This window comes from Mesoplodon bidens (assembly GCF_964165515.1).
Source record: "Mesoplodon bidens genome assembly, chromosome: 3".
Classification (NCBI taxonomy): Eukaryota; Metazoa; Chordata; class Mammalia; order Artiodactyla; family Ziphiidae; genus Mesoplodon; species Mesoplodon bidens.
The window spans coordinates 178,300,572-178,352,793 of record NC_138178.1 but is presented as its reverse complement, the minus strand read 5'-3'; the positions used below and the strand labels follow the sequence as shown (position 1 = coordinate 178,352,793).

The 52,222-nt window shown below is 60.9% G+C and overlaps 1 protein-coding gene and 1 long non-coding RNA gene across 2 annotated transcripts; one reads left to right on the top strand and one right to left on the bottom strand.

Moving 5' to 3' along the window:
* Positions 1-1,256: 1,256 nt before the first annotated feature.
* On the bottom strand, positions 1,257-27,438 carry CEP170B (centrosomal protein 170B). Its single transcript, XM_081230385.1, has 19 exons — positions 27,322-27,438; positions 24,152-24,283; positions 17,046-17,135; positions 15,481-15,573; positions 14,596-14,646; positions 13,449-13,587; positions 12,681-12,785; positions 12,048-12,530; positions 11,110-11,834; positions 10,857-11,027; positions 10,316-10,406; positions 8,447-10,162; positions 6,972-7,215; positions 4,638-4,797; positions 4,248-4,391; positions 4,045-4,133; positions 3,486-3,579; positions 3,268-3,319; positions 1,257-3,112 (listed from the first exon to the last, which is right to left on the bottom strand). The coding sequence occupies exons 2-19, from the start codon at positions 24,254-24,256 to the stop codon at positions 2,877-2,879; spliced, it is 4,788 nt and encodes a 1,595-aa protein (XP_081086511.1). The 5' UTR covers positions 24,257-24,283; positions 27,322-27,438; the 3' UTR covers positions 1,257-2,876.
* Positions 27,439-27,974: 536 nt separating this feature from the next.
* Positions 27,975-30,658, top strand: LOC308615196. The gene is made up of 3 exons (XR_014015489.1): positions 27,975-27,985; positions 29,316-29,399; positions 30,448-30,658. It is a non-coding gene; the product is annotated as an uncharacterized lncRNA (long non-coding RNA).
* The last annotated feature ends 21,564 nt before the right edge of the window (positions 30,659-52,222 follow it).

Below are 52,222 nucleotides of genomic sequence, written 5' to 3'. Positions count from 1 at the left end.
ATGGCAACGAACACCCAACGCAGCCAAAAATAATAAATAAATAAAATAAATACATTTTAAAAAGTTTGAAGGCAGGTGGATTTTTGCCTTTCTATCCTGACACAGAGAGTGTAGCCCCTACAGATGTCCCAGATTTGTGTAGCACTCCCAGCTTGGGTGGACCTGTGGCCTGGGCCAGAGGTCATCAAACTACAGCCTTGAGCCAAATCCAGCTGAGTATGTTCCTTGGCGTTCATCTCATCGCAGCAAACCTGCACTAAAAACAAATGCAGTGGAGGTCCTTTGGAAAATGATCAAGGAGGGAAACATGGAAATCCAGGAGGCAAAGTAGAATACCAAAGGTACATGCAGGGAAAGGGCAAATGGACTTTAAAACTGACAGCTGAGGGCTTCCCCGGCGGCGCAGTGGTTGAGAGTCTGCCTGCCGATGCAGGGGACACGGGTTTGTGCCCCGGTCTGGGAGGATCCCACGTGCTGCGGAGCGGCTGGGCCCGTGAGCCATGGCCACTTGAGCCTGCGCGTCCGGAGCCTGTGCTCCACAACGGGAGAGGCCACAACAGTGAGAGGCATGCGTACCACAAAAAACAAACAAACAAAAAACTGACAGCTGACTCTGGGGTTTACGATGTGTGCAAGGACAGAGCTCTGTGGGGACAGAGCAGGCGAGGGGACCTGCTTGGGTACAAGTGACTCCTGCGCGGCGGGCCAAGTGACCTGCGAGCAGGCTCTGGGGTGGGACGCTTGCTCCTGCTGCCTTGTCCCTCTTGCTTCTGGGTCCTCCCTGTAGCAGGAGGGGGACAGTATCGCCCCTGGGCTGGAGGGACTAGGTGGTGTGACGTCACCCCAGGGCGGGTGAGGCCTCAGACCCCTCTGAAGCCATAAAAAGGGAGAAGGAATTGGGAGCATCTGGGCCCCAGCACACAGTGCCCGCGCCCCTTCTGTGCTACGTCTACACAGGGTGGCCTGTTTTATAGGGTGCTCTTGGATGCTGCATCACTGAACGGCTTGAAAAAAATAACTTTTCTGTCTTTGAGGAGCAAACCTCCGGAAAGTTCCCTGCTTTGCTTTCTTGCCTAGGTCTCCCCCTGGTGACAGCATGTCTGCATCGCACCGTGCCGGTCTTGGGGGTCAAATGGGAATTTCCAGCCCAGGAAGGGAGACCCCTGGGCTGAGCACCCAGGGGTGGCAGGGAGCCCCCTCCCCACACCAAACACCACCACTGGAGAAATAAGGCCAAGGCGACAAATGCCAGCATGTTGCCACATGACAGAAGAATGATTTATTAGAACAAATTCCATGACAAATCATATAAAATAACCATTTTCTGAAAGACATCCATAAGACCACCTGAGGACAAAATGCACAGAGGTGCCTCCAAGAAGCCAGACAAATAAGTTACCAATCCCAAGGCGAAGGCTGGGGGAGGAGCATGAACTTGTGAATAAAAAAACTGTGCGGCGATGACCGCGGGGGTGCGGGTGGGAGTGTGGTGGACGGACGGCCACTGCTCGCTTCTGGGGGACAGGCTGTAAGCAGCTGCGCGGGGCGTGCGGGGCGGGGCACCAGGACCAGCACCTCCTCCGTGTGCACACAGCAGGCTCGCGGACGGGGCCGGCCGCGGACCCCACTGCCACTCACACACGTACACATCGGGGAGGGGGCACAGGGCCCGGGCATGGGGCTCCACATCAGCTAAATGTAAACACGGACACACGCGTCACCCACCGCGGCCCCAGACCCGCGCCTGCTGGCCTCTGGTCCGGCCTCGGTGACCCCGGCCCCCGCAGTCGGTCCTGTCCCGCAATCGGTATCAGCGCAGGTGCCAGGCAGGGTGGGGGCACCCCAGCCCCACCTGCCGCAGCCAGTGGGCTCTTTGGCTTCGAGGCTGCGGAAACATCAGCCCCCAGGAGGGGGCTGGGCTCTGCTCGCCTGGCACGTTCCCAGCTGAAAGAATCCTGAGAAATAAAACTGTTCCTGGGGGGCTGTCCCTACCCCCCCCAACAGGACCTGGAGCACAGAGGCCCGGGAGGCACCCAATTAATGCCCAGAGTCCGCAGGACAGTGGGGGAGGGGAGCGGGGGGAGGGCACGTTGTCCAGGGAGCTTCTGAAGCCCGGTTTTTGGCCACTTTGGTTACTCGCTCTCCTCCGTCTGGCCCAGAACCACCGGAAGCCAGGTGCCGGGCCTCCCTCCCTGGATGTGCCCGCTTCGGGGCTGAGCCTGGGCTCGTGTGAGCGCAGGTGTGCCTGGAGAGCGCTCGTGCCTGTGTGCACAGCGCCCGGCCCACACGCTGAGTTTGGCAGTTGTGTTGGCACCAAAGGCTCAAAGCAGTGGGGTTCCTGCCACAAACGTTCCCACAGGCTGCGTCCCCGTCCCGGGCCACCGGGCTCTGGGGCGGCTGGGAGCTGCCATCGCCCCGCCCAGCCCACACTCTGCCGCCTCAAGTCCCGGGGCGTCCCGAGGCGCCTCCCCACTGCCCTGCTCTGTGTTTGGCACTGAAAGACCGCATTGCCCAGTCCTCTCCCCCAACCTGGTCCCGGCCAGCACAGAGGGACAGGGCAGGGACGCACGTGTCCCCCAGCCCACGAGGCAGAGTGGGACCCTCCAGGCCGGGGAGGCTGCTGCAACGGCACAAATGACTCCTTCCTTGAAAGCTAACGACAAAATAACAGCGATGGAGAGGAGGCTGGGCACACGCCCGGACACTGGCCGTTGGCATCGGCCACAGTGGGAGCTGGGCCAGGAGGCCAGAGGGGCTGGGAGGGCGCTGGGAGCTGAGGAGGGGGCCTGGGCACCCACGGGGTTATGGCACGTGTGGGGGTCTTTGTGGTGAACGGTCCAGGCCCAGGGTGTGGGGAGGCCGCCCGGCCCCACCACCTAGATCAGGAACCGCTCTGTGTCAGGGAGGAAGGAGGGGAGGAAGGAGGGGTCCGGGAGGCCGGGGGTCCCGCAGTTGGCCCGCTGCGGGAAGCTCCTTGCCGGTGGGGCCGAGGGGGGTGAGGACGGACTCTGGGAGGCCGGCCGGCCTCTCCCGAGCTGGGCCGAGCCTGCAGAACCCCGGTTTCCGGTCAGCAGGTCCAGGTTCCCACTGGGGTCCACGATGGCGTTGATGACTGGGGGGGGAGTGGGGAGGGTCAGGCCGGCTGGTTAGCTGTGGGTATTAGCCAGGCTCCACCAAGGCCCCCGCCAGCCCTCCCACCACCTGCGCCCCGCCACCCCGCACGGCCAGAGGCACCAGTGCAGCCCCCCGGGTCTGGGCCGCACCCACCTTCCAGCTGCTTCTGCACTCGCCTCAGTTCCTTCAGGATGGAGCTGATTTCCTGGAGGCGGACAGGAAAGAGGCCGATGGAGCCGAACCACCAAGCGCTCGCCTCTCCCTGGGGCTCCAGGGGCAGGAGTCGGGGTCCTGGGCTCGGGCAGCTCCCCCCAGTCTCCCTGCAGCCAAGTGGGCTGGTGGGGGGCCAGGGGGTCAGAGGGGCCCCTCACCCTGTTGGACGTCTTCAGGATGGGCACCTCGTTCTCCGCGTTGATCCTGGCCTCCAGGTCCTCCCAGGCTCGCCCTGTGCTCTGAAAGAGGATCCTGTGCCCCGAGGGGCAGGGGTGGGAACAGGCAGAGGACAGTGACCAAGAGACCCAGGCATGGCATCTTCCCAAGCCACTGCACCAGCCATGGGGAGGTCCATGCCAGCCCCTCCTGTGCACAAGGGGAAACTGAGGCCTGGAGCAGGACCTGGGCAGGCCGGTCCCAGTGTCCTGTCTCTGGGCCTAATGTGGGGAGGGCTGGGAGGAAGGAGGGGGCAGGGAGGGAGAGGGGGGTCATCCTGGGGGCTCTGGCCCTCCCAGGCCCAGGGTCTGGTTGCCAAACCGCGCGCGCATGTGTGTGTGTGCGTGTGTGCGTGCATGCACACGTGGCACAGTCCTGGCGCACAGGCACATGTCTGTACCCGTGTCAGGGCCTCAGGCTGGGTGTCCACTAAGCAGCGGTGGCTCCCCGTCCCATCCCCCAGGGGCTCTCACTGGCCAGCGGGCACGCGGGCCGACTCACTTCATCTTCTCAGCGAGGTGCTCCGTGTTCTCGCGGATGGCCTGGGACAGCTGGGACACGGGGTTCAGCATCAGGTTATCGAAGATCACCTGCGAGGACCCAGTATCAGCCCGGCGCCCGGACGCCCCAGGAAGCCCTGTGCCCTCCACACCCTGACACGGCCCAGAGTCCAGAGCGGGCTCTCCGAGGGGAGGGGCGCCTGCCTCCTCACGGTTCCGAGGCCGCGTCTTGCCGGCCAGGGGGTCCTCGCAGCGGTCGTTCATGTTCTGGTCCAGGTCCTGAGAGTGCAGGGAGCCGGGCGGCACCTTCTGGAAGTTGAGGCTGGCCTCGGGGATGCGCTGCACCAGCTGCAGGGGTGAGGGGGAGCAGGGTTGTGGCCCATGGGGCGGGGCGCCCGCCAAGCCGTGGACAGAGCAGATGCCGCCCGGCCGCTCGGGGTCCCTGGGCGCCCCACCCTCGTGGAGCAGGTGCCGGGCCCGCGCTCTCAGGGTGGCTGGTGCGGGGTGGTGCTGGGCACGGGCGTGGCCCCGGGGAGGGCTCACAGCCACAGCCCCCAACCTGGGCGTGCAAGGGGCTGCCAAGGGCAGGCTCACCTCCTCACGGGCGGAGATGGTAGAGGCGGGGGTGCCAGGCGCACTGGCGCGAGAGGGGCTGTGGGCGGGCCCCGGGCAGCCCGGCGAGTCGCCGTCTCCGGCCACATCGTGGATCTCGCGGGCCAGGGTGGCCACATCCTTCACCAGCGTCTGGCTCAGCCTGCAGCGGCAGGAGGGAAGGCAGGTCCTGTGGGGTCCTCCTGGACCCAGCCTCGGTGCAGGGAAGTGTGGGGACAGGAGCCAGACGGGACACGACGTCACCCCCCCCACAGGCAGAAGCCCCCCTCCCCCCTGCCCAGGTGGGGTGGGGGTCCCTCCCAGGAGGCAGCCACTGGGTCAGGGGCAGGGCCAGGGGTACACAGCCTCCAGCCTGGCCCAAACTACCCCCAACCAGCCACTAGCAGTGCTAGAGGGACTCCCACTGGGCGCCTCAGCGCCCGACCCCCTGAAGGTGGCGGGGGGCTGGGGCGGGGCCCTGGGAGGAAGGGTGGGCAGAGACGCCCACAGGCTCCTGGCCACACCCACTGCTCCTCTGGCCACACCCACTGCTCCTCTGGCCACCAGGGCCACACGAGCCCGGCTCCACAGGCAGAGTCACAGACAAGGGTCAGAGCCAGGCAGGCCCAGAGGCCGGGGACTCTCCACAGGGCAGGGAGGCCAAGCCTGCAGCCCCACAGACAGCCTAGACCTCCGTCCCCTCCGCCCTGACGACGGTAACACATGCTTCCCTGAGAGGCTCCTGGGCCACCCAGGAAAGGACACAGGCCAGCTGGGGACCAGCTCCCTGCCGCAGACTGCCCGTGAAGCCCCAGGGCTGGAGTCGAAAGCCTCCGTCGCCCGCCCTCGGAGCACCTCAGCCCCACAGCCGGCGCACTCTGCGCTCCTCCAGCCCTTGGCCAGGCTCAGGGCAGGGCGACAGGCTCCGGCCTCTGGCTCCCTCAGCCCTCCAACGCCTGCAGTCATTCCAGGGACGGGACCCCAGGACCCACCAAGGACTAAGGACCAGGTCTCTGCATGCAGCTCTCCCAGCTCTGCTCAGGGCGCCCCCCAGCCGGCCCTCGTGCCCGTCCACTCTCGGCGGCAACTACAGCCCCTCCCGACAGGTGCTGGGCACAGCTGGAGAAATTTCCCTGGCTGGAGTCTGCCTCCCACCAAGGGCTGCCCCAGGCCCCATCAAGATAGGGGTCCCCGACTTGGTCCCACCCTTCCAACATCAAAAACACAGAAGGAACACCTTCGAACTGCTGGTGACCCGTGCCCCTGCCCCCAGCCAGCCCCGCCCTCCGCCCCCTCTGTCCTCTGCACTCTGCACGCTGGTGTGTTCAAGCTCGCCCACTTGGGAAGCCCCCGGGGGCCCCCACTTCCCCTTCCTCTCTCCTTCCACCTCCACCCCCTTCCCCTCACCCAGGTGCGGCGCCCCCCTCCAGAACCCCACACCCTGTCTCCTTGGCCAACCCCTCAGCGCCCTCCCAAGCATCACTCTGCACAGCCAACTTCCCTCCAACCGCCCCCCCAACCAGGTGTCCCGAGAGCTCTATCACCAGCCCTCTTCTCTTCATGCTCTCCATGTCCTCACACCGCCCGCAGCCTTGGTCACCGTCTTCATGCTGATGATGCCCACACCTCCATCCCCCATGTGGGCCACTGTCCTAGAAGCCACCTGCCCCCGCTCACCTCCCTCCAGGTGCCTCACCGGCTCAAGCTCAGCATCCTTGGCACCAAAACTCACCACTCACCAGCCCCAGCCATTCACCTCCTGCCCTCTCCACGAGCCCTGCAGTGCCAGGCCAGCACAGCACTGACCACTCTCCTTCCCTGCCACGTCTGCACCACCCTTTCCAGCGCCCAACCTGGAGGCGAGCCTTCCACTGAAGGACTGCATGAAGGAGCTCATCTTTAACAAAAATCTTGGTGAAGGCCTTCCTGTACCAGAGGTTCCCCCACCCTTCTGGGCAGATCTGCATCCATCCATCCAACCACCCACTACCCGTGCAACTGCCCGCCCATCCATCCATTCATCACGCACCCAACCGTCCATCATCCATCCACCCAACCATCCATCCATCCAACCACCCACTGCCCAGCCAACTGCCCATCCATCCCTTCATCATGCACTCAAACATCCATCATCCATCCACCCAACTGTCCATCCAACTACCCGTCCACCCAACCGTCCATCATCTATCTATCCACCCAACCATCATCCGTCCATCCACCCATCCACCCCCCTGACAAGCATTTCACAAGCCCTTTTAGGAACTAAACCCCCAGCCCAGTCCCAAGGAGAGGTACCCTGTGGATCAACAGCTCGTGCTGTCAACTGGCACCACGCACCTGGCAATCTCAGCAATCTCGGCTGTCTGCACAATGAAACCATAAGGGTCGGGCTCTTCTTCCTCGTCATCTGTGTCCCGGAGGCCAGGGGCCCGGGGTCGGGCCCGGCCAGAGCTGCCAGCCCGTGGGGTCTGCGTGGCTGTTGAGGCATGGGGGCGGGCGTGTTTGGGGGAGCCGTGGTGGGAGCCATACTCCTCCTCGGATGTGGACGTGCAATCCGAGCCCTGCTGCCGGCGACGCACGTCTTGGGTGAGTGAATTGGTTCCAAAAGCAAGAACAGAACAGAGCAGCCCTCAGCACCTGCGGCAGCCCTGAGGTCCCTCCAGGCAAGGGCCTGGTACTGCAGGATGAGCTGTGTTGCGGCTGGCACCCCCGCACTCAGACGCCCTTTGGCTGAAGCACCAGCAGCTGCTGGGCTCCAGGGACTGCAAGGCCACTGCCAGCCCAGAAGCACGTGCACAGACGGGCAGCCTGGCGTGTCCATGGGCCCTTGTGGAGCAGCCCAGGGTCGTGGCTGGTTGGTAGTGGCTGGGGCCACATTCTGGGGGAGGGGTCTGTGCCCATCAGGAGGGTTAGGGTTAGGGAACTGGGAATTGGTGCCTGCAGACACCCCGGGTGGGGGTAAGCCACTCCACGTGGATCAGCCATGGCCCTGGGCTGGACCGTACATGTGGCCGCACACAGCCCATGGTCAGAACCCAGCTCAGCCACCACAGCCCCTCCCTGTACCTGCCCGGCCTCAGCCCCGACTGCTCGCCCACCCCTGCGCTGAGCCCCTGTGGCGGCCGCAAACGTGCACAGTACAAGGAAGGGTGGGGCAGCGGGTTCCCACCAAGCAGGTGTGGCCCTCACCCCTTGGCCATGGGGCAGATGACACCTTGGCCCCCTGAAGACCTGGCAGGCAGGGAGGGGCCCGGAACTCCAAAGCCGTGGGTGCGGGAGGGGTCAGGGGTTGGGGCAGGTATGGAAGCAGCAGCATGGGGCTGGACCAGCAGTGCTGACACCTTAAACCAATTCATTCAGAGGATGGGTCAGTCCCCCGGCAAGGCAAGCCTGGCTGCAGGGATGCCCACATCCACCCCGGCAGGAGCCGGCCCCGGTGCCACGGCAGCCGTCCCTCCCTGCTGCACACGTGGGGTCCGCAAACCCAGGAAGGAGCAGGCCCCGCCCCGTCTGCAGTCACCCAGGCCTGCTTGCGAGTCAGGGGCAGTCCCTCCAGGCTGGAGATGGTTGGGGCTTTCTGCGTTCACACGAAGACCGCCTGGGGGCTGCAGGAGGCCCGCCACCCGTGCACACCCGGGTGCACGTGTGTGTGTGTGTGTCGGGGGGAGAAACAACCGCCGATGGGAAAAGGGGCTCCTCCAGGGCCAGGACTGGAGGCCCCGTAGCTGGTGCAAGGCCGATGAACAGCAATCTGCAGACACACTGCCCGTGCCGACCAGACCCAGGGCCACCCTCCCGCTCCCCACACTCACTGGGTGAGGAGTACCGGGCGCTGCCTGGGCGGGCCCTGCTGAAGGGCTGGCGGGGGACCGTGGTGGCATTGGCGGCCTTCCTGGCGGTGGCCCGAGCCTCGGCCACGGCGGGCTTGCGGCCGGCGCAGTACAACTCGACGCTGCGGCGGGAGAAGCCGGCGCGGGTGGGGGCTGCCTCCGAGTCGCTGGGCCCTGTGAAGGAGCCGGCCCGCCTCCGGGGCATCGCCAGGATGTCCAGGCGTGACAGCTTCTTGGCCTGCTCGGCAGCCGGCTGCCCCGCCAGCTCAGGGTTGGCCGGGGGCCCCCGTTCGCCATCTGTGGCCTCTGTGTCCGAGGCATCCCCCAGCCGGGCCCGCCTCAGCCGGGAGGCCCGCGTGGGCCGTGGGGCGGACAAGCTGTTGGAGCGGGTCAGCGCCTGCTGCACCTTCTGGAGGCCGGCTGAGCCGCGGCTCTGTTCTTCCCGGGCGGCAGGCGACGGCGGTGGGGCCGTGGGTTTCCGGCGAGGCCCCCGCCGCCCTGCCCCCACGGCCCCGGAGGTCTCATGGTCGGAAGTGACCGTGTCCACACCGGGCAGGTGGGCAAGGCTGGAGCCTCGTTCCTCATCGGGCCATTCCAGGGACCCTCGGGGCCCGTGGCCACGCCGTGCGGCCAGGCGCCTTGCCGGCTCCCCGCGGCCTGCGTCCGCTGGGCCCAGCGGGCGACGCTGCCTCTCTGAGAGGCGCTCGCGGGCGCTGCTCGGGCCGACGCCCCCCGCGTCCTGCACTGCCGGCGGGGACGGCAGCTTTTCCTGCTGCAGCCCCGGGGGCTGCGGGCTGGGCCCGTGCTTGCCGCTGCGCAGACTGATGGTGCTGGCCGTGTCCACATCGGAGTCCCCGGACAGGGAGTCCTCTGGCGGCCCAGGGGCGCCACCCAGCTCACCCTCTGGCTCCTCCACGGACTTGGAGAGCAGTCTGGCCTCCAGGGCGGCCAGCGCCGTCTCTGTCTCCTTCAGGATCAGGTGGGTGTCCTGAGAGTGCAGGTCCACGCGTGAGGCCCGGGCCGCGGCCAGGTCCTGCAGGAGGGGGTGGCTGCGGATGTACGGCAGCTGGCCGGGAGCTGCGGGGCCACTGGCCGGCTCCTTGGTGAAGCTCTCCTGCCGGACGAACGCCGGGGCCTCCTTGGGGGCGGCTGGGGCAGGGCCCTCAGGCTCCGGGGACGGCCCTGTCCGCAGCTGGATGACCATCCTCCCACTGGTGCTGACGTACACGCTGTCCCGTGTCGGGGGGCTGGGCTGGGCTGCCCGCCCTGGGCCCTCCACCTGCCCTGGAGCCACAGTTGCTTTCCTGGGGAAGGTCCCCTCCCCGTTCTGGTCCCCAGAGAAGGAAGAGGTGGGGGCCGGCTCCCCAGGGGCCCTCGGTGAGCACCGGCCCCTCGTCCACGCCAGTCCCTCCTGGGGGCTCCCGCGTCTTTCTTCCTGCAGGCCCCCGCCTGGCTCAGGGCCCCGGCCTCCGTCCGACCCACTGGCGTCACTGAGGCTGTCGGGCTCCAGGTCCTCCTGTCCCAAGAGGAGGCTGGCCTGCTCGCTGCCCAGCTCCGGCGGCCCCGGCCCTCTCTTCCGGGTGGCCTCGGGGCCAGCGGGGCCGTCCGCCCTGCCGCTGGGCAGCTGTGGGAGCAGGCGTCGCTGGCGCACAGGCAGGGCCCCCTCCAGCTCTCTGGCTCTGCGCCCGGGGCCGTCGTCTGGAAGACAAGGGGGCTGGTTAGAGTGAGCGCTGCCCGCGGGCCCACACGAGGAGCTGGCGCCCACCCCCGGGCACAGTGACGAGCGCTCGTATCTGCCTAGTTGGCGGCCTCAGGCTACCCCCTCCCTGTTGCGGCACTGGAGCCACTTACCTGACAGGCCTGGGTCCGAGTAGCTGTCGGCCAGACTGGCCCAGCGGGACACCCACTTCTGACCCCCGGGGGATCCTGGTACTGGGAGGCCCTACGGAGAGGAGGGCAGGAGCGTGTCCACGGCAGGGAGAGACAGGAGCCCCACGGAGAGGTTGACGAGGCGGCCCATCCCAACATCTGGCCCCCACACCATCCCCGTGCCTGCCACCTGCCCCCCAACAGAAGCAGCCAGAGGGCCCCCGTGGCCTCACCTGGCTTGCAGGACCCTGACATAACTACCCATGTCTCAGCCCAGCTCAGTGGCTTGGAGGTCAGCGGTCCCCGCCCCCCAGACTCAGCCAAGCCCCGCCCATGAACACATATACCCAGGCACCCTTGATCCCTCTGCACAGATGGGCGCCAGGGCCCGGAGCCCACAGCTCGGGCAGGACCAGGGCCTTCGAGTGCATACAGGATGCAGTGACCAGGGCCCCGGCCCAGACACTGTCCTGTCCCTGCCCAGTCCCTCCCCAGGGACGTGCCTGGGCTCAGTCCCACACACCTGGAGCTCCACCGGGGGGGTCCCGCCCACTGGGCGCGAGGCAAACTCCTGCAGCAAGGCCATCCGCTGGGCCACTCCGTCACCAGGCTCGTCTCTGTCCCCTCTGATAACTGGACGGAAGGTGGCCGAGGACGTTCTGGAGAGTTCAGGGGACTCCCGTACCCCAAAGACCTGCCGGGAGGGACAGTCGGGCAGCAGGTCAGAGCCCACGCCCGAGGCCGGCCTCCCAGGCCGCCCGCTGCAACATGCGCACCTGGTCGATCATCCTGCGGGCCTCCTCCACCTCCCGGTCCTGCGCCTCCGTCTCAATGGTGTAGGTCCCCGCGTCACTGAGGCTGTCGTCCTCCTCCTGTTTGCGTGCCTTCGTTACTTGGGGGTCAGCAGGGGGTGGCGGTGGCGGCGAGGGGGCCACAGGGCTGGCCCCACGGGGTAGCAGGGGGGCGGGCGGCGTCGGGGGGGTCTTCTCGGGGCCCGACCGGGCAGCCGGGGAGCCATCCCGCAGGCACTGGGCCATGAAGTCCTGGGCCAGGCGGGAGCGGCGCCCCACGCTGCCGAAAGGGCGAGCAGGGGCCCGGGCGGCGGGCGAGGGGCCGCCCAGCCGCTCCTCCGCCTTCTCCCGCTTGAGCGAGCTGGCCCGCTGCGGCCCCGAGCTGCCGCCCGCCCCCCGGGCCGGGGCCGGGGCAGCAGCGGCTGGGCGGTCCCTGTCGGCCGGCCCGGGGCCGCGGCGCCTGTCGGGCCTGGAGTCCCCTGGCGGAGTGTGCGTGAAGGACTGGGAGCGCTTCTTGCGGGGCGTGTCCTCGTCGAAGAACTCGATGACGAAGGCCTGCTGGCCGTGCAGCAGCTCCTGGGGGTCCCGCCTGAGCTGCCTCTGGAGCCGCACCTGCTCCCCGCCGGCCTCCGAGGGGGCCCCAGCTGCCCCGGCCGCCTGGGCCATGGGGTCCTCCGAGTCGCTCTGCGTGCCGTCCTCGTGCTTGTGGCCTGGAGGGGGCGGGGGCCCGTTGCATGAGGCCAAGGGAAAGGAAACACCCGGGGGTCGGGGACACACTGCCCCACCGTGAAGCCAGCGCACGTGGCCCAGAGGAGCAACAGGACCACGCCGGACGGCCCCCGACGGGCAGGCGGCTCTCAGGCAACGTAAACAGACCAGGGGGACGAGGCCGCCGAGGCGAGGGCAGGCAGCTACGCACTCACCCTTCAGGGTGCGTGTGTGCACCGGCAGGTCGCTCTTGGTGCTGTGCCGGTCGTCGGCGGGGCCGGCCCTGTGCATCAGGCTGGGGTCGCTCTGCACCAGCCAGTCGGCCACCTTGGTCTCCGCAGAGACCACCTCGATGGGTGTGGGCTCCTTGCCAGGGGGCCGCCGCTGGCGCAGGGAGAACTTGGTGACGTGGTCCTTGATCTTCACCTTGCCGGGGCTGCAGTCGTCAAACTCGATGGTGAAGCAGGCGTGGCTCTGCACCACGGGGGCCACACTGCCCCCGCCCGCCTCCGCATCCCTGGTGGGCGCCTCGTGTGCCGGCACCTCTGGGGCCCGCGGCGGGGGGGCCTCCTTGGTGGGGATCTCGAAGTAGCTGGGCTCCCGCCGGAACGAGTAGCCCTGTGGCTCTGTGGGGGCCCGGAAGGCGGCCGTCGTCCCCACGAGGTCACTGTCCTGCTGAGCCAGCTCCTTGGGCCGCTCTGTGGGGGAACACGTGCTCAGGCCAGGCACGTGCTCACAGGTGGCACCCTCACCCCACCCACCTCTGCGAGGACCATCGGTGCCGTCTCTCCCCGCCCACGGCCCCGCCGAGAGGGCGCCTCCCGAGCAGGCTGCCCTCCGGGACTTACCCGTGTCAGGCTCGTCCTGGCGCCGTTCCTCGGGCGGGCTGCTACCATCGTCCTCCCCCCACCAGGAGGGCTGCCCGTACAGGGGTGTGCGGTAGGCCGCCGCCTCTGCAGAGGGAGAGTTGGACCCTGGGTCCCTGTGGCCCCAACACAGACAGAGGCGGAGACCCGGAGCTGGGGAAGATGCTAGGGTCTGCAGGGGGCCCCGGCACCACCTCCCAGCTCGGATCTGCAGCTGCCCAGAACCTTGGCCAGCCACCCTGAGCCCCATTTCTGCAACCCTGGCGGGTGACAACGGCAGTGACAACCTCCCCATGGGGTGGCTGTTCCAGGGAGGCGCGTTCCTGGGGTTGCACTGTCCTCAGCACTGCGGTCCTGGGGCAGGCAATCCCTCGAGCCCGGCCTGGGCCCTCTGCCCCTAGGGCCTGCCCAATAGAGGGGCGGGAGGACAGCAGCGAGCCCCACCCAGGGCTGGCCTCTCCCCCAGGGCCTGTAAATAGTTCGGGTCACTAATAGGTGACCTGGGGCTGAGAGCCACTGCAGTCTGACTGAACCACATGGGGCAGGGATGTGGGTTTGCATGGGTGGCTGTTTCTACAGCGGTGCAGGAACGCCGGCACACGAACGCCGGCACACATGCTGGGGGCTGTGCGGGGAGGGGAACGTGTGTATGTCTGGGTGCAGGGGCGAGAGGCCAGCTCCTGGGTGAGGCGGATCAAGGCCTGTGTGCACGCCCCTGCCCCTCCCGCACCCCTCTGCACACCATCCTACCTGGCCCCGATCTCCGGTCCCCCCTCTCTGGCCTGGGGTTCGCGGCCTCGCAGTAAGGCGCCTGCTCCGGCACAGCCTCGCCCCTCTTGGGCGCCGGGCTCTTGACGCTCACCTGCAGCTGGCTGGTGTACTTCTCGTGCTGTTGGCAGCGGCCGGGGTGAGGAGCGGGGGCTGCCTCGTGAGGACGCCCCCGCCCAGGGCGGGCCTGGCCTCTCCTCCGCCCCACAGTGGCATGAGGTCTCCCTCACAACCCTCGCGGAGCAGACAGCCTAAGACCTGCCCTTGTCACGAGCCTTGAAGCTGGGGGGCCGCACCCAAGGCTGGGGGCATCCTCAGGTCCACAAGCTTCCAGGAGGGAGTGGACAGTAACCGTCAGAAGGGAGACCGCCCCCCGCAGGCCCCTCCAGAGAGGGGGTGGGACAGCCCTCAGGAGCAGCGGGAGGTGGGGAGCAGCAGCCTGTCCGTGCGCGTGCGAGGGCGCGTGTGCACGCGCGCGTGCGTGCGGGGTCCCACCTGGCTGAGCTCAGCGGTCACCGGCCCTGCCCCTCACTGGCTGTGTGACTCTAGGCAGGCCACCCACGCTCCCTGTGCTGCCCACGGTTACTTTGGAAAATGGGACTAAGCCTCCCCCCCACCCCCCCGCCGTGGGGCTCCTGGGTGAGGCTCTGGGCAGGGTCCCCCAGTCTGCTCCATGTGACTCCTGCACAGCTGAGCCAGGGGAAAGGAGAGGCTCCACCTGCCGTGACCGACACTGGGACCTTCGAGCCCCAGCTGAAGGAAGGGTGCTCGAGGGTGCCCCTCACCCAGGACCTCCCACGAGGCTGTCCCCAAAGGCTGCCCCCAGCTAGCCACCCAAGACGCCGGGTGGGCCCTCCCCCTCCCTCCCACCCAACCACCCCCTCCTGCTGGGCAAAGCAGCCTCCTCTGGGGCTCCAGGTACACCCAACGTCAGTGACTGCATCAGCCGGGGGTGGGGCGGGGTGGGGCGCATGACTATCTTCCCCACCTGCCCGACTGGGCCATCCGGCAGGGCAGGCCAAACCAGGCTGATGCATGGTGGCCCAGAGGCCTGGGGGAGAGCAGTGGGAAGCGGAGGGCTATGGGGACACAGGGATGCAGGGGCCCCAGGCCAAGCACCAGCACTGACCCTGAGCGCCTCCTCAGGGACGCGGTGCTGCACCCGCTCCAGCACGTACATGTTGGAATGTGGCAGCGCGTTAAGGAGAACAGGGGGCAGAAAGGGGGCGGGGCCCTCGGACAGCATCCCCTGCTCCCAGGCGGTGGGTGAAGAGGGAACGCGGGCCGGGCGGAGGGCTGGTGCAGATGCCTGCAAGCTTCCCCCCGACGTCTGTGCACTGGCCTTGCGTCCACACTGCAGGGACAGCCCGCAGGCCGTGTTGTCCCCGGTCAGGGGACAGGACAGAGGCTGCTCCAGGCCACTGCACACACGTGCCCTAGGTCCGCGGGGATGCTCTCCACCCCACTTTCAGCCCAGGAGCCCAGCAGGGCCCCAGAGGCCATGCCACATGCGTCCAGCTCCAGCTCCCGTCCCGGACCACCCTTCAGCCCCGGGCCTCCTGAGGTTTCAGGGGTGGGGAGGGCCTCAGCCAGCCGCTGGGCCCACACCCGCCAACGTGTGTGCCCAGGCGAATGCGGATGGAGGAGAGGATGCATTCCTGCCACACTTACGGGTCCCCAGCTGCCCAGGGCAGAGGCATGGCCCCCATCACCCACGTCCTGAGCACAGAAAGCCAAGCCTGGGAGGCCCCCAGAAACACCAGGACTCCGGGTCCCGGGAAAGTTCCCCTGTTCCTCGGGCCCTGTGTGAGCTCAGCCCCGAGGGCGGGCAGAAGATGTCTGTGGCTGGGGCCTTGGCTGAGGGGCAGGCGGCGGCAGGGGCTGGAGTTCAGGCCGGAGTCTAGCCCGGGCTTCACTCTCCTGTCTCTAACCCCCTGAGGCCCCCACCCACTTCCAGCATAACAGGGCGACTGAGGCCCTGGGGACAGAGGGGGAGACCAGGAAGGGTGGGCGCCCCCGGAAGGATATCGTAGCCGAATCGGATGACATCGTTGAGCTTCAGCGTAACATATTTCTGGTCCGGGATGCGCACGTCATTCACGAATGTCTGCGGAGTGGGCAGGTGGCGGAGATGAGCCGGGGCAGGCGGGCCGACGACTCTGGAGGCCCCGGAAGAGGACCACCAGGCCCTCCAGTGCTGCTCTGGGCCCGGCACCGTCCTCCCAGCACGGGTGCACCAGCCTCACACCCCAACGGGACCACAGGACAGACGGCCGTAGGAGGACCGGCCGAGGGGGCCGAGGCGCCAGACCCCACACAGCACCCAGGGACCCTGACACAGCCCCTCAAGCACAGAACCCACGGACACCCCTGTGAGACGGCCCCTTCTCTCATCCACACAGAGCTTCGTGCCGGCCCCAGCCCCCAAAGCCCTCGGGAGCGGCGAGGCACACCCACAGGGTGGCCCCGGGGCAAGGCCGGTCAGACTGCAGCCCATTCAGGCGACGGGGTGCCGAGGGAGGAGGGGCTCAGGGGGCAGAGACCCCAGCAGGGGCAGAGACCCCAGCAGGGCCTGAGACCCTCGGCTGGGGGCACTCTGCGGGGGACCGGGGGGTGGCACCCAGCGCTTGCTGGAGTGCCCACATGGCAGAGGCAGCGCCAGCCCGAGGCTGCTGTGGGACCCCCAACTCAGGACGCAGGGGGCCGGGAGGGAGGGGGGAAGGGCCCTCCTCAGCTGGTATGAGGGGGTGGAGGCTGCTGGCTTGTTTTCTTACTGAAACAGCCTCCCAGGGCAGGAGACCAAACACAGAAAGAACAGGGAACCCAGACAGGTGTTGGACCCTGGAGAGAGCCCCGCCCTGTCCCTCCCGCCCTGCCTCCACCTGAACCCCTCTCTGCTCCTGCAGCCAGGAACTTCGTCTTGGGTCACCTCCTTGTCCCTGTTGCCCCCAACTCACAGAAGAGCTCACATATACCCCTTACGACAGGGTACCCCAGCACAGCCCCATCCATCACAGGAGCCCCATTTCCCAGCCTGCAGGAGGTCGCATTGCCTCCCCTGCCCACCTGAGGGCCCACTGCCCTCCTCACCCAGCAGGCAGCCCCACCTCCCAGAGGCCCTACCCAGTGGGAGCCGTCCCAAGGAGGCCACCAGAGCAGGAGGTCCTGGTGGGAGCCAGGTGGGGACAAAGCAGAGGGGTGGGGCCGTGATGAGGGGGCGGAGCCAGGGTGAGGATGGAGCTGGGGTGGGGCCAGCACAGGGGGCGGGGTCATGAACAGGGGTGGGGCCAGCACAGGGGGCGGGGTTATCACAGGGGGAGGGGTCATGAACAGGGGTGGGGTCAGCACAGGGGGAGGACCATGGAGGGGGTGGAGCCATGGGGGGGCCCAGCTGGAGTGGGGAACCAACGCGGAGGGGTGTGGTCATGAGGGGGCGGGGCCAGCACCGTGGGAGGGGGTCATGGAGGGGTGGGGCCAGCACAGGGGGCGGGGCCTGGAGAGGGGCAGGGGGTGGAGCCAGGGTGTGGGTGGCACTGGGCTGGGAAGAGGGGTGGGGCCAGCACAAAGGCCTGCACTCACCCCATTGAGGCTGCCCAGGTCCTTGACCCAGTGCTCGTCCCTGTCTTGGTCGTAGTTGATGACAGCATGCTGCTTGTCCACACTGCGGGACTGGGGAGACACAGAAACCCTCGGGTGGCCGACCGGGCCAGGCGGCCCAGGAGGTAGAGGCACCCCGCAGGAGGCCCCGCTCCCCACTCTCCAACACTCCCCCACCCGACCACAATACCACCACCAGGCCCCTGGCCACGCAGCCCACGAGGTCCCACCCACGCCTCCACACCTCAAGCATGTGTGCCCCAGAAAGCCCACCCAGGCCTGACCCGGCCAGCCGTCCTGGCCACGGGGTTCCTCCTGCCCCAGTCTGCCTCCCGGGCCCCTCCCATTGTGACCAGCCCTCCACGGCACCAGGAGGCCCGTGCCCCCCCTGCCATCCCAGCCACTGCTCCGGGGTCAGCGTGGGAGGGGCTGGGAATGCTCGGAAGATCTGGGACACGCTGTTCACTCCCAAGGGCAGGCCAGGCTGGACGGTGGGGGCAGGATCAAAGGGCTGTGGATGCTCAGGGGGAGCCCCCCCCGCCCAGCCTGGCCCACAGCGCACACCTCCCGGAGTGACGGACATGCGCACACACGCGTGACGTGCCTCAGACCCCACTGCCTCCTGCTCGTGTGCACAGGGCTCACATCCTGAGCACACCCTGCCACCCAGATGCTACACGCACATGAACACATGCAGGTCGCTCCGCCCCAAGCACTTCCAGCTCTGCCCTGGCCACCAGCCGACGCAGGACCCCTCCCCAAGGACAGTCACCCAGCTCCCTCACACAGTCAAGCTGGAGGGCCACAGCCCCTCCACTCCAGGGACAGAGAGGCAGGGACAGGGCCACAGGGCCACATTCTGCTGGATCAGGCACCGCCAGCACGAGCCGCCTTGCCCAGCCAGGGGGCGGGCAGTCTTGACACAGAGCACATCACCACCGCCCAGCCCGCTGCCCTCACTGCTGGAGGCCCCGTGTGTCTGGGTGGCAGCTGCATCCCTCCCCCACCACCTGAGGAGCCCAGGCCTGGGGCAGCCCCAGGAAACACCGGCAGGACTGGGGTGCTGGGGCCCAGCCCTGGGCAGATGACAGTACCTGCCCAGCAGGGCTCCCACGAGACACCCAGGACCCCCACTTCCAGAGCATGTCACGGGAACGACGAGACCCACACTCACGCCCCACCGCCTGGGACAGGATGGCCCGGCCCTTGGGAGGGTGACCCAGCACCTGAGTCCCTGCATCACCACCCTCCACCACCTTCTCAGTTCTCACAGGTGAGTGCCCAGACCCCTTCCCCCAGCCAGCGGCCACCTCCACGGAGCCACTTTCTCTCTGATTCTCTCCACCTACCCAGCCCCTCCGGCACTATCCAGAAATGGCCAGTTTCCGGTGGGGGGGGGGCGCCCAATACCCTCCCCCGAGGACTGGAGCTCCCAGGGCTGGGCCTCCCTCACCCAGAGACAGGAGCGCACAGCAGGGTGGGGTGGGGTGGACATGGGCTCTGGCCCCGCCCCGCCCCCACCCAAGGTCACGCCGCTTGGCCGAGGTGCCAGGGCAGGACCTGGCCAGGAGACTGCAGCAGGCAGGGCTGTGAGGGCTCCAGCCTCTCCTGGGCTCAGGCTGGCCTCAGGCACAATGATGCTGCTGCAGGGGGGGCCCGGCAGGGGCTTGCAGGCCCACACCTCATGCTGCCACGGACCCTGGGTCCTCCAGAAGTGAGCAGGGGTGCAGGGGAAGTTTCAAGGGGGGCGCAGAGTCTGCGGGGCCAGCCGGGGCCTCCTGGACACACAGGCCAGCCCAGAGCCGTCTGCCCCAGCGCCACCCCCATGAGCCAGGGGAAGCACGGGCCTCCCTCCCCGGGAAGCCCCCAGGGCTGATCCTGGCGGGGCTCCAGTGCCAACTCACCTGCCTCCCAAAGCAACGGGTCTCTGGCGAGGTGAGTCTGACCTTGAGACCCCCTGCCCCGCGCCCCCGGCCTCATCTCTTCCCCCGTCCCGAATTCCTCAAAGTCGGCACCCACAGCTAGACAGCTCCGGGCCACCCTGGCCGCAGCCTGTGCCCCGGACGTGGGCACCACCTCCACCACTGGACTCCCCCGCTGGTCCCCGCCCGAGCCAGCCCTTCCCGCTGTCCCGGCCCAGGCAGGGTGGGGGCAGGGCACGCTGGGGGGGCCCACACGCCCTCCTCTGGGCCTCGGTCTCCCGGCTGCAGGTGCTGGCAGAGCCTCCCCAGGCCCCGGGCGGCCTAGACAAGGATCAGCAGGTGTCCCAGGGGCCTGCGTGCTTGGGCTCGCCCCACCTCAGGCCAGGGAGCTGCCCCTCTGGTGGCCCCGTGGGTCGGGCATTCCTTAGAGTCCAGCCCGGCAGCTGGGAGGGCTGGGCTCACTGAGGGGCTGGGGGCTCCCGTCCTCCTGCGCCCCCTCCGTGCCCAGCCACTGGCCCACCTCAGCCCTGCCCAACACCTGGATGCCACTGGGGCCGGACTCTGCCCTCCCCATGGCCGGGTATCAGGCTCCCAGGGACCGCGGGCCTGAGAGGGGCTGCTGGTGGCTGCACACCGGGATGTGGCGGGACGGGGGCTCTGCTCGGCCTGAGGCAGACGTGGTGGACGACAGCAGGAGGGCACTCTGTGCCTCAGGCTTGGCCACTACCTTTGCCGAGGTGTAGCCCCCTAGAGGGGCTTCTGGGCTGACCTTTCCGGCCTGAACACCTTCCCTCCCTCTCCAAGCTTCAGACCTCCAACTCAGGCCCAGCCTGGCCAAACCCAATTCCTCCTCCCTGCCCGCCTGGCCCTTCAGCCTCCCTGGGGAAGGCCACCAGCCAAACCCCCACCCGGCTGCTCTGGCCACACGCCCTCAGCCCCAGGCAGCGACCCCCGCTGGCCTTCCTGGTCAGCACCCCTCAATCTGCGCTCCTCCCCCACCTGCATCTCCCCAGGCCTCCCTCTCGCCTCTCTGCCCCCGCCTGCCTGCTGGCCAGACGCTTTGCCTCTGCAGGTACCGTGCCCTCTCCTGGGCCACGCTCTCACGGTGCCTACCTTCCCTTTCCCAGCAAGATCCCCCCTGCCCGCCCCCCGCCGCTCAGCCCCAGGCTCCCCGACGCTTGTACCCAGAGCCTGGGCTGCCCCACCCCCTCCCCAGACTGCCGAGAGTGCCAGGAGCCCTGGGCACAGGCAGGGAGGGTCCCGCAGCCAGAGCCCTCCCTCCCTCCCTCCCGGCCCAAGCCCACGTGCCCAGAGGCTGGAAGCCCACGCCCGAGGGAGAGGTGGCCCCTTGGCCCAGGCAGGACTCAAGACTTAAAAGGACACAAAGCAGGCCACGTGGCAAGTGGAGCGGATGGGGCACAGACGCGTAAAATAGCTTTAAGAGGCTCCAAACACACGGAGTTTTGGAAAAGGACCTAATTGTTTGTAGTCACTTTAAAACGGAATAAAGATGTGCTTCCGAAATTTGGGTCTGACGCCCTCCGTGAGTGAAAGCCCCGCCCAGGACCTGGCAGAGGCCCAAACCCCAGGCTCTGGGCACGCCCTCCTGCCAGCTCACACCCAGCGCCACCCCAGCGGGGCCACAGCGTCCATGGCCTGTGTGTGTGCAGGGGGATCCTGAGCTGGGTCTCTCGGGCCGTGGTTTCCGGGTAAGGATGCGTGCAGATGAATCCCAGCTGTCACCCCTCCCACGTGGCAAACCAGGCGAAGGCAGAGAAGACACCGTGCCACAAACATGCACAGGCTCTCTCTCTCACACACACACAGACATGTACAACATCCACACACGTGTGCACACATGCACCTGTGAGCATATGTGGTTGTGTGCGCAGACGTGTGCCGACGCACAGGCACTCGCCCGTGCACATCCACACACGGACACACACACACGCCCTGCACCAGAGCCCAGGGACACAGGGGCAGGAGCCACAGTAGGCAGCCTGGGCTCGGGCACCAGGCAGACCTGGGCCCATGTCCCCGCTCACGTCCTCACTGGCCCAGCTTGTGCCAGGCTCGCCCTGGGGGCCAGGACCCCGGCGAGTGGGCGGCCCGTCGGGAGAGCGTGGCAGCACGGGGCCAGGTTGGCGACTCTGCCTCTGGGACACAGCGCCCCTGCCCCCGCCCCTCAGAGGTCCACACGTGGGCGCTCCTGCCTGGGTTGTGGTACAGCCTCCTGGACGGCCCCTGTTCCCCAGCCTCGTCTCCTCCCGCCACACTGCCTCCCCCTCCCCGCCGGGCGAGGCCCCCTGCCTCCGCCAGCACCCCCGCCAGCACCGCCCCCCAAGCTCCCACTCCTCAGCTCTCAGCACGTCGCTGTGTCCAGTCGGCCCCAGAGCCCCCCGTCCCAAACCCGGTGCCGCCTTTGGGTTTTTCTCCTGGGGGGTCACCTGGCTCCTGCTTATGTGTTTGTGGGCGGCCCAGCCCTGGAATGGAGACCCCAGGCTCCAGCGTGGGGCCAGTGACCATCGAGTGACAAATGTGGGAATGGACGCGAGGACACACAGAGGGCAGGCCCGGGTACCCCGGGAGCACGTGGCAGGGAGAGGGTGGGGATGGGGCGGGCGTGGAGGATCCCGGAAAGCCAGGCAGGTGGGGAGAGGCTGCGGCCCTGAGGAGGCCTAGTGGCCGAGGGTACCTGTCCCTGCACCCAGGTGGGGGTGGGAGCAGCACTCGGGGATGCCTGAGGCATGAAGGAGGGAGAGAGAAGGTCGGGGTTTGCCCCTGGACACCTGGCGGGGTCGGAGGAGAAGGGGGTTTGTTCAGCACCAGGCTAGGCCTGCCTCTGAGATGCCCAGGAGCTGATGACACAGGAGACTGGGGAGAGCACGGTGACAGACACCATTTGCATCACGTGAGCAGAGGTGGAAACTGAGGCCGTGGGTGTGGACAGGACCTCCAGGGAGGGGTCTCGTACACCCAGAGCCCAGGCCAAGTGGGAAAGCTGCAGGGGCCGCCAGGCAGGCACCAAGAGGCCCGGGAGCCTGGAGCTGCCATCCTAGGGAGAAGCTGTGGTGGGGAGGCGGCGTGTGCAGTGGCCATCCGGGCGGTGGCGTGGGGACTCGGGCTGGGCGGTGGCATGGGGACTGAGGCTGTGGTGTGCAGGTGAGGAACTCCCTAGCAGGGGCTCCACAGAAGAGGACGGGGTGAAGGGGGCTGGCAGGACAGCACAGCAAGAGGATGGGCGTCCTGAGCAAGGGGCAGGTGGGCTGGAGGGGGGAGGCGTTGGGTGGGGGCGGCATTCCCACACCTACTCTACAGCTACGTGACCTCCCTGAGCCTCAGTTTCCCCGTGTGATGGAGACACGGCCACGCTGCCCAGGACAGCCTGAGGCAGAAACGCAGGTGCACCCAGGCCAGGGCCAGCCCAGCATGGAGGGCTGAGGATCCCCCCTGCCTCCACCCTGCTCAGGGCTCCCCACTGATCGGCCCAGAAACTAGGAATTGGACCCCAAACTCACGCTGCACACCCGGCCCACCCCCTGGGAAGAGAAGCAGGCAGGGTGAGGGCCTGGTGCAGGGCACAGAGCCGGCGAGCGGGGAGAAGCAAGCACGCTGGGCCCCCAGCGCTCACAGGCTCCCATCAAGTGCCACCTCCTACGAGAGGCCCTCCCAGCCACCCCGGTGGACGGGCAGGGCCATCGACAAGCCGCACAGTCACAGCAGGGAACACACAACTCCCTGCCAGGGGTCAGGGCCAAATGTGGTGACCCCTGTGGATCTCTCGCCAGTGGACAGACAACAGAGGTCGTGTCAGGTGACACCATCAGGGAGCCACCAGCCACATCAAGACCCCCGCACCGGCCACCCCAGGAGGCCGAGGGGGCGACCTATGGCCTCTGCTTGCTTTACGTGGCCTGAGAACAGTCTTTACAGTTTATGTGGTCAAAAACAAAAAACAAAAAAAACTTTCACGACAGGTGAAAATGATATGAAATGGACATAGCAACATCCACAAAGTTTGACTGGCGCACCCGTTTGTCTTCCCAACAATAGCAAAGCTGAGTGGCTGTGATGGAGGCGTGTGGCCCGCAAGGTCTCAAATGTATACCCAGCCCTGCACAGAAAACATTCACCCAGCCCTGCACAGACCCACCGACTTCCAAAGGCAAGAAGCAAAGAGAAAAAGGGAGAGACGGCTCTACATCAAAGATACTGAAAAGACCGAACAAACAAGGGCGGGTCCTGCTGGGTCTCGAGTCAGGCAAATTAGAGGGCGTTTGGGGGGAAGTCAGGGTGTCTGGACGTGGACATGCACATGGTTCGGACCCCCGGCTGCAGCCCAAGCCCCATGCATCCCAGGGACTGAGTGGGCAGCAGAGCCAGGGCTGCACATGGAACAGAGGAGGGGTCTCACCCTGCACCCAAGTGGGCCGCTTGGTTGGACCGGGCAGTGCAGCCCACCTAGGACACCTCCTGAGAGTCCCACAGTGGGAGCGTGGAGCTTGGAGGGCTTGGGAACAGGGACCCAGGTGCCAGGCTGGGGAGGGGTCAGGGCTGCAGGGAACCTGACTCAATCACCCCACGAGGGTAGGGAAACCCTGTGGGCCCTACAGGGTCAAGTCCCCCGCCCCCTCCCCTCCTCATTCCTAGGAGCCGGACACGTGCACCCCATGGAAGCCAAGGTTGGCTCAACCCAAACTCAGGGCCAGAGAGAAATTCCCGATTGCCGAGTGCCTGGTGTCCTGGCACTTAGTGCCCTGCCAGCCTCTCGAGCCTGAGAAAGGCCCCCACCCCCCACCGCAGGGCACTAGCCTTCCACTGGACGGCTCTGATGGTCAGAGCTGACCCTGTGGCCCCCTGATTCACGGCCCTGTTGGGGCCCCCGGACAACAAGGATGTGGACGGATCTGCTTTCAGGCACCTTCGCAAGGTGGGCCCCGACACCTTCAGAATCCAATAGCACCTCCCCATCAGAAACGGTCCAATATGCAGAGGCAGGGACCCTCACCCACGAGTGCACACACCCACCCGAGGCCCCCGAGGCCCCCGAGCCCCGCTGTGGGCCCAGGTGGAAACGCCCGGGCCTCCTCCCCAGGGGTCCCGCAGCAAGTGGGGGGGCGCCTTCCTGCCCAGCGCCCCCACCCCAGCCCAGGTGCCCACACTCACCTGCAGCATGAGCTCACACTCATCGCGCCCCACGAAGATGAGCTCCCGGGGGAGCCGGTGGCGCATGCCGCTGCTGCTCACCAGGAACCAGGAGGTGACGCTCATCTTGGCACGGGCGAGGCCTGTCCGGCCCTGGGGGGGAGGGGTCGTCAGAGCAGGGCTCCCCTGCCTGGGCCTGGGCCCCCGGACACCCCAAAGGCCAGCACAGATCCTGCCCCGATGAGGTTCAAGCACCTTCACGGCACCACTGCAGTGGCCGCTTCCAGAAATGCTGGGCTCCAGGCCAGCCCCTCACCGAGTGTGCCTGTCCCCTGCGAACCCTCCCAGGCTGAGGTCGCCCGGTCCTCCCTTACACTCTAGGTCCACACATAGCCTCCTCTCTCTCTCTGGGTGCATGGGGCGCTAGCCACACTGCCTGCGTGTGGACCCACATGTGTCCCCGTGACCTGCAGGAGCTGCTCCCAGGTGGAACTCAGCATGGACCTTCAGGGTCCCCACAGGGCTAGGCCCTCACCCAGGACAAAGACACTGAACCAGAGGCTCTGCCGCCCCTGCTGGACACCCTGGGGTGGGCCCAGGCAGGGGGCGAGGAGGAGATGGCTGGAGACCAGAGCCCTGAGCCATCGATACGCCGGCCACTGAGAGGGGGTTGAACGTGCCTTGGCGACCACTGTGGCCGCCCTGCAGAAGCCCCCAGGCCAGGACAGTACCGGGTGGTCAGGGCAGCAGGCAGCCCCTCCAGTGCACAGGAGGGAGGTGGTGCTTTGGTGCCTGAGATCCTGGGGGCTGATATGGTCAGGACGGACAGGGGAGTATCATGGTGCCTTGAGGGGCACAGTGGGGACAGCCTGAGTGACGACAAGGGCCGATGTCACCCGAGACCAGGCCCTGGGGCCGCCTGAGGCCCCACACAGCCAGTGTGCACGTGCTCTCACACAGGTGCCAGTTGCCCAGAGCCGTGTCACAGGGGCACAGGTACCAGAATGTGCAGACACACCTGCGCCCCACATGTGTGCACACACACCCGGAGCACCGCCTACAAGTGCCCTGGCCGCTCTCCTGTGGAAGCTCACACACACGTGCACGCGCACGCGCGCGCGCGCGCACACACACACACACACACAAACTGGGTAAAACGTGTCCTAGGCTCTGAGAGACACACACTGCATCACCCGTCCCTGCATCAGGCGGCTTCCCTCCAGCCAGGGAGGTGGGCAGCAAGAAGGGAAACCACTTGTGAGAAGGTGCGAGTGATACAGAGAGAAATAGGGGTGGGGACAGCAGCCGCGAGGGGTCCATCTACGGAGGGCGGTCAGGGACGGCTCACTGGGAGCAGGCGGAAGCAGGCATGTGAACATCTGGGGGCCGGGCTCCAGGCAGAGGGAGCAGGCAGGGCCAAGACGCTGGGCCGCGTGCTCCCAGGAGTTCTGTGGCTTGTCCGGGAGCGAGGGGGGAGGCCCCAGAGGGCTCAGGACACGCTACATCCCTGAGTGCAGAATGCAAATGCAGCAGGCCTGTTCCAAAATTATGAAGGATTTCAAAACAGCGAGAGCAGAATGCTAAACCCAGTGCAGGGTCTGAGTGCGGGGCCCATGCAAGAGCATGTGTCCCACACCTGCGAGGCCAGCCCTGGAGGTCCTGGGTCCGTGATCTGGCTCGCAGTATGCAGAACAGATGGCAGGTCAAGCAGGAGACTAGTTAAGACGTGAGACAATAATGAGGGAGAGAGAAGATGGTGCTGGCACCTGGCTGGAGCACAGGATGTAGGGAGCATCTCCAGGCCCTGTCCCTGCAACGCCCACACCCAGAGCCTCAGCCTGAGGCTCCTACGAGCCAGGTCTCAAACCAGGCCCCACCCATCGGTGAAGGCCCAAGTGACCATGTATAACCCATGGCAAACCCTCACGTCACCTCGGGCAAGCAGGTGGGAAGATGTCGGAAAATCCACCCAGAACACAGCCCCAGCCGGCCAGAGCCCCTCCTCCTGGGACCCCTGCCCTTCCTCAGGGTCCAGCCAGAGGGGCAGGCTCTGGAAGGCGAAGGGGCGGGGACTTCCAAGCCCCTGCAGCCTCCGGAGGCCTCATCAGCACAGCCCGAGAAGATGACAGTCCTCTCTCTAGGAGAGCCCCCCGCCCCCCCCAGCCCCCCCAGCCCCCAGCCCCCCGCCAGCCCCCCCCAGCCCCCAGCCCCCCGCCAGCCCCCAGCCCCCCCCCAGCACCCCGCCAGCCCCCGGAGAGCCCCCAGCCAGCCCCCGGAGAGCCCCCAGCCAGCCCCCAGCCAGCCCCCACCCAGCCCAGCTCCCACACTCTGCCATCACCTGCCACCAGGTCGTGATGGGCAGTTGGGAAGGGGACCCCACCCAGAGGAGGCCACAGCCTCTGCTTTTGGCAAAGGGAGGCCAAACCTCCAGAGCCGGGTTATGCGGCTGTGGCGGAGCCAGGCCGCCCCTGCCGCTGCCAGCCCATCTCGCAAAGGCCCAGGCCTGGAGTCGTGGACGCTCCCAAACAGCCTGCGGCCGGTTCAGGGCTAGGCTGGCCATCGTTGCTAGGAGGGAGAATACTGAACACCCCAAACTTGTCCCCCCAGAAGGGCCACCCGCCTGGAAGGGAGGGGAGGAGGTGGAGTCGCCCAGGGGCAGGGGCCGGGAGGGGCAGAGAGCGGCGGCGGGCGGCTGGAAAGCGCAGACTGAACGGAGGCCGGGACAGCGGAGAGGCGGCGGCGGCGAAGGGAAATGAGGAGAGAGGGAGGTGGAGGAAGACGGAGGGAGGGACCGCGGGAGGGGAGACCAGGCCGGGAGGAGGCCGGGCGGGAGCGCCGGGCCCGGAGGGGGACGGAGCGACGCCTTCTCCTGAATCAGCGCTCGCCGGGGGCGGCCAGGGCCCAGCCGGTGCCTGGGCGGGGACCCCGGCGCCCGGGCCAGCGCCTCCCTCTCCAGGCCGCGTAGACGCGCGCCCGGCGGTCCCTCCCGGCCTGACGCAGACCTGGGCCGCCTCCGCGGGGGCGAGGACCGACCTGGCCAGGTGCGCCGGCAGCCCCCACCTCCGCGCCTTTGTCCGGCCCACCGGGCTCCGCTCCCCCGCCCCCTGCCCGCTGCCCGCGCGGCCCCGTCGGCGCGCAGGTGCGGGAGCAGGGGGGCCCGGCCGCCGCGGGCGCAGAGCGGCGCGTCTTACCTGCGGCTCGGTCCCGACTCGGCCCCGGCTCGGCCCCGGCCCTCCCGCCCGGCCGGCCGAGCGCTGGGCGGGGCCGCCGCCTAGGACATGCCCGGCGCGGCCCGCACGCTCGCGGCAGCCCGGCGAGCCCACGGGCAGAGCGGCGGCCCGGCCTCGCGCGGCGGGTCCCTGACGTCTGCGGGCGCCCCGCCCCGCCCCGGCCAGGCCCCGCCCCCTCCCCGCCCCCCGGAAATCCAGGTTAGGGCGGGCCCGGAGCGCCAGGTGAGCGCGGCTCCCGCCCCCGGCGGCTCAACGGGCCCCGCCCCCGCGCCCACCCCCCACCCCCCGCCGACCGGGCCCAGCCCCCTCCCCCACTCGCCCCCACAGGTCTGTCCCCAGACCCCTCCCCTCACCGTCTCCGTACCGCCTCGGCTTGGGGATCCGCCCCTGCGTGCCGGGCGCAATCTAGTACCCGCAGCAGCCCCGCGTCTTGGCTCTGAGCCCGCGGTTAATGCTTAACGAAGCTCCGGGAGCCCGAAACTCGAACCGCACCCCTGGGCCCTAACCTTTGGCCCCGCCCGCCCAAATGAGGGGTGGAGGGAGAAGGAGGTGTGGTGATCCCCAGAGGCCCGCCCCGCCCTCTCGTGCTCCACGCGCCCCAACCCCGGGATTTCGGCCGGGCTAGGTGAGGTGGGTGGTGGGCGTCGACGCAGTCCTACCCTCTGCTGACTGCGGGCCGGGCCGGGCCCTGCCCGAGGGCGGGGCGCGGGTCCCGGAGTGAGTTCTCACGCGCTGCTAGCTCCGCGCTGGCCGCTACAATAGAGGCATCCGGTGTCCCGAGAGCGAGAGGGGGAAAGGGATTAACGCTGCGGGCGGGGGCGCTGTGGGAGAGGCCTAGGTGGGGGTTTGCCCTGCAGGCATTCCTGCTTTACTGGTGGGGACTGGCCTTGACCGAGGGAGGAGGTGCGCAGCGAAGCCAGGGAAGTCCTGGGAGCTGGGGTTGAGGAGGCGTGTGCCGGGGAGTCTGGACTTCGTGGCCCGGGCGGCTGGCGCCTCTGAGTGTTCACGGGCCCCATGCCCTGCACCGGGAGCACCGCCCCATGGTCACCAGCCCCCGACAGAGCCAGGCCTGGGGGTTGGAGTGCGGAAGGGGTCCCGCACCCTCGAGTACAGAGGGGCGCCCCATACCCACTACGCAGGTGGAAACCCACCTGCAGAGGGAAGAGCTATGAGGGTGCAGGGAGTGTGCCGGACGGTGGGCGGCGCCACCTGTGCGGGACTCACCGGAAGAACCTGAGTTGGGAGCGCGGACTGGTAGGGGTTGGGGTGGGGGGAGGGGCAGGCCAGGGGAGGGACCTGTAGCCAGGTGATCTAGGAGCTTGGACTTCGTCCCAAGGACAACGTGGCGCCCAAGGAGCGTTTGCTGCTGGCTGAGACCTGCTCAGATGAGGCTTTCAGAGAGCTCCGGGTGCCAAAGGGCATGGAAGAAAGAAGAACAGGACTGGGGGTTGGGGAATGGTCAGGTGTCCAATCCTAGTCCTGGAGTGGAAGAGGTGGGGGCAGAGAAGTGGGCTGGGCGTTCTCGGTTTGCCCCCCAGACCCACCTTCCGCCCTCCCCATGGCCTGCGCTCTGGGCCGCATCGGTGGCCCCATCCCCCACTCTCCCCTGGCTTCCGGGTGAGTTTGGAAGCCAGCCCAGAGGTTGGGGAATTTCCCCAGCTCCCTCCCGCCTGGGCACAGACCTCTCCTCTCCCTGAGGTCCTCTACCTGAGTTCCCAGTCCCTGCCCTGAGACCCTTTCTACCCTCTTAGGGCTCTGTGGCCAGCCCCCACCCGGGTCTTCACCACCCTGTTGGTTTTGCCTGCACCTTGGTAAATGGACCTTCATAAAAGTCCTTTTCTCTCTTTGCATCTTTCTCCTGCCTGGACCCTGACTTCCTCCAAGGTGAGGAAGAGAGAGGAGGCAAAGACGGTGCCCAGTGGTCACCTGAACCCCCTACTGTCACTGGGAAACAGGTGAACAGGCCAGGAGAGCAGGTGTGCAGGGGTCAGCAGTTGAGAGTTTGATGCAGAAGGATGGAGAGACCTGGGGACACTCAGGTGAGCTGTTCGGGACAGAGCTAGGGGCAGCTGGAGGCCTCATCAGGTGTGGGTGATCCTTGGGAGCCAGAGGGAGGGGGTGGAAAGAACAAGGTAGACGAGCCAGGAATCCACAGCGAGGGCTGGGAAGGAGGCCCAAGGAGGGCTGAGGCCACAGTCTCCCCGAGGTTGCACTGAATGCAACTTGTGAGAGTAGCTACAGGATTTAAAAAAAAAAATTTTATAACTATGTGAACCTATCCTGAAATCCATGAGGAAGATAAAGGTGCAAGAATAATTAGCCTGCAAGTACTTGAACAGACATGTCTCCAAAGAAGATAACCAGATGGTCAACAAGCACATGGAAAGATGCTCAACATCATTAGTCATTAAAGAGATGCCAATCCAAACCGCAGTGAGGTACCACTGCACACCTGTTAGCAGGACTACTATCAAAAAATAATAATAATAATAATCAGTGTTGGTGAGAATGTCTGTGGAGAATTGAATCCTATGCATTATTGGTGGGAATGTAAAATGGTGCAGTCTCTATGGCAAACAGTACGGCAGTTCCTCAAAAAATTAAAAATAGAACTACCATACAATCCAGCTATTCCACTTCTGAATATATGCCCAGAAGAATTGAAAGCAGGGACTCGAATAGATATTTGTACACCTGTGTCCATAGCAACGTTTTTTACAATAGCCAAAAGGCGGCTGCACCCAATGTCCTTCAGTGGATAAATGGATAAGTGAAATGTGGTCCATCCTTACAATGGAATATTATTCAGCCTTAAAAAAGGAAAGAACATGGATGAGCCTTTAGGACATTGTGCCAAGTGAAGTAAGCCAGTCTCAAAAAAGCAAATTCTTTATGATTCCACTTCTTCGAGGTCCCTAGAGTAATGAAATTCTTAGAGACAGAAAGGATGTTGGTTGCCAGTGGCTAGGGGATGGGGATGGGGAGTGAGTGTTTAATGGAGACAGAGTTTCAGATTTAAGAAGATGAAAAAAAGTTCAGCGGACTTCCCTGGTGGCGCAGTTGTTAAGAATCCGTCCGCCAATGCAGGGGACACGGGTTCGAGCCCTGGTCCGGGAAGATCCCACATGCCATGGAGCAACTAAGCCCGTGCACCACAACTACTGAGCCTGCACTGTAGAGCCCGCGAGCCACAACCACTGAGCCTGCGTGCCACAGCTACTGAAACCCATGCACCTAGAGCCCATGCTCCGCAACAAGAGAAGCCTCTGCAATAGGGAGCCTGCACACGACAACCAAGAGTAGCCCCTGCTCACCACAACTAGAGAAAGCCTGCAGGCAGCAGCAAAGAGCCAACACAGCCAAAAATAAATAAATAAAAAATAAATTTATTTTTTAAAAAGTTCAGGAAGTGGATGGTGATGATGGTTGTATGATGACATGAATATACTTAGTGCCACTGAACTGTACCTTTAAAAATGGTTGCAATGGTAAATTTTAGGGCTTCCCTGGTGGCGCAGTGGTTGAGAATCCGCCCGCCAATTCAGGGGACACAGGTTCAAGCCCTAGTCCGGGAAGATCCCACATGCCGCGGAGCAACTAAGCCCGTGCACCACAACTACTGAAACCTGCGTGCCACAACTACTGAAGCCCATGCGCCTAGAGCCCGTGCTCCACAACAATAGAAGCCACCACAATGAGAGAAGCCCTCACACCACAACAAAGAGTAGCCCCCACTCGCCGCAACTAGAGAAAGCCTGCATACAGCAACAAAGACCCAATGCAACCAAAAATAAATAAATAAACATTAAAAAAAGAAAGCTCACATTTCTTGAAAAAAGGTAAATTTTATGTTTTTTATGTGTTTTACCACAATTTTATAGATTATTTTTACTTATTTATTTTTGGCTGCATTGGGCTTTCGTTGCTGCACGCGGGCTTCTCATTGGCGTGGCTTCTCTTGCTGCAGAGCATAGGACTTAGGCGTTCGGGCTTCAGTAGTTGCGGCTCACGGGCTTAGTTGCTCTGCGGCATGTGGGATCTTCCCGGACCAGGGATCGAACCCGTGTCCCCTGCATTGGCAGGCGGATCTTAACCACTGCACCACTGCACCACCAGGGAGGTCCACACAATTTTAAAAAGTAGAGAAAAAAAACAAAAACAATAGCCTGTATAATTCTAAAAAAGCAGGCGCCAGTCCTGCCAGAGGGTAGAATCTGTCACAGAACCGACCAGAACATTCTGTTATAGGTGGTTGACTGAACACACAGATCAGAGGTCTGTGTGATCATTTAACATACGATTATTTGGCATTTAAAATCTGCGAGGAAAAGGGCGTTCTTTAATAAAGGGTGTTGGGACAACTGAGCAGCCATTGGAAGGAAACATGACATTGGACTCCTATCTCACTCCAAAATAAATTCCACATGGACCAGAAATACAAATGCCAACAACAAACCGACAAAAGCATTTGAAGAAAACACAGGAGACTGGAGACGGTTTAATAGTCTCACCATGAGGAAAGCTTTTCCCAGCGTGACAAAAGCAGAAGTCATAAGAATTTTTTTTGATAAATTTAAGTAAATTACAAATTGCAACATTTTGCATAGATATAACCTTTTAAGTCCTAGGATGTGCCACAAACTGGGAAAAGCTTGTTGCTCACTCATATCTCAACGGAAGGGCCAGCTCCCCAGCAGAGCGGGCCTATGAATTAGTAAGGATGGGGGCCGAGTGTCTCACTGGAAGTTGGCAAGCAGCCCAGACGCACGCAGAAGGAAACCCGCATGGCTGTTAGCTGAAAGATGCTTAACTTCACCCATGATCAGAGAAATGCAAATGCACGTGACCTTCAAACTTTGGAGGTTTTGAAGAGGGACTGGACGGGAGTCGTGGGGAGACGGGCCCCAGCTAGGGTGTGAGTCTGAGGTTGGAGGTGGGGCGACAGTGCCCATCACCTTACAAAAGCCCTCGTCCAGCCAGCCTGTCTGCTTCCCAGGATCTGTCCTGCAGGAATACTCGCGCATGTGCACCAGGCCTAGTCGAGATTTTCATCGCTGCTTTGCACCTAAAGCAGAGCAAGAAACGGCTCAGCCTCGGTCCATCCAAGGGCACCGCTGAGGGACGCCAGATGCCGTGCAGCCGTGGGCACCACTCGTGGCTCCCTGGGGGGCACAGAACCAGCTCATCAGTGTTCTCAGAGAACCCACAGCCCCCTCTCCCTCCTCTGCACTGTCTGGTCACGGGTGGCCCCTGCACGTGGGAACTGGGCATGGGGACACCTCGTTTCCACCCTTGGCCCTTGGCTTTGCCTGAATTTTTTAAACCAGGAAGCTGTATTAACAATGACGAGATTTGCTGTTTTCTTTAGGGGATAGTCAGGAGGGGGCAGGGTCCCCGTGCAGACAGCACATCCTGGCTCCAGGGCTGGGCGGGGCGCTGAGGCGGTGCCTGGGGCTTAAGGTAGAGCTGCAGACCCCCTGGAGGGTGGGAGTGGAGCCGGGGGATGCAGAGAAAAGATAAAAGCAGGCCTCCCATCCCCCTCCCGGCCGGTCCCCAGCCCTAGGACCTTGCTGCCCTTTGAAGCCACTGGACTCAGCGGCCTGGCCCAAGTTCCTTTGGCCTCCTCCTCAGCCCCGTACCCCGCTCTCCAGGATTTCGCCGGGGTTCTCCGCTTGAACTCGTATAACCTGAGCATCTGCCAGCCTAGCGGCCCTGTCCTCTGTGGTCGAGAACCATGGAACCCCGGCTGTCCCTTTGCCTTTGGATTTTTGCATTTAGTCCCTAGTTTCACGTGTATTTGCTGCTAGTGGGAGAAAGAAACCTCAGTGCTGACGCAGAGGTGGCGGGCCCAGCCCCTGCACCTTCCCAGAGTCAGGCCCAGGGCCCATTCCTTCCATCCTGATTGTCTGTCCAGCCTTGCTGACCAGACACCAAGGTCAGCTGCAGCCAGGAGCTGGGCCTTCCTGAGGGGCCGGCTTCCCACTCGTGTGTCTGCTGCATGGCTGGCCAGGCCTGTTGGAGCTGCCCGGCCCAGGACACGACAGGGATCGCCTGCAGGCCTGCAGGCCTGGGCCCCGCCACACCTGGGAGAGTCCTGCGGGGCTGGTCTGGGCCAGGCAGGTGGGAGGGCCCCTGGCCACTGTCCCTGTCCTCTGGGCTCAGCCTCAGGGCTGAGGTAATTATCCTAATTATCCACGGATGGCAGGAGGGCCAGTCCTAACGCTTGGGCCGCACTTGTCCATGTTTCATTATTCGGCCCAGCTGAGCCCCCCAGCTGAAGGGTCGGGCTCCAGGCCAGGGGGTGGGGGGCACCAGTCCTGCCGGGGCCTGGCATGGGAGCAGCGGGTGCTGGGCTGTGGCAGGACAGTCATTGGCCCCTGTACCCCTAAACCTGAGGGCAGGTGGGAGGGGCTGCCGGGCTGTGTCCCCATAACCCCTGAGCCTCCCTCCTGAAGGGCACAGTGTCGGCCTGCACCCCACGCAGAAGTCACCCCTCAAAGGGAACCCAAGCGTGGGCAGGGCAGTGGCCACGTCCCACACGCTCCGCCAGCTTCATGCCCCCATTCTCTCCCCCTCCTCCATTCATGCCCCCTCCCCTAGGTATGCCCCCTCCCCCATTTGCTCCCCTCCCCCCATTCGTGCCCCCCCTTGCTCCCTCCCCCATTCACATCCTGGCCACGGGCTGTGAGCACTGTGCTCCTGTGCTGTGGGTGTCCTCTCTCGCGCCCTCAGGCTGGAGGGCAGAGTCCATTTCTGCTCCGGGTCCAGGCTCTTATATACCCCCCGCACACACACACACACCCATAACCCTGCAGCTCCCGTGACGGACAAGGCGGGTGAGGAAGGGCTGCAGGAGTCACCTCCTCCCGACTCAGGGTGACCCTTTCTCAGGGATCCCCCAGGGAACAAGGAATGTCTTTGCTCACATCTGCAGCACCGCCTCAGCCCTCCCTCCACCACGGCAATCCTGAGGGCACCCACTCCAAAGCCTCCCGCCCTGTTCCTTCCAACAGAACCAGGTGCTTTCAGCCATCAGTGCAGAGCTCTTGATCTCAGGGAAGATGCACTAGACCCAAAGCTGGGTGTGGGCACAGGCTCAGTTTTTGCCCCAGTGAGGTGACTTCTGCTGTCGGCCAGGGAGTGGAGAAGGGTGCTTCTGGGAATGCTGTTCCTCCCATTTAAGAGATGAGGTGAGGTAAGACACTGCCATCTGCTCACTGCCTTTGCTGGCTGAGGTTGTGATGCTTGGAGCTCCAGCAGCCATAATATGACCAAGAGGAGAAGACCAGGACCTGAGCAGCAAAGCCAGTCCAGATCCCTGCCTTTGCTGCTGAACTGGACCCAGAATAAACACCTTATTCTTATTAAGTCAAAGAAACAAAAAGCTCTCATTGTCTCTTAAGCTACTTTGGGTTGAATGTTGTGTTAATTGCAGCCCAGCCATCTATGTAGCATAATATGTTCAGATCGGCTTTCTCCAAACTGTTCTTGGAATATTAGTAATCACTATATCTATGAAAGAAAAGTCCATTTTGGTGATATTTATTTTTTTAAATAAAAATGTGTTACCCGTCCCCCCCCCAAGCATGACCACCTGGTGACCACCTGGAAACCACCGATGAGGTCCCTTCTCTCTAGGGATGGTGACATTGGAGATAGGCTCCATTAGCCCTCCTCCAGGATGAAGCATGTGCCGGAAGACCTGGAGAACCCCGCTGGGGCCGAGCTTTTGAGAATCTGGGTATCGTCCATTCCATCAGCCCACACACCTCAGGGCCAGGAGCACATGCTAGGATGGAAGCCAAAGAGCACATCGACATCTGCAAGATGTGCTGTTCCTCCAGAGCCTCTGACCTCGAATTTGGAGCATCACCGTTGGACGTTAGACGTGAGTTAGATGTGAGTGGAGGCATCGTGAACATGTCGGAGGAACGGTGGGCGGCATCCCTTCCCCTCCCTTCCTATTGCGATAGACTCATTTGGCAGTTTCCTGTCAGTTGTTAATTCTTGCAAATGCCCTGTGCCACCCACCGCTGGTGAGCGGTGGCACTGGTGACAATGGTGACCACTGGCATTGTAGTAGCAGAGGTGACCCTCTCGAAGCTCTTCTCCCAATGGGGTGGTGTTTGGCCAGGTGCTGCCGTTTTATCAACCATCCTTCCCCGGGCTGAGACCTGCCCGTGGATCTCCGAGTGTTACCTCAGGAATCAGCAGAAGAAATCAGGCTCCCAGCAGGTCGGGACGCTTGAGAGGGCGGCACTCGGACAGCCTGGTGGCCTTCCTCGTGGCCACTTGGATTCTCCTCCTGCATCTGAAGTGGGACAGTGAAAACTGCCACTAGAACTCCAGGCACTGAGGGTCACTGGAGGAAGACAGTGGCTGGAGGTGAGGTCTCCCCGTTGGAAGGTGAATGGTGACATCCATGGGTGATTTGTTGAACAGCTAATAAGAATGGATTCAGTGTACAACCCTCCAACGTGGTGCCACGTGCACATGCGTGTGGCAGCCTGCGGGGCTGCCGAGGTAACGCCATGGTCCCTCTGTAGTCAGTGAGACTGAATCTGGTCTTTAATGAATCGTGGCACAAAAAATCTTCTGTGATAGCCCTAACCAAAGACTTCTCAACATATTGAAACGCCCCTTTTTATTAAGCAAAATGCCTTTTTATTTTGATGCACAGAATGGAATTTTTTGCTTCATGTCTCAGATTTATATTATTTTTTTAACTCTCAATATTTACTTCCTTTGTGTATTTTAAGTCACACATGTGCTCTTTGTACAGTTGTAAAATTTTAATAAAAATCAACATATTTTTTTAACTGCATTACATCAGCATTTATAGACATTGTTATGCACAACCTACCTTGGAGTCCCATGTGCGCACTGGCCGGCGCCCGGCGTCTGCTCTGTCCCCTGGCAGCGCCCACGGCCCTGTCTGCTTGGTGCTCCAAGCCAGGTACCTTGCTTTACAATTTCAGCCCATATCATGATGCCCGTCAATGTTTGTTGCACCCCAAACACATAACACTGTGCAGACTCGTTTCTCCTATTTCCATGGCTCAAACAGGAAAGTATTAAAATGCAGCAAGATCTTATGGTCTCAAACTGGACCCAAATCAAATAAGCAGAAACCAGATTCTTCCAAGGAAAGATAAGTGGTTGCAGCCTCCCTGAGGCAGGACAGGCCAGATGAACGAACTCCCAGGTATCAGAACAAGACTCTGCATGTGGCTAGCACACTGCTTCCCTTTGTGGTATGTAAATGGCTTTCAGACTATTCTGGAGTAGGACTAGGGCTGAGTTAGGTGTAAGATTCCCATGCAGAAACCACTTGCCCAGGGAACCACACAGGCTTAGGATTCTTGTGCTCTCTCAGGTGAAGTTTCATGAGCAGGAAAAGAAAAGAAAAATAAAGACTCTATCTTGATATATTTCCTTTCTTAATATGGTTCTTACTAAAATAAATGCAACTTGATTTCTCTTATTACTGTTATAAAATTTAAAACACACAGGGACTTCCCTGGCGGTCTAATGGTTAATTAAGACTCTGTGCTCCCAACGTGGGGAGCGGGGCATGGTTCGATCCCTTGTCAGGGAACTAAGATCCTGCATGCCACATGGTGCGGCCACACACACACACACACACACACACACAATTTTGATAATTTCTTACGTCAAGTAAATCAAGTAGGTTATTTTCACCACTTACCAAACAAGTCCATAGCACTCATTATAGTTTATAAGACCACTTAATGTTTAATCGTGCTTCCAGATATGACAGATAGCAAACATCAGACAAAACCTTGTACCAAAAGCAACTCTAAAAGCCATATTTAAAAATACACAGCTGAGGGCTTCCCTGGTGGCGCAGTGGTTGAGAGTCCGCCTGCCGATGCAGGGGACACGGGTTCGTGCCCCGGTCCGGGAAGATCCCACATGCCATGGAGCAACTAAGGCTGTGCGCCACAACTACTGAGCCCGTACGCCTAGAGCCCGTGCTCCGCAACAAAGAGAAGCCACGGCAATGAGAAGCCCGCGCACCGCAAGGAAGAGCAGCCCCCACTTGCCGCAACTAGAGAAAGCCCGCGCGCAGCAGAGAAGACCCAATGCAGCCAAAACTAACTAACTAACTAAATAAATAAATACACAGCTGGGACTTCCCTGGTGGTCCAGGGGTTAAGACTCCATGCTCCCAATGCAGGGGGACCAGGTTCGACCCTGGTCAGAGAACTAGATCCCGCATGCCGCAGCGAAGATCCCGCGTGCTGCAACTAAGACCTGGCACAGCCAAAATAAATAAATAAATAAACATTAAAAAACAAACAAAGAGCTGTTTGAAGGCATCGGCGAGCAACCGAGGCAGCCAGGACTTGAGGGGCTGAGACTCTGACCAGAGGGAATCACCTTGAGATGAGCTGTCATTCTCGGCCACTTTCCTCCTTGGGGAAGCTTGCTGATTTGTGGATGATGCTGAGCCTGGAGGCCAAGGAGAATGTGGCAGCACAGCCACGGCCCGGGGAAAGGGCCTGGAACCACTGGGCCAGGTGCTGGCCTGGCAGAGGAGGGGCGGCCTGGGGCTGCAGGGCCAGGAGCCACTGAGCATCGAGGGGAGCTGGGAGACCCCGTTCCAGGGGCAAGGTGTGGAAGCCTGGCCAGGAAGTGGGGACAGATGAGAAGGTTTTACTTATTTATTTATTTATTTATTTATTTATTTTTGGCTGTGTTGGGTCTTCGTTGCAGCGCATGGGCTTTCTCTAGTTGCGGCGAGAGGGGGCTACTCTTTGTTGTGGTGCACAGGCTTCTCATTGTCATGGCTTCTCTTGTTGTGGAGCACGGGCTCTAGGTGCACGGGCTTCAGTATTTGCAGCATGTGGGCTCAGTAGTTGTGGCTCGCAGGCTCTAGAGTGCAGGCTCAGTAGTTGTGGCGCACGGGCTTCGTTGCTCTGCGGCATGTGGGATCCTCCCGGACCGGGGCACGAACCCACGTCCCCTGCATCGGCAGGCGGACCCTCAACCACTGCGCCACCAGGGAAGCCCCCGAGAAGGTTTTAAACGTGTGCTCTTTTCCAATTTTGGAGAAGGTGGCAGAACCGGACTTGGAGACACCTCCGTACGCAGCGGAAGGACCCGGGAGATGGTTCCTCTGTTCCTGCTGAGTGGCCAGATCCCCAGCCAAGACCCTGGTCTCAAAGCCAACCCACTTCTCCTTTTCAGTAGCAGGTGCTCATGGAGAAGGGGTTTCTGAAATCTGAGCCACGACGTGGCTCTGCGTTTCAGGGGCAGGCCCTGGACTAGCCTGCGGGGAGGGGGCAGGGGACTGGTGCGTGGACAGTTAGTGTCCTGCCACCCCAGGAGGCCCTGGGGTCACCGCGGGGAGGAGAGGACAGGGGAGTCACGAGGCGGCCGGGAAGCTCTCTGCTAAGCTGGTGGCCGCTGTGTTCCTGCAGAACTCCTCGGGGCCGGAGGACCTGAGCCCAGGACCCCGAAACCGGTCCAAGCTCAGCTCCGCCTGCTAGGGGGTCAAGTACGTGAGACCACCCCCCACCCCCAGTCTGCTACCTGCCCCCCGCCCCACCTGGGGAGGAGCACGGGCCAGAGGAAGCGGGAAGGTGTTGACCCACAGGGAGCGGGGAGGAGAGGATGGAGGCCACTGGGACGAGGTGGCAGGTTGCGCTCAGCCCCATTTCCTTTTCGGGGATGGGAAGGGCAGTGAAGGGCGTCCGTGCAGAGGGTGCAGATGTCGGAAGAGGGAGGGGCCCTGGGGCCTGGGGTGGAGAAACTCAGCACTGGCCCCAGGCGGGAGGGAGGGACACCTCCAGGACTGAGCACTACCCTGTGCCGGTCCCTGGAGGCCTGGCCTTGCCTTATCCCTGAGAGCATCGCACACCACCTCCACTTACAGGTGGGCCAGCCAGGAAGTCTCTGTGACCCTGACGGGTGACAGCATGGGTGACACGCCCAGCAGCGGGGCTGGCCTGTCTCCTCCATGCCCCGCCCCGGGGTGGGGGGCAGGCTCTGGGCTCCCCCTCCTCGGCCCCCAGACCTACAAGTTGGGGTCTCACAGTTACACCCCAGGCTGAGAGGAGCCATCAGCTAAAGGACCCCTGGCTCCAGGTGGGCAGGAACTGGTCATCAAGGCCTCCCGTGATGAGCGGGGAGGGCTGCCTGGGAGCTGGTGGGGGCAGCTGGTTTGTCCTGCAGGAACCCAGGCCGGGCGGTGACGGCTGGGGGCTGAGTGGGGCTGCAGGAGGAGCAGACCTCTGCTCACCTTCAGAGAACAGAATGTCTGAGCGCTGACTCTATTCCATTCCACAGGGAAAAGCAGGACCCCTCCCCCACAGCTGAGGACAGATGGTACAAAAAGATAGCCATCCCACTTATGAATATAGATGGAGGTGGGAGGATTAGCATAAGCAATGAAAAAGAAGAGTGAAAAGCCACCTCTTATTGAGGATGATATGCTTGAACACCAGACAATCTAAAAGACTCTAGTAAAAACTACTGGAGTGAATAAAATAATCTGGTGAATAGTCAGGAAGAGAAGAATATAGAATAATCCATCATTTTTTCTACTCCGATAATGAGCCTCTAGAAATGAGCAATCTATTCCATCCCCTACAGTGACAAAAAAACAAACAAACAAACAACCTTAAGAAGCCCACTAAGGAGGGCACAGTATCTATATGAAGAAAGCTATAAAATCTTATAGAGCTATATAAAGCAAGACCTGAACAAAAGAAAGGAGCACCATGCAGAGCCCAAGAAGGTCTTTTCAATGGCTAAAATAATCTTAAAATTTATATGTAAGAATAAATGCCCAATAACAGGCAAGAAAAGACTGAAAAAGAGCAAGGGAGGATTTGCCATCCCAAACCTCTAAAGCTACTAATCTGATTAAATATGGTATTAATCTAGGAATAAATAAATAGGCCCATGCACCAGAATAGAAATGCTAGAAATAGTCACATTTTCCAGCAGAATTTCATTCATGACAGAAGAGGAAGGTAAATTCAGTGGGAAAGGATGGGTTATCTACTAACCATGTGCTGGCACAATAGATAACCATCTCTAAGAAAAACGTACATAGTGTGTCAACGTTAGAGCCAGATTGATTAAGTAATAAATGCAGAAACCAAAAGAACTGGAAAAAACACATATGTAATCAGCACACATATAATCTAGGGTCAAGAAGAACATCGTACCTCAATCCAGGTACCCTAAAGCTATACGAGAAAGGTAGATATATTTGACTTTGTAGGAATATTAAATTTTGTGTGGAAAAAGAAGCCATAAACAAACTATAAAAATGATAAATTTGGAAAAATACATATTTGTAAAGCAGACGATAGACAAATGATGAATACCTATAATAGACTGAAGGCTGTTGGAAATTGACAAGAAAAAGATTTTTAGGAACCAGGAGAAAGGTGGACAAAGGATATAAATAAGCAATTCACAGAAGAGCAATTCATTGACAATCTGTTGGGAAACAGGAGAAGACGTTCAAAGTCACGAGCCATCAGGGAAATGCCAATTAAAGCACCACTGACACAGGGCTCCACCCTCAGGCTGCCAGACACTGAAAATGGGCCTAGTGGTCCTGGGAGTATAAGGGATCAGGGACCCTTGTATGCTGATGGCAGAAATGAGAATCATTACAACACCTTGGAAAGCAGTCTGAAAACTTCAGATGCAGTTAAAAAGACAAGTGGACATAAATCCCCTGATGGAGAATTTCTGCCATAAAAATAAAAGCTCCATTGCAGGAAATATATGTTCACAGCTATCCAGTGCAGCATTCTTTGTTGTGGCACAAGAAAAAAGCTACGGTAAATGAAGTGAATGCCGATATAGGTAAATGGTTGTCATTATTAATGCTCTCAACAGTTACGTACTGAACTATGTGCCTGACACTGTTAAGATACCATGGCAATAAACAAATTGAAACTCTAGCCCTTATGGAAGTTTATTCTTGTAAAGGAGACAGAAGATAAGCAAATATATATACTTAAAATGTTAGGTAGTGGAAAATACCTAAGACCACAAATAATTCAGGAGATAAAAGGAACTTAAGAAAGCAGTTCCATCTAAAATAACATCTAAAAGAATTAAATACTTAGGAATAAATCTAACCTACTTGGTGAAAGCCATGTATGCTGAAAATTACAAAACACTGCTGAAAGAAATTAAAGAAAAATGAAATAAATGGGAAGACATCCTGTGTTCATGGACAGGAAGACTCAACACTGTTAAGATGTCAACACTGCCCAAAGGGATCTACAGATTCAGCACAATCTCTGTGAAAAGTCCGACAGCCTTTTCCCACAGAAGTAGAAAAGCCAATTCTCAAATTCATATGGAATTTCAAGGGGCCCCAAATAGCCAAAACAGTCTTGAAAAAGAATAAAGTTGGAGGACCCACACTTCCTGATTTCAAAACTTACCACAAAGCTACAGTAATTAAAACAGTATAGTACTGGCATAGGACAGATATATACACCAATGGAAGAGTACAGAGAGCCGAGAAACAAACCCTCACATGTATGGTCAAGTGATTTTTCGCAAAGGTGTCCAGACCCTTTAACTGGGGAAAGGACAGTCTTTTCAACAAATGGTGCTGGGAGGTTTGGATATCTACATGCAAATGAATGAGGTTGGACCCTTACCATACACCGTACACAAAAATTAACTCAGAATGTATCAAAGACCTAAATGTAAGAGCTAGAGCTATAAATCTCTAAGAAGAAAACATAGAGATAAATATCCATGACCTTAGATTAGCCAGAGTTTTCTTAAATAGGACACCAAAAGCACAAGCCACAAAAGAAAAAATAGATAAATTTAACTTTTCAAAAAATTTAAAACTTCTGTGCTTCAAAGGACGCTATCAAGAAAGTTAAAAGACAACCCGAAAATGAGAGAAAATATCTGTAAATCTTATATCTGGTAAGTTTAATAACCAGAATATATAAAGAACTCTTACAACTCAGCAATAATAAAATGACAAGAAACCTAATTAAAACATGAGCGAAGGATCTGAATAGACATTTTTCCAGTGAAGACACACAAATGGCCAATGAGCAATGCTTCACAGGTGCAGAGGAGAAATGTTCTGGAATTAGGTCTTGGTGATGGGTGATGCTTGCACAACTCTGAATATACTGAAAACCACTGAATTATATACACTTTAAATGGGTGAATTTTATGGTCTGTGAATTATGTCTCAGTTCAAAGTTATTAAAAAGAAAGAGACTGAAGAGGCGTCACAGATATTGTGTTATAGCTAATATTCTACAGGCGTTTTTCAACAGAGATCTGCGCCTGTCATTGTAAATTATACTGAATTAGATGTCAACAAAAAATAAAGGAATAAAACATAATAACAGCAAAAGGATGCTCCCAATGCAGGGGACCCAGGTTCGATCCCTGGTCAGGGAACTATATCCTGCATGCCGCAACTAAAGATCCCGCATGCTGCAAGGAAGATCCCGCGTGCCGAAACTAAGACCTGGTGCAGTCAAATAAATAAATAAATATTAAAAACAAATAGTAACCTATGAAAGGGAAAATTTTAAAACCAAACCTATAATCAACAGGAAATTAGAACTATTGGGTTGGTCAAAACGTTTGTTCGGTTTTTTCCATAACATGTAATGGAAAAACCCGAATGAACATTTTGGCCAACCCATACAACAAAATAAAGATGTGGTAAGAAAAAGAGTTAGGGTAGAGTTACCTTTTAAAACACAGAAAGCTTGGAAATTACTTTAGCACCTTATTGGAACCTGTATCCAGATAAAGATCAAGTCTCAAAGGGAAAACAGATGAAGACTAAGCAGAAAAGTGAGAGTCGACATTTGCGGAAAGATTACTCCATTTATGGGGAGCTCTTAAAATTGGGGGCTAGAAAAATATACCAACGTGGCAGGTAAGGTAGAAGCATAAGGGACTCCAGGTGTGAGAATTGCAAGATCACGAAAGAATAAGTGACAAAATGGCTGTGGTTAAGAAGAAATGTGAAGGAAACATCCACTGTAAATGGCCTTTCAATGCAAACATAAAATCCTACATTGAACTGTGATCAAAGCACAGGAAAGTCTCCATCTAACTGACAAATCAGTTTTAAGCAAGCGAAAGGCCTGCAAGTTTTTTCCAAAACATGTGAGGAAGCTTGATAAGGAACTTATGGAGTTTAAGGTCAATAGATATAATTTGGTTTCAAATATGAGGAGCTCATCGAAGTGACTCAGATGATCAGGAATACACTGTCTCGAGCTGTATGAGCCTTGCATTGCACACCTAGAAATTGGAGGGTCTGCTGTTTGAAAGTCTATTTCCCAAACCTTATGAAAACCAGATTGCTTTTTTTTTTTTTTTTTGCGGTACGCGGGCCTCTTCCCGTTGCAGAGCACAGCCTCCAGACGCGCAGGCTCAGCGGCCACGGCTCACGGGCCCAGCCGTCAGCCGCTCCGTGGCATGTAGGATCTTCCGGGGCACGAACCCGCGTCTCCTGCATCGGCAGGCGGACTCTCAACCACTGCGCCACCAGGGAAGCCCCAGGTTGCATTTTTAAGTGGAATACTGTTTGCATTTCCAATCCCTGGGAGGTCAGGACACTTGTTTCTCTCCAGTCTGTTTTGCCTATTAGGCTGTGAGCTTCTGGAGACCCAGGATTTTGTGCTATGACCTCCTCTTTCCATGGTCATATTAGTGAAACTTGCATTGTAAACTTTCTCAATAAAATTTTCATGAGTGAATGAATAAAAATGGAGAGATTTGCAGTAAAAATGAGTGATTTAAGTTAAAAAAAAAGAAAGTACAATAAGCACATGTTTGTATCACCAAAAGAATGTACAAGAACCATCAGAGTAGCTTTATTCCTAATAACCCCAAACTGGAAAAATCCAAATGTCAGTAGATGGGCCATCAGCTGCTGAACCATGAAAAACCAACTACTGTTCCTCGTACATCGTGGATGAATCTCATGGACATGTTATTGAGTGAAAAAAAAAAAAAAAGTTGGATGCAGAAGAGAATGCACCCTGAGTCCACTTAGAGGAAGTTCAAAAACAGGCAAAGCTGGTGTGGTGTGAAGGCCAGAGAAGTGGTCCCCTTGGGACCGCGCTGAGTGGGCACAGGGGTGTCTAGTGGGGGCACGGAGAACGCGGATGTTTACAGGGATGTCTACACAGGTAAAAATTATCTAACTGTCCACTTAAGATTTGGGCGGGTACTGCGTGTACAGGATACCGCAATAAAAATGCGTTACATGAAGAAAGAAACAGCGTGCTTTTTAGCGTGTTGCTACTCATTTAAGTTTGAAAATCACACAGGAAACAAGATTAAACTTTTTTTTTTTATTATTTTTTATTTTTTTGTGGTACGCGGGCCTCTCACTGCTGTGGCCTCTCCCATTGCGGAGCACAGGCTCCAGACGCGCAGGCTCAGCGGCCATGGCTCACGGGCCCAGCCGCTCCGCGACATGTGGGGCCCTCCCGGACCGGGGCACGAACCCGTGTCCCCTGCATCGGTAGGCGGACTCTCAACCACTGCGCCACCAGGGAAGCCCTAAACACTTTTTAAAACCAACATGAACACTTTATCCTGGGAGCGGCCGAAGCCGGGAGGGACTCCGGGAGGGGCCAAGGAAAGCGATGGAGGCGGCGGCGGCGTTGGGCACCCGGGGGCGCTGCCCTAGCCCTGTGGCCACTGAGACCGGGTCACCCCCTCTGCAGCCCCTGACCTGGCCCCGCTCACCTACCTGCCAGCCCTCTTTCTCTCCAAACTCACCGGGGCCCTGGGGCCCTGGGGCCCTGAACTCTCCTGCAGCCTCCCCGGGTCCCCAGCCCGCTCGCTCCTAAGCAGGTAGGGGGCGGAGATCCGCGCGGTCCCCGCCCCGCCGTCCAGGCCACCGCGCCACGCCCCCCTCCCCCCGCCCCCTCTCGGAGGACCCGACCCCGAGAGAAGCTGCGGGCACTTTCCCCCCCACGAGGGATTCCCACCGCACCTGGGACCACCCGAGACAGGGCCTGGGGCACGCGGAGGCGCAGGCGGGTCCAGAGACCCCAGAGGGAGCGGCTTTGGTTATGGCTTCGGAGAGAATCGAGCAGATGGGGGAGCCCGGGGCGCCGGTGTGTCCCCACACCACCAGGCCTCAGCCCCGGGCTGCCCGGGCTCCCGGCGGGCAGAAGAGGAGGAAGGGGCACAGGGCAGGCTGGGTGTGGGCACCGGAGCTGCCTTGAGGACACCACCCCGCCCCCTCCCCAGGCACACGAGACCGTTGCCGGGTCCCCACCCGCACCTGGCCGGGGGCTAGCTCTCCGGGTGCCCCCTGGCGCTCCTCCAGCCCTGCCTCCACCCACCGGCGGGCTGGGGTGGGCGGCCGGCCCGAGGATTCACCACAGGCCCGTGCTGGCCGCTCCCAAACCCTGGTCACCACCCAGGCCTCTCTCTGCCCCTCGGGTTCCATCGAAGTGCCAGAGCTGAGGTGCCCCCGGTGTCCTCTATCCTTCTCCGTCCAGCTGCTACCCAGCCCCGGGCACCCTCCTTCCCTCCCTCCCTCCACCGACCGCCAAGGCCTTCAGCACTCGTGGGGGCGTCCAGGACAGCCCCCGCCTCAACTCGCCCAACCATTCTCCGCTGAGTGCACAGAGCAGCCCTCCCGCGCGAAAACCCGACCGGGTCGCGCCTGCTTAAATCCCCCGTGCTCCCCCATTTCTCCTAGGACCCCCCCCCACAGTTTAGCCCCCGTTCACCCCGCTCCTCTCTGGTCACCTGCAGCCCCAGGACTGCTGCTGCGCCCGGGTCAGGCGGGACCGAGTGTCCGGGCTGCCGGTGTCTTGTCAGGTGCGGCCCCCGCCCCCGCCGCCGCCCCCGCGACGCCCCGCCCCTTCCCGGAGAACTGGGCGCAGCCTTCCAGCTCGCCACCCTGTGAGCGCCCCCCGCCCCCGCGGACGCTCGCCGCCCTCTCCCACCCCTCTGGCCCAGCGCGGGTGGACCCCGGGCGCCTCGGGTCTCCACCCCCGGATCCTACGACGCCCCCGTCCCCGCGGGGCGGTAACCCAGATTCCACCGGCGTCAGCTGTGTTCAAAGGGCTGCGTTTGCTCACGGTTCTGCGCTCCGAGGGCCGCGGGTTAGGGGTTTCCGCGGAGAAGCGCGTTAGCGGCAGGGAAAGAGGGGAGGCCCGCGAGGGGTGCTATGGCGGAGCGACGCCGCCAGGTGGCGCGCTGGTTGCGGGAACCAGGAGGGGCTGCCTCTAGAAGCGCCGCGGAATGCTAACAGCGCCCCCGGATGCTGAGAGCCCTCCCTCCGGGATGCTGAGGGCGCCTGAGCGCCGCAGGAAAGGGGCCTCTCCATGCGGACACCTGGTTCCAGGCGGGCGCTCCTCTGCGCAGAGCAAGAGCGCAGGGCTGGCCACTCTGTGGCCTGAGGATGACTTGGGACGCACCGCCCAACTTTCTCAGTCCTCACAGCTTCCCAAATAGACCAAATCTTTCACTCAGGAGCCCTCATTCGGAAACTTTAAAGCCCTCAGTTTACCCTGCAGGGCTTGGCTGAGTGAGTCCTCGGGGCGGCGCCCGCCTTGGCCTGAGCGTAAGAACCGAGATCCTCCAGCCTCGCCAACCCCCGCGCCCAGCCCTCCCTCCAGCATCCCCCCTGTACTGCTGTCCTGCTCTATCGCAGCGGCCCTCTCGCTGTCCCCTGCTCCTTCCGTCTTTGCCCTGTGTGCTGTCCACACGGCAGCTGATGCAGTCAGAATCCAAGTCCGATCCTGTCACTCAGCGGATTGAACCCTCCAGAGGCTCCCACTCAAAGTAAAAATCGAAATCCCTACGATGGCCGCGAGGCCTCTGTGCCCTTCCCTGACCCCCTCCTCTCCCCCACTCAGCTCCAGACACACTGGCCTCCTTGCTGCACCCGTAACACCCCAACAATCTCTGCCTGTATCTTTCCCGCCTCTGCTCAAACGTCCCCGGTCAGCCAGCCAGCCCTGCACCTCCCACCAATATGCTAATCTGGCATCCCAAATATTTACTTTTCTATCTGCTTATTGGGCCACGGGATTCTGCCACCTGCCTTCATGACTCCCACCCAGAAGGGCTCTGGGGGCATTCTAGAATCACCTGGAGTCCCCAGGTGAGCTTCCCCAGGAGAGCCCAGACCATGCCCCAGAGTATACCTGCACCTCTTCCTTATCTGTGCCTCACCTCTGCCCCCAACCTGGCCCAGGAGAAAGCTGCCCCCCTCCTGCCTTCTCAGCCCATCAACAGGTCACTGAGTCAGGCATGAGCAGAGGGTAGGGGGGAGCAGACAGGGTAGCAAAGTAATCCACTGGAGGACGTGACCCAGGTTTCTGAACCTCCCAGAGCTCTCAGGCGGCATCCCCGCTGATCCTCCGTCCACCCAGTCCTCTTCCTGTCCATCCATCCATCCCAAACACCCATCCAGGCAATCTTCCACCTGTATCGGTTCTTCTGAGGCATCTCAGCTCGTTAGGGTGTGATGAGCTGTCTCTGTCAATCCCTGTGCGCTGTGCAATCCCCCCTTTCCCTCCCATAATTACATCTCAGGCTCAGGCAGGGTCCACAACATTCAGGCATCAAAACAGCCCAGTTAGTTTAACATACGCATCTCATACCCAATTTCAGCCCCGCTTCCCTCCCTAATCCCTCACTGCTGGCCACACCTGTGACTCACCGATCTGAATTAGGGTGGCGTGGGGCCAGCTCACTTGCTCTAGAACCTGGGCTGAGGAGGAGCGCAATGGATCTGCCTCTGGGACAGGCCTTTACCTCCCTCTCCTGGGCTTTGGTCCTTCTTGTTTGGGGGCGAGGAGGTGTGGTGGGGAGGCGAGGGCCATCGCAGCGGGGACACGTCCCTGCTCTTGCTCCCGCCCGGTCTTATTATCCTGACAACTTGATGTCTCCGCAGTAGTGGGGGGTCATTTGTGGTTGTCCTGGGGCAGTAGTCAGCTTCAGCCGGACCCCTCCGTTGCTGAGCCCCCAGAGGGCAGCTGTGTGTCCCATGGGCCCCAGCAGCAGTCCCTGGCTCCAGGCCCTTCTCCAAGGTGGCAGCCCCCAGCCAGCTGACCGCCTGGGTGTCTCATTTCCTGGCCTCCCTTTAACCCCTCACTGGAGCCTCTACCCTGCTCTGTGCCCTGGGAGGCTGGCCCCTGTGGACTGCACCAATGCGGGCTCCCACACCAGCCGGTTCTGGCTGGTTCAGCCCAAGGGGGACACGAGCAAGTGACCGGGGAGGGAATTCTCTGGTAGTTTAGGTAATCTCTCTGAACTTCTGCCCAGCGTTAGTGCCAGGTCTCCGGCAGCAGCCACGCCCCTTCATGACAACAGCCCCTGGGCAGCCCTCCTCCATGGGCCCAGCTCCTCGTGGGCTCTGGAAACATTAGCTGCTACCCTTATCCTTTCAGCTCGAAAGATGGTGATGGTTTCCTGACTTTGAGAGGCTCCAGTGCCTCACCACCTCCCCTTTGTTTCCCAAGGCATGCCCACACCTCCATAAATAGCACCTTTTGTAAGGTTTCTGCATTCAAACTGTCTGGGATGAAGACAGCTTCCTGACTGATCCTGTAACCAGTGCTGGTTACAGGAGTGTCCCCAGGAAAGAGGCCTTCCAAATGGATCTCGGGACTGGTGAAAGTGCGGGCTCCCATGAAGTGGCTGTGGGGCGCCGAGACTCCATGCCTGCAGTGACCTCAGTTACGCAGGTCATTGCCAGAGGTGGGTAAGATGCAGCTGCCTTTCTGGAGAAACGGGCCTGGCCTCCTGACCATCCCTCAATAATGTCCCTGGGGTGGACAGTCACCTACTTCCCTGCCTCACCACTGTCACTGCCGTCCCAGCACACCCCAGGGGATCACGGCAGATGTGGTCCAGGAGGAGCTAATGGGACACCAAGTGAGTTATCAGGGCTCCCTAATTCACATCGGCAGGCACTCCGGAATCATTCTGTCCATGAAAGGATGAGACCAAAGGGGTGAGGCCAGGGAGGGTGGAATGCGAGACTGGGTGGGGCCCCGTGGGTGCTCATGTGGGTGCAGGCAGGCAGGACTGGGATTTGCCGTTGCAGCTGAGTTGCTGTGAGAAGCACTAAGGGTTTGCTTTGTTGTTGGTTGAAGCAGAACCAGGCTGGGGATTCAAGACCCTCACCCAGCTCCCCCACGTGCGTCAGGCCACAGACCCCAAGCTCCCTGATTGGAAGGGAGGCCGGGTCCCTCTGAGGAAGGATGCTGCTGTGAGGTCACATGTGTCTGCCTCAAACCTTTCTCCAGGCCTGTCCCAGAGGACCGTGGCCACCAACCACGTGAGCTGGGGAAGGAGAACAGCCACATCCTCTGGGAGTGGCCACATACTGGCTCTGAACTAGCCCCTTGGGCCTCCAAGTGCCACCATGTCAGAGGGGAGGCTTAGGGAGGTCAAGTGATAGAAAAAGTTTGACCCAAGTGAGGCCAGTGGGCCGTGGACTGTCCCGGTCATTTCCCCGCTCCTGGATGTATTGGACTTAGACAGACGTGGCACGGGAGTGATTTCCACGTTGGCTCACTGACCTATGGAATAAGAGCTAAGAAACTAGTGTAAGGGAGACTCATTTCTTCTCACAACACTCTGGACCCCAGGTGTGGGGGTTTTCCCACACCAAGCACCCTTTCAGTTCTCAGCGGACACCCACTGGGTGTCCTACAGTTCAACTCAATTCTGAAACTATCTGCCTGGAAATAGCACAGATCCCACAGGTTAAGGGCTCAGTCCCACAAGGCTGCCCCTTACCGTGCCAGTCACAAGTCCACATTGTCACCTGTGCTTCTGACTCAAAGGCTGTAAGTCGGGGGTCCCATGATGCCCTCCTCAGGTTCAATAATTTGTAGAATGGCTCACAAAGCTCAGGGAAATGCTTATGTATATTTACCAGTTTACTGTAAAGGATACAGGAGAAGAGCCAGATGAAGAGGTCCATAGGGTGAGGTCCAGAAGTGTCTTGGGCACAGGAGTTCCCATCCCCATGGAACTGGGGTGCGCCACCCTCCTGGCACCTGGATGTGTTCCCAACCCAGAGGTCCATCGCATCTTATTGTTGGAGAGTTTGCATAGAGCTTAATCTGAAGCACCCCTCCCCCTTCCCAGGAGGTCTGTGGGTGGGGCTGAGCGTTCCAACCCTCTGCCACTGGGCCTTTCTGGTGACCGGCCCCATCCTGAAGCCATCTAGGGGCCTCAACCCAAATCACCTCATTAGCATAAATCCAGCTGTTATCAAAAAAGGCTCCTAATGAAGAACAAAAGACACTCCTATCGCTCAGAAAACTCCAAGGGATTTAGGAGCTCTGGGCCGGGAACAGGGACAAAGACCAAATCCACTTTTTATTATCCCACGGGTAGAAAGGGCCAAGCAGAATGTCCGAGGCTGCACTCCAACCGAGCCAAAACTGTAATGCAAACCCACAGTATATCCCTGAGGGAAATGAAATTAATGTCACCGTGAAAGTCTTGAAAAACACAGGGGTGGTGATTCTTTGAATAATGGTCCCTCCAAAGAGGTCCATGTCCTAATCTCTGAAACCCTGGAACCTGAGGATATGGGACCTTACATGGTAAAAGGGACTTTGCAGCGGTGATTAAAGCAAGGATCTTAAAATGGGGAGACGCTTCTGGGTTATCCAGGTGATCCATAGTAATCACAAGGGTCCTTACAAAAGGGAGGAGGGGGGCTTCCCTGGTGGCTCAGTGGTTGGGAGTCCGTCTGCTGATGCAGGGGACATGGGTTTGTGCCCCGGTCCGGGAAGATCCCACATGCTGCGGAGCAGCTGGGCCCGTGAGCCATGGCTGCTGGGCCTGCGCGTCCGGAGCCTGTGCTCCGCAACAGGAGAGGCCACAACAGTGAGAGGCCCGCGTACTGCAAAAAAAAAAAAAATGGGAGGAGGGGAGGTCAGAGTGAAAGGGACCAGAGGTTAGGTGGTGCCTTGAGGATGGAAAAAGGGCCTTGAGCCAGAGGATGCAGGTGCCTCGAGAAGCTGGGAAAGACAAGGGGCGGATCTTCCCCTCAGCGGCTGCGGAAGGAATACAGCCCTGCCGACACCTCGATGTTAGACTTCTGCCCACCAGAACCGTGAGAGAATAAACGTGGGTTACTTGAAGCCCTTGATCACCACAAACTAACACACATCCCATTCGGTGTGCTTATTCCCCCTCTGCATTTGCAGGTTGGGCGTGAAGAACCACGGGATATTGTGATAATTTTAATCAGGTGGCGACATCTGCAGCTTTTCCAGATGTTGTGTCTTCATGGAGCAACCACTGCGCCCTTTGCACCCAGCGCACGGCTAGTGACCTGTCTGGTGTTTTGTTTTTCTTTCCCCTCAATCCCGACTAGCCTAGAAAATCAGAAGCCGTCTGCTTTCACTTGGCAGGGGTATCAGTAAACCCTGCTGGTCTCCTCATGGCAACGTCGCCCCCCCCACCACCTGTCACGGCGTGGCTCCCGGGGAACTGGGTCACACTGACATCCCACAATTGACACTTTGCCCTGCGCCCCTGCATTGACTGTATAACACTAACTGGATCCGGTATCAGGAGGTGGTAAGGACACCAGATGCCTTGGGAAGACGTGTGTCAGAGGCTGGGAGGTGAGCCTCGTGGAAGTACAGGTGGTGATATTTCCAGGGGCTGGTGATCTGGAGCGTGGTGGTCAGCCCTCCCTGCAAAGTGAAAGATGAGTCGCTATAATTTGTGTCGCTCACCTCGGAAAATGGGGCACCGTGCTTGGCCAGCCACGCCTGGCAGCTTCAGGATCTTAGTTCCCAGACCAGGGATGGAACCCGTGCCCCCTGCAGTGGAAGCACGGAGTCCTAAC

What these genes read in the sequence shown, in the direction of transcription:
- CEP170B (XM_081230385.1), bottom strand. Translation starts at nt 24,256, where the DNA reads ATGAGCGTCACCTCCTGGTTCCTGGTGAGCAGCAGCGGCATGCGCCAC. An exon ending in TCCCTGAGGAGGCGCTCAGG is followed by an intron (nt 13,588 to 14,595) that starts GTCAGTGCTGGT and finishes CGCTGCCAACAG; the next exon opens with CACGAGAAGTACACCAGCCA. An exon ending in CCATCTCCGCCCGTGAGGAG is followed by an intron (nt 4,392 to 4,637) that starts GTGAGCCTGCCC and finishes TCACCCCTGCAG; the next exon opens with CTGGTGCAGCGCATCCCCGA.